Source organism: Opisthorchis viverrini (assembly GCF_000715545.1).
Source record: "Opisthorchis viverrini unplaced genomic scaffold opera_v5_198, whole genome shotgun sequence".
NCBI lineage: Eukaryota > Metazoa > Platyhelminthes > Trematoda > Opisthorchiida > Opisthorchiidae > Opisthorchis > Opisthorchis viverrini.
The window spans coordinates 773,275-844,663 of NW_008751849.1; the positions used below are offsets into that span (position 1 = coordinate 773,275).

Consider the following 71,389-nt stretch of genomic DNA (forward strand, 5'->3'; position numbering starts at 1 on the left):
AGAAGATCTGTGTCCAGTTTTTGTAACTAAGATGCAGATTAGAGTTTTGCTTCCCTGTTCAATGGTCTGTGACGGGTCAGTTGGCATTTCCGAATAAATAATTCCGCAGCGAAGGCCTTCTTCCTTTCACAAGTTGCTCAGAAGAGCGAATAATTCACACGGTGAGTGAACATTCCTTCTGGGCAATCATCACTCGAGGGGCCAATCAACGCGTGACCTTGTGATTTGGATTCCGTGATTGGAGGATGTGTTGAAATATCAGTGAATCACGTTGATGATCAGCCAATTGTGGCAGAGCGTTTTATTAGGCCTCAACTACCAGCTTGGAAGTTGCGGCATCGGATCTCGCTGGAGATTCGTAAGTTGCTCACTACTTATGATTTCTACTAGGGATGGAATAGCCGCTTATTAGCCGTTCAGTACAGACTGGCTTTCCTTTCACTTAGACTACTTCCTGACTAGTTGGAAGAGGCTTGGAACCGATCGAAAAGTCATCTTTCCAGAAAAGTTTCTTGACTGGTCCTGCTTCTGCCTCAATACCTTATCGGCCTTGTAATCCAGCCAATTGGCCTGACAAATTTTTTTTTGTTAAAACGGAGCGTTCCTCAGCAATAAATCTACCGATTGTTTTCCAAACTTTCCTGAAACGGTTCTCCCCGATTACTTTTATACAGCTCATTGTGGTTCGGTGTTCTGCGTCGGTTGGTGCGATAAAATTTAAACACCGTGATCACTTCTCTTCCTATAGCTTATGCTTCGCTTCTGCTCTTTCAGAAAACGAACGTCTGGCGTGGGTGCCAGTACCTCGTTATCGATAAATGAACTCTGCTCAGACCTCCAGATCCGATGGGGTGTTCGAGCTACCCGGATTTGTAGCACTGTCCATGATGTGGCTCTTGTTCTCGCCTCTTACCACCGTTCCATAGGCGAGCGACCTTTTAAGTAAGTTGTCATTTATTTGGAGGGGAGGGCGAGATGGCCCAAGTGGTTAGAGCGCAAATTTACTGACCAGAAGGTCCATGGTTCGAACCCGACCTCCGCCTCTCGACTTCCCCTGTCTAGGCTTAGGCAACCTTGCAGTATTCCAGCCTTCGTGCAACCTTCGAGTGGCGTGGCAGTTATGCACTGAAGGGGTGCTACAGCTGAAGGATCTCGTCTATTTGGACAGCCAAAAGAGCCTCCTATCGTAGCTGTTTATACCGTGGAATTTTGTATCCTTGACTCTGTTGTCCGAGTACCCCACCTCGTTTCCACGTTCAAATTCCACTATAATCCAAGCAGCTTAGTATGTAGTACACTAGAAATCATATAACATCTGGTGCTTACTTTCGTTCAACTAATTGACTACCATTCTTCAGATGGAAACTGTAAGCACTTTGTCACATGAGCGAGGTCCGTAAGGTCCCGTAAGCTAAGCTTTCTGTTCCTTCCCTACATTGTCTTTGCATAGGTGAACGTTCTGTTTCTTCCACCTATTACTGTCCCATTGAACCAGATGTAGTAATGGCATCAACTGCCTGTTCGCAATTTCGGCATAGTTACCACCAAATCATTGTTTTGATTCGGTATACGACCTTGTTTGTCGGAGCCTTGTTATAGCTCCAGTCACCGAAGGGTTAATCACTTCACCAGAACAGTTTGAATAACTGATAGCTCGGCTTCTTGGCACGCTGTTTTTTTTAATCCAAGCCTCAATAACGATAGTGAACACCTGTCGTTTGTGCTTAACGCTAGCTTTTCTTAGTTCTGCGGGATTCCGGTACCTTCAATATCGTTGTATTACTCAGTTCGATATTCTCTCATCCCCTAGAACAAACAACTTGGTGGAAGTTTCGAAGTTCTTGTCAACAGTTTGTTTTAATTTTAAGAGAAATCTTATCCCAAAAGAAGTAGTGAAATTTCTGTGGCATCGGCCTTGTGCATATGCATTTGTAAATTTCACTTCGATTTGATTGGAAGTCCAGATATCCTTGTGCACCCGTTACACAGTGGGGACCCGCACAACAGTCATCACCATCGTTACGGATGCAAACTTGCGCCACCTGGCCAAAACTGAGTAAGAACTGCAAAACGAGATGCCTTGTGACAGTTGTGTTGAGAAGGAACACGGTTAATATCAAGATATCGTACTTTACATCGTCCTATGCCAGAGCTTCATCACTTTCTGTCAGGAAGGTCAGATTCCTGAAAGTAGGAACACGGTTAATATCAAGATCAACATCATCCTATGCCAGAGCTTCATCACTTTCTATCAGGAAGGTCAGATTCCTGAAAGTAGCCTCAGAACACCCGGAACCTACTTAGACCCTAAAACTCTACCAAAATCTTAATAGGAATGCCAGCAAGCATCCAGGCGAGTCAATCATTCAATCGATTCAGCAAAAGCCGATGCGTGTTCATGCATGCCACAGACGCACGACCGAATGTGATCAGCGTTCAGGCATTTCATAGAGGCACGACCGATGTTGATGGATGTTGACTAACGCCTATCAGACATCCTGGATCAATGTCAGAAAGTCTCCTTCAAATAGCACGGGAGCGTTGTAACTTTTGCACTCGCTTGTTTGGAATAAAGCTGTTGTGTACCCTTCTGACACCAGACACTGAAGTGGGAATAGCAGTCAGATGGAACACTTTCAATCTGTGTTTAAACTTGGATTGGTTCCGATGGACTTTGTTGTGGGCTTGAGACAGCCCAGTGATTAAGGCGGACTTACTGACCAGAAGGTCCGCGGTACCTCGATTGCTCTCGTCTAGGCTTGGGAACCTGATGGTACCTCAGCCTTTACGCCTCCTAAGGGGGGGGGGCTCGGTAACTATGTACCGAAAGAGTGTTACAGCTGAATGATTGCTCTTATCGTCCACGCCGAGTCAAATCTAATCGCACTACCTCTCCCCTTCGTAGGGGTGTGCTGGCTTCCTCTCTTGCCGTCAGTCGTATCTATTTAAAGCTGTGAATTTGTTTCGTCCTCATGATCACAGCATCCCGATCATAAGAGAGCAATCAAGAAAGCCTTCAGTATGTTTATCTCCCAAGCTAAATTTATCCTTGTAGACTGTCACGAAAGCCAGCGTGATTGAATACTTTAGTCGACTTCTAAACGGGAACCATGAACAACTGTTTTTTCGCATGCTGGAAAATCTTGTTTGACGGATTGTCGTGCTTTCTGTGGAACGAGGATCTGCTGGCTTCTGCAGTGACGTTTCCTATATGTTTGATCTGTACCAGGAGCTCGAAAACGCGGTCCCATAGCTGCAAAATGGACATGAGACTGTGATCAATCGCACACAAATCGTCACCGGATTTATCGATAGAAATGACCTATGCCGTTGAGACATCCTGAGTAGGGGATCAGACTAGTTTCCTGATTTTGTTTTTTGGAGATGGAGTGAGGCAGTGAATCATGAAGCGCATTTCAATCTGCCGATGATTCACATGACCAATTAATGTCGCTCAGAGTGAACCTTGCCCTTCTGATAACTGTTCGCGTAGAAATTACTCATCCAAAAATAGTGCAGTGACAGGACCCGTCCAGAACATGGTGCGTGCGGCCATGATAGCCCAGTGCCAGTGCTGTATCCAACGTTGTGGTTCAGCTGCTACTGCTGGCTGGAATCCGGTTTCGGGACACCGGGAAAGCACACCACAACACTCCAGGTTTACAGATACAAATCACACCTCCAACTAGCTCATTGTGGTCAATAGTATGCCCCATTCCGTTGATTTTTTAAACCGCACCTATTTTTCTTTCGATTTGTCTCTCCGAAGGGAGGGTCGCCTGTCGCGAGATGAAGGTTTGACTTTTCTCCCAGACACCGTCCGCAAAGGGCTTGCCGGTTGCGCTTCCAGAGGTCGAGGTGCTGGACCAGCACCCAACATATCTGGAGATGATCCTGACGGAACCGATTCCCTGGCCGTGCATAGCTGGGCTAATCGTCTCTGGCTTGCACAGCTGGGTCAGTGGCGAGGACTTACCGGTGAGGTGGCTCATGCCATTGCACAGGTTTATCCCACGGCGTTCAGTTTCTTTCAAGCCTGTCAGAAGGACCTCGAAACCGGTGAGTTTGTGTGGAAATCGGTTTGCTTTATTCTTCATTAACAATTCAACTTGCTCTTATCTCTTATACGGGTGGTATCTAGTGTCCATATGGCCTTCTGCCTGTGGTATTCACGGAGGATTTCACGGTTAGAAGTTCATAGTGTAAAAAGAATATGGCTTAATAGTGTCCGAATGAATTTGCAAGACCCAGGGAAGATTGACTCACAGCTTAACGAGGATTTAAAATTCACCAGTAAAAGCTACGCAAAGCTTGTTCTGTACCCAACCAGTTGTACTTACCGAATGCCCCAACATCACCTAGCCCCCTCCAGCGAACCGTTGTTTACGCCGTCAAATCACTACATACGTGTTGAGTTCTCCAAAATCTTTCGAATATATTCGTTTCAGTCCCAGGGAATCTGACTGTATTAATATCCTATTACAAACAGCACTTTTCACCAACTTTCGCGTGCTCAAATACACTCGCTCGTGATTAGATTCTGTGTAATCTCACATCCTTCTGTTTTCGAAAAATTGCTCTATTTCTCGTCTAAACTACGTCAGTCCGGAGTTTTCCGTTCCTTCATGGTCCTTCCTGAGGTCGACCCTATTCCGCTTGATTGTGCCGTGGGTGGCTGTCATACCTTATCTCCCCGCCCACAATCTGTGGTTTCCCTTTCTGTATTTCAGACAGCTGGCGGGTGTTGCTATCTTACTAATGCCTCTGTGCCGGTCTTTCACTCCGGGCACGTTTTGATTTCTGCATGAACTAGAGGATTCGGTAACAAGGCACCCACTATTTTGGACAGTGGTGTGCGCATTCTGAAACAGAATATTATTAGTGACAGACTCTGTCCATATAGGCGCCATGTCTGGTGTGGACAGCTGATCATCATTCGAAACTCAGTAGCAGCACTCTCGACCCTGTAGAACTCACCGCGCTGGTGAGCAATTCACGCACCATGAGCCGTGGTGGTTAGATTGAGCAAATAGGATTACCCGGACCGATTGTTATGTTCTCAGTTCATGAGTGAGGCTCCAGAGAATGAATGATATTCCGACAAACGATACGCAACCGAACATTGGGCACCAGCAAGTGAGCAACTATTCATCGTTGACTTTTGGAGCAGACTGGTGGTCGATACTTTTGACTGTCTGAATTCTTCTTGCCAGTTTGTCTGTAATAATAATAATAATAATCGTCTGCCCTCCCGGTGCCTACCTGCCATGCCGCACGAAGAAGGCACGAGGGCTAGGATACTGCCAGGTTCCCCAAGCCTAGACAGGGAGAGAGCCAAGAGCAGAGGTCGGGTTCAAACCACGGACCTTCCGATCAGTAAATTCGCCTGAGTGCATATTACACTCACCAAAAAGCAGTCGTTTAGTTGTAGCATTCTGTCAGTACTTAGCTGCCATGCTGCCCTAAGGGAGCACGTGGGCTGGGTTGTCCAAGCCTAGGCAGGGTTTGGGTTTGAACCAAATTTGCGCCTTAAATACCGAACACTCAATCCGGGTGTCCACTTTCGTTGTTTTCCTTGAGTAGTATGGTGCACTCAGCAGCCTTTCCGCAACCCTAATGATGTCCGTGACCGATCATTGACTTCGAATCGCCACTGTCTAATACCCACCGAGTTTGTACTTTCATCGGACTTTGCATACACCCTTTTGAGGCCTATGATTGTGAGGGGACGTTTCACAACCCCAAGCTGCTTCACGAATGTTGTCTCCAGATTTGTCGGTAAAACTCGCGGAATGTAGTCACGCCTGGGAGATACAGAAATGATCCACTCCAATGAACGTACTGAATGCCTTGTCTACTTTCGACTAGAAGCGCGCTGGTGTTTACTTTACCTTGTAATTTTCCGACTTACCTCGAGAGCCTTAGTATCAGTATGACGCCGCGTGGCATCCATTGATGTGCTTACAGGGCTTCGGCTTTATCCCCCCCCCCAACAGGTATGCCTGGGCTGAATAGATATGTCCCTGTAACTTTGGAATGCGTCTTTATTACTGGTGATTCTGAGTTAGCTTCATTCAAACTCCTCACCTCTCCTCCTACACTACACAGTTGACGCCACTAACTCAGACGGCAGTCAAATCAGTGGGAAACGTCGCCACCCACTGGAAGCTAACCTAGCCGAACTGGAGATTCGAAGAGGTGCCGGTATCCTGTCCTCTCGGCGTCGGCTTGGACCAGAGTTCGCCCGGCGACTCGTCACCCACTTCACTTCTGAAGATCCCAGCGAGGTTATTGGATGATTGCATTTTCTGTCGGTCTTTCGCACTTCTGTTTATCCAACTGAGTGTACAACCAGATTGATTTGTTCCATCACTCACCCCCCCCCCCCGTTAAACTCGCATTTTCCAGATGTACCAAAGCTTAGTTTACTATTTCCATTTGAACTTGGCTTTTTAAATTTCCCTTGGTCACATGTGGTAAAAATCGTGTTTAGGTTGCTCTTACACATGGGATTCACTCAACATAAACGTACTGCTGAGACGGTTTTTCTGGATTCTTAATGGTGAAATACACTGAGAACAGGATTCCTGATTTCCTACTTTGAGAGACTTTTTGTTAAGGTTTGGTTTTGTGTGACTCGTCGGAAAGCTGTTGCATCACCCAGACAATCGTTTCGCGACTTTTCCGTCCGTATTTGTGTGATTCTAAATAGGTCCTCTCAGGGACTTTTTAGAGATGAAATAAATTGATCATTCGCCTTTAGTATGATTGACAAACAACGGTATATGGTGACACTCCGGTAAGCTTCGCCAATGAGAGACAGTTTTTTGACAGTTGGACTGCACCGAGAAACGTCACTAGAATCACGAGGCAGCAATCAAACACTTCTCTGTGTGTAGTCCTCAGATAGATTACAGTCCGGTGAAGAGCAACGAGTCCTCTTACTGCGAGGGTAGAGTCATGATGTTCGGTGCGACAAAAGCGTGAGTACAGTAGGACCGGCTTGCCCATATGTGGGGAGACAACAATGCTGGCTCTTTCCGAGGAACAACCATTCAGAATAGCTCGGCTTTAGAAACCGAATAATCCTGTCGTCCGACAGTTCACCGTGGCCACCGGCACACTATCCAGCCCGGTTTAGATACTTTATAAAATCAGGAATCCCGGTGCTGCTCAAAAGGTACATGCCATAAAAAAAGAAAGGGAGTGGAACCAAGCACCGGGATGACAGAATCCCTTCAGGTTTACAACAAACTGAGAATCAGGCCGTCAGTGGCTTGAGAATCTGCCTATTGCAACCCTGGTCGGTAATCCGCCTAAGTCAATCCCCCATTGTCATAGGGGTCAAACTTTGAATTCGAACCTTCTAGTTTAGGCACCCAAAATACGCCCCTATTTTCAAGCTGAGCATTCAAAAGCTCTACTACCCCGGTCCCGACGTGGACTGTAGAGAGAAGGAGGACATGTTTTATATGAATTGGGACTTAGGACTAGTTGACGATTGTCCTGGATAGGAAATTACCTGAAAGACTAACAGTTCGTGTCGCAGGATAACTCAAACGCTACAACAGGGTAGACCCTGCCGCACTTAGTGAGACCATATCTGTTTAGCAAAAAAAACCTACTGGCATAGGTTATACGTCCGACTGAAGTGGATCAACACAAGAAAACCAGTGTCAGATCCGAACTTGCAGATCACATGAACCACAGAATAATCAGTCAACCAAACTGCAGCAACGCGGGAATGATAGGCATCCAATTCTGGCTGTCGAAGACAAGGTTTGCCTTATTTATCAGCGTCTGTCGCCCTACAGTTTCACACTCAGAAGAAAACGAATTCTATGGTCAACTGTCGGAGCTGGTTAGTTCTGCTCCTCCAACCGACTCCCTCCTGTTGAGCGATTTCACTGCGTGGATCGACTAGGATTGACAAAGCTGAAAGAAGATACTGGATCCATGTGGAATCGGATCAGTGAACGTAAATGGCGAAGAGCTACTAACAATGTGCGCAACATCTGAACTCAGTAACAAGCAGGTGATTCAATCTGGGCCGACAGTGCCCACGACGTAGACACGGATACCTAGTGGAATTTTGACGAAGTTCTAACGTAAAGGCTGGTGAGGGACCAAGCACACCTGAGTACAGCTGCATACCCAAGCAACTGTTGTGGATACAGTTGGGCCAAAGTAAGAACGTAGGCGGGTTGATTTGATGAGAACGGTTCGTCGATATCCGTCCCGGTTCAAGGAGAGAATTCGGCGTTTGCCGAAACGCTCAGCATCCGACAAGCACAGGCCCAAAACCCGCTCAGACGCACCAAGACCAGATTTCTCAGATAGCTGCACTGATGGACCGAACGAACTGCAGAGCTTCGGTTCTTCGTGAATCGCCCTTTTCACAAAGAATCCCTTAGCGAACCTAACCGAGAAAAATATGTGGATATAAAGTCCGATAGCTTTAGCTGACAGGATACAAACAGGATGGCGAAAAACACAATTGATTAGAAGTGTTGCTTTTCAACGCTAATCAATCAGCCACGAGATGTTGATTTTATCTGTGCAGCTCAAGTGTACCAGTATTAAGTGCAAGCCAAAGCACTTCACAACAGGATAAATACACGAACTGCAAAAGCCAGCATGGTATTTGGGCCGCCTTAGAAACGCATAAATACCGAGATTGTGGTTTATCGAACTGTTATGCCGTACAACTGAGACTCGGTCGCTGCACGACCGGTACGTTCGAGTTTTTGGCAGATTCCACTTGCACAGTTTGTGCAAAATCCTTGGGGTCAAATTGAACTAACAGGTTCCCGAACAGGGAAGTTCTTCAAAGGGCAAACGCTTTGGAGTTAGATCCAGTCTGATGGGAAAGCAGCCCCATTGGTTAAGCCTTTTGAAATGAATGGACAAAACTGTTACCCCGACCAGCTGAATAACGGAGTTCCGCTATTGGGACAGCTCTCAGGCAAGCTTGAAAAACTGAGACTCCCATTTTGAATCATCGGAGACGTTAGCTTTTGACAGAACGGCATGGAAAGCGGCCAGTCAAGTTGTGAGAATACTTGAGATACGGCGGGTTGCGGGGCTGGAAAGGAAACTAGTCTTTCAACGGGGTTGAATATTTTCATGCCTCCCCGGTCATGTGGACTTGAGCAATACGCGGACGCATGTACCTTAACAAGAATGGCTTTGCGGGCCGCTAACATATTCGCCGGCCTACCTCATAAACAGAACCTAGAACCCAGGTAAATTCATTTTCATTTTCTGATGAGTTCTCGCCCGACATTGTCATCCTGAAGATGACAGTATTTTCATACACGAGCTTTGTGAAATGCTTCCTGGTTGTTCGTCATGACGGTGTATTAGTGGACGGCTCCCGATGTTTTACTGGACAATCTGTGGTGTTACGCTGAAGCCTAGATGAATCGATGGATGACGTCGGTTCGTCGATGGTAAGCAGGTAGCTGGTACTCGCTCGCAAACGACACCACATTCGACTCAGCGCAAACCGTTTGTGGTTTCCTGTTGTCTGCACGCCTTCAGTGGTTTGGACACTGTTGAGGAGTAAATTCAATCCAGATTCCAGTCGTTCTCGTGTACTGTAAAATATCTTAGGACTGCACATCAAAGCAGCACTTATTTTCATCTCATCCTCGTGAATGAGAATTTTACATTTGAGCCTGAATAGGAATGAATTATTACCTGTGGACAGAAAATAGCTATTGCTATTCCTCAACACTTGAAGGTGAGCATTACACTTTTATGTGATGAATTGTCACGATGCTTCAACGAATTTAATGGAAAACTGGGTTTGGCGTCAGAAGGAATGAAACCAAGATTGCTCCTGGAACTCGCATGCCACTGATGACGAATTTCGCGTTGCACACTATCTGAGGCGCAGCCGACGAAAACCCTGACTTCTGTCTCAGTAAGCATCAAACCAAAATCAATGAACTGACTTTTAGTGAAGTATAATGTCCACGTGAAGTGGTGAGCGTCAACAGTTCCAGTCGTCTCATCAACGTAAACATGAAATTTGAGTAGTCGGAGTTACGTACGTAAGCATCTGCAACTCTCGCTACTCACAGAATGTGAGTAGCCAATGGTAAAAAGCTATTGGAATGTTTGAGGAACTGAGTGTGTTGTGGTGCTCAACTTCCAGTTACAAAACATTCTGCTCATGTCTGCAACTAAATTGTACAGCTCATCGCACAACTCAACTGCCATCATTACTGTCTGATGTACGACTTTTCTCTTATAGAAACTGCATCGCTTTGAAGTGTGCGAGGTAAAAAAACGCAAATAGACCGATCGTAAAACAGTGACGTTGGCCTTCCGTTACTTATAGGTTGCGTCCTCCACAATCCGTTTGCTCCGGTGTGTCCAATTCTGTTGTCACTTGGTACAGCTAACAGCTTTCCCTGGTTGCCAAGTATCCTTACCTGTGCCGAGTCTTGTGTGTCACTAGTGAGAACAATTATGGGCACTTCGACGAATATTCGCTAACTGGAGGCTACTGCTTCTCCACCCACTCATGAATAACCGTTCAGCATCTTACATTGCGTTCCCGTTAAATCACGTGGTTTGTAATGACGCATCAATGTTCAATCGTTCATCCTAAACTGTTTATGATATCCAGAGGTTATCATATTACAGCACCCGTTTTGGTTTTATCGGATGTGCCAGTGACCGTGGCATTGTAAACTGATTGCAGTGTTGATAGTGGCAATAGAATCGGGGGGTTTTAATGTAGATTTTGTCCTGTAGATGAAACCGATCCATGCTGAAAAGCTGAGAAGCACGGTACAGCTCCTACTGGGATTTGTCAATAGTTCATATCTCACGAAACCCCAGAAGGTCTGAGACCTCCAACTTCGCGAGTGGTGGCTTGAACAACTGATCGTTCGGCCAACGGCAGTTGATTATCAGTGTGGTTCACTCACATTCAGACGGGATATGACGCCACTCATCTTTCCATCACAGTATCCATGTCACGTACTGACTGGCCTCTCGAGTGACAGCTCTTCAGGTGGAATAGTGCTCAATAGGGTGAAATGTGACTACTTAGGTTTCGTCAAAACAAGAGTGACTTCCCCGCGATCGAGTGCTTTCTGTCTGGAGGAGAGTTTTTCGGAAACAAATTCTGATCTGTTTTAATGGAAGGTTTTTTTTTCAGGGACTGTGAAAAAGGATCCCCACCAGTGGTTGATGGAAAGATGATTGTACTTGGCCTTGCCCATGCTTCGAAATAGGTGATAATCCGAATATCCGCTTCGAATTCGGAAAATCGAGTCATACACTTTTGTCCTGGCGAAGTTATTCTAATGACTACATACCAGACGGGACACTGAACTCGAGCTTCGGTCTCATTAGGGCCCATCAGCAGTGCATATTCTTGGCAGTACCGCGGTTTGAACTCGTGGATATGCAAGCTGAGCGTGTTATCAGCACTCCACCAGCGCACGCTTGCCTCGTATGTCAAATGAGTTGTAATTAAACGGAAACTCGAGTCCTGCGCTTCCTCTACATCCTTGATGTAGATTCGTCAGGATACTTGCGCTGGGACAGGAAAAGGACTGTTCAAACGAGAGTGGGGTGAGCGTGAATTTACTAATACTGGAACCATCTTCAAATTAAGCATCATGTATTTATAAGGGAAACTACCTACAAGGTTGCTGAAAACCCGTCGACAGCCCACGACCGGTTTCGCTCTTCTTGGGACTCATCAGGTAGGCGAAGTCCCCGAGTTTCCGTCAACCTTATGTTCTAGCGAAACCGGTCGTGGGTTTCCAGCAACCTTGCGAATAGTTTCCTTTATGAAAATATACTGCAGTATCTCGAATATCGTGCCAACCGATCATGAGGTGACTTGTATGTAGCACATTCAGTTGTAGAATGTCATAAACGAAAGATTCAGTTGAGTCTCTCTAGGAAACCAAATTGATTTGGAAATGAGTGTATTTCTCGTAAGCATCATGTACTTCGTCCGAATAAGTGATCTCAGTATAGGCATGGTGATGAGATTAAGTGCATATCAGGTGATCACATCCTGTTGTGTTTCCGTGATGGACCCTGATCAGGAAGAGACGCGTCGCGGGTTACTTTTCGAGACCGACCAGTTACGCTTCGAGGTGCCTGAGCGTCCCCGGTTGCATGCTGATTTCTTTCCCCGTTGGGCTTCTATGAAAGTCACTCGTCGCAAAGGTGTACTTGTGCTTGGGATTACTTAAAAATTCACCACAAACTTGACTAAAATCAGGACCACAGTAAATCTTCGCTTCGATCAAGTTGATCACTCCGATTCCGCTATCATGGCCTTGTTTGGCACATGACAACTGCCACCTTTGTGTACTTCGCCCCAGGTTTGTGCATTCCCAATTGATAAAACCTTGGTTACTCTTAGTAATGAGCAATGATCCTTTGTTTGCCGTTGGTCAGAATAACCTCGTCCCTGCCAAGTTGCATACTCCCTCGAGCGTCCACGTGCACGCACTGCGGGGTGCCTCCACAGCCTGTGCAAACAAAACGCTTGCTCTGTTGCTTGTTTTTCAAGCGTGATCTCAGTGCAGCATTTTATTGGCTGTTGAAACAGATAGTGTTCATTATCATAAGGAAAACTACTCACGAGTTTGCTGAAAACGCCTCGACAGCCCACGACCGGTTTTACCATTCTTGAGGCTCATCAGATAGGTGCCGTCCCCGAGTTTCCCTGGACCTTAGGCAAAACGTGGGTGTATTTGTTGAGATAGCTTTCTTATTTTGCACAAACTTCGTCACCACCTAACAAGATTAGGCACTCCCTAACGAACAACAAGCAAATTATGAAGGGTCCCTGGATAACGGTGGATGATGCGATACAACCCTCCGAGAGATATTTTGATCACAAATATCTGCTTTAGCTACCAGTTCCCACGGGTGGACGTATTCCGGCTTCGCAATATCACACTTCAGACGCACCTTGCTGGCCATTTTTAAGTTCAAAAATTAGGCCAACTTCACTGTTTGACACATTTCCCAGGGCGTATTTCACATTGATTGCACCTAAGCGGCCCATTTCATCATTAGCTCATAGGTTACGTACTGTGTGGTTTTTTGAAAATCTGATTCCCTCCCATTTAGTCACCGTTTGTTTCTCCTGAAAGTAAACAGGTCACTGTCAGGGATTTTGCTTTACGTACAGTGTTCTTAGAGTGGGTGACATGTGTCGTAACCACTGCAGTTGCCCGCTGGATAGACTGGCCACGATTGGAAGGGGTTTGTAGAAAACTACGCTCAAGTGACTGGTACGTTTCTGTGTTTAAAAGGCAGACAGGTCCAGACTGTGGTTGTTGAGAATTCCGATTCTTCCAAAAAATTTAGTCATACACCAAAAGCTTTAGCCACTTTAGCTAGATGCTGTTTGCTTGGACTTTTCAGATTGGTTTAAAGAGACTGATCACGTGAAAGCTATAATTTACCCAGTCAGCATCAGTTTCCAGACTTTTTCTGATTGATTTGCACCTAGAACATGGCAAGCTTTTTCGGCTTCGTTTCAGGACCATTCACTTCCTTATCGTTAAGTGAGCTTTTCCAACTCGCGAATCCCACGTATCCTCAACCTTCGCACAGGACGAACCTTTTAATCATTGCAATGTGAGCATTCTTGTTACCAAGACCGAACACATAGAGCGAGTGTTTGCAGAGTTCCACATCCAACTGAGGCGAATTGTCGATCAGACCGAGGCGATGAGTTGTCGCGGGTTCGCTATGACGACTGACCTCTGCACGATGTCATTAAACTGGTTCACGTTTCCGCTCGACTGCGTGCAACAGCCTATCAGCCAACGCTGGTTTGAGGACAAACGCGCTGTTACTATGTCTTTAGTTTACTTGCCAAGTTAAGCACGCAATATAATTACAGTGTATGCATGCGTGTAGACCGAAGCAACCACGTGTGGTATATGGAGTTGTGCTAATCCGGTGCTGACCGACTCCGAATAGCCTATGAATTATCAGGCTATCCGTACTGATGTGTGCAGCCTGCTCAACTGACAGGAAAGATAGACACCTAAGACATATACTGTTTAGGTTTAGCTCTGACCGAGTGGCAACTCAGGCGTTTGTATTATTACAGCTTCAAATACTATCATCAACCTGGGAATCTAAAGGGCTAGCTCTACACTGACTTCTACCTTTGCACAGGGAATATGTTATTCGATTTTAATGCCACTGTGACTACAAATCAGCTGACCATAAACAACTTACTGATTACGATACAAATTTCAGCAGTATAAAGTGCTGCACTCGTACTTCCTCCCAGTAAGTTCCAAGAAATTTATGGAAAGGCTTCCGTTCTCAGAGCTCTGGTTGAAGATCTTCAGCAACCATACAGACGTTCTGTGGTCATTTGGAATGCTCACCAAAGTATCTTTGAAGTAACATCGGGGATCTCGGAATGCACAATCCCACGCACTACTTGAAATATAGCTGGACACGTGCATAGGATTCGAAAACGAACTCTCTTCAATAACTTCCTTGCAATGAAGTGAGAAGACATAAGTCGCGTGACGTTGAGATTGACTGAACGACTTCTAATGCAGAGATGCTCTCGAAATTCGTTGGGCTGTTGTTCACTTACACATAAGAGTTTGGAGAGCAACCAGACGTGATGTGAACCATCAGCTCCGTTATATCTCCGATAAAATAAGGTTGATGGATAAAAAAGGAAATTTTCACTGCCAATTTTAACCTACTAATTAAGTTATTTTACGCTTGAAAGCTCATAAATCACAAGAGCTTTCTACCGATCGGTCGCTCGTCGAAAAACTTGTATAAGCCTGCTAGCTTGAGGTAGCCAACCAGCTCCCAGCTCTGTGGAATATTGGTGCCTATACTCGTGCCTTCAATTTGCAGTATGATACTCAGCCTAATCTCACAAAGTGTTTCTTCAAACAACGCATCATTTCCTTTCTTGTTCAATCTAGGCCGGGTCTTGGGGTTGTAATCCCGACTAGAAACAGTCATTTAGACACTGTTGTCGTAAACTGACGGACCACAATTACTAGAACTTTGTTTCTCAGGATTCAAACATTCTAGAACGGTCTGGAGAAGGGACCAGAAAAAAAGCAGCACAGGTTTGGGTTGAAGCAGTATCGTTCCCAAAGTGACCAACATTTCCGTATTTATGAAAGCAGCCACGCTGTTTTCATCTGAGGAAATTCCGGCCCTAGGAACCGCGTAATCCGATCGCTCAATGACTATTGATCTATTTTCTGTTCCAGTCGGAGAACAAGTTAACCTGCTATATGCACTAGCAGAAAGACTCCTTGGACCACGAAGGCCAATTAAGTCACATTATTGAGACTCTAGCTCCGGGTGAGGACAACCAAGAAAACTGCTTCGCCGCGGTTGAGACTTTAATCTAGAGTCGGAGCCCCCGAACAAAGCCTTACATCCTCCCACTGACTTGATGGTCAAATCCCTGTGTCGACAGCTCAAAACCAGGTGTTTGAACTAAACCGTCTGCTGCCAAGGCAGTCGATAAATATAACCAGCTCTTGCACTTCTTCGCTTAACGAACCTCCCACACACCCTCCTTCAAGTAGGATTCCTGTAGCGTTCATCCACTTATTCTCCCCTTTTGGAATCGTGCCTTGTAAACAAACCAGAATGAACATTCAAATGAGTTAAAACGTCTCCTCCACAACATACCTTCCACTGTCCGCTGTCTCCGTCTGTTTGACCAACAGAAGTTTCTTTTTCAGATATTCGTTTTACCCCGATCGAGAGTGTTTGCAGAACACCATTAGATGAATTCATTTCAACTATCAAAAACTCAAAACAAAAGCTGGATTTTTCAAGATTCACTCTGTGAATGTCTGATCATTCCAGTACGACGACTCGTGGTATCGACGGCATGTGATAGATATTCCGCTCCAATAGGGAATGCATCTTGCAGGGCTGTTTGTTTGGATCAACTAGTATGAATGCATATGGACGCGGCACACGTTCGTTTCATCAGAATACACTCTTATAGATCACAGCTCCAAGGCTGAGAAAGATGGTTCGTATCGGTCAGCAAGAAGTACAGGTAGTGCGATTTGAGCAGGTAATATCAATGGCCGGATAGACTAAGTGCAGAAGAGGCCTACCTTGGCTGTCGGTTGCGATTGGAGTTTGCTGCATAGATAGTTGAAAACGGCCACTCTAACACACTCACACAGACAAGTGATGAAGAAATGTGAAAGCTCATGGAACTTGAAGACATCTACCTCAGTAAATATGCTACTGGATGTTAGCACGACAAGGGATAAAATTATAGCAGAGAAAAACGACCTTCAGGGTGTACACCGATCTTCAAATAGCGACAAAAAGTGAATGGTTTGAGGAACTACAGACATAGCAGTGATGAAGAACGACGGTCGGAAAGGTGGAGAACATTTTTTCAGCGGAAATAACCGCACCACATTTCGAATAGAATGGTTAGATGCTGTGAGGAGGGTAGATGTTGTTGAAATTACTGACTTCCTCGTTTGTGCTGTTATCCAAACGGATGTGCTGCACAAAGCCACCTCATGTTTCTGTTGACATGATGTCCACGATATTGTAGCACATTTTCTTGACAGAACGCTACTGCACACGACTATCATAAACGAGAGATTTAGCTGAGTCTTCCGATAAAACCTAATTAGTGTGCAAGTGAGTGTTCCTCGCGAAATGCATCCAATTTAGACTCAGGTGACGGTGACAGCAACTTGGAGATTGCACCTACCTAACGAACCTGCGGAAGGGTAAAACAGATTATGGGTCATCGGAGAGTTTTCAGAAACCTTACAGTATTGTTCGTTCAATCTTACCAAATGAAATATAAGGCGGCTTTATACCGTATATCCAGCTGAAGAATATCGTAGAAGAGAGGTTCAGCTGAAATTTAGTTGAGGCACCCGCCAAAAAACGGATTTGTGTGCTGATGAATATACTCCAAGAACAGCTTCAGTGCACTTTGAGATTAGTCCCAGAATGTCTTTAAAATAATTCTAAGAGACTGTTCACAAGGTTGCTGAAAACTCTTTGACAGCCCGCGACCGATGTCGCCCTTCTTGGGGCTCGTCATGTGGGCGCATTCCTCGAGTTCCCCTCAACATTATGTTCTACTTTAACCCAAATTGAACTGACTCACTTGCAAATCAATTTGGTTTTCAAGAGAGACTCAAATAAATCTCTCGTTTATGATATTTTTCAACTGAATGGGGCGACCTTTGTGCAGCACATTTAGTTAGGGAATATCATAAACGAGAGATTCATTTGAGTCTACTGTGAAAACCAAACTGATTTGCCAATGACAATATTTGTCGAGATGCTAGAAGAGCTTTCCGTGAATTTAAGACTCAAGAGTGAACAAAATTATAGGACGTTGTACACGGCAAATGAGGTAAGTTATGTTCACACAACAAGTGATCTTTAGACGGAATTGAATTAGTCATAAATTACATGAGGCCGCGCACAAAATGCGACGATTTCAGATTCAGTCGTACCCGACTTGAAGGGAAAAAACTGGCAGGTAAAGCAATCAGCTAGAGACTGAGGGTACAACGAGCACAAAGTCCTCACATGCTGTTCGAAGTATGGTGGACACGTTCCTCGAAGTTATGCAGTCCAGCATCGTCGGATGTACCGAACAAATTTCATTGTGAGGCCAAGGCGCCTGACGACAGATTCTGACCTACAGGTGTTTTCCACAATCTCTCAGAGGTCACACTGTTTGTATTCCGACCGCCCTGGCTTCTTTTCACGTCCAACAATTGGCTTGTGGGAGCTAATTTCAGTCTATGTCAATTCCATATCAGCTGATGGACTCGAATTGGTCGCAAACCTACCCATTCGACGTATTCCAAACTAACGTGACTTATCCGAGACAAAGTTACCAAGTACTCACTGATAACTTTTCATTCATCAAGCTGGCTCGTTTCATTCAGTCAGTAGTTGGGCTAACTTCCAACTATCCCCAGTAGGTCTTGATTCGGTGCAAACCCCGCTTTTGAGGTCACTCTGTGGTTTAAAATGATCTTCGATATTTCGAACATTTCAAAACATAAATTTCCAGTGAATCAGAGATATTTTTCATTGATTTTTCGTCTCATTGCCATCGAATGGTGCTCTGTGTCAAAACAAACAGTAGCAGTTCCTTGCCTGATTTATTGGCTTTGTCCATTCCGTTGACAGCTTAGCCCATTTGCCAGGTAAACACCCAAGCTGTTCAATATAACTCCCAAATAACAGTCTTTTCCTAACATCTGTCTGATTTTCCCTCTCTAAGTCGATCCTAATAGCAAAATTTTGTCGAGATTTTATTCAAGAGGTTCCATGTTTTATGGAAGAACTGTAATTGGCTCTGAGAGTTGATGGCAAGGGTCGGTAGTTTGGGGACCAATTTTGTCAGCAAATGGTAGTTCCAATGACCACTAATTACTTTAATTTCCTTAATTACTTCAATTACCTTAACTTTTCACCTATCAAGCGGTGCATAATGGCTGGGAGACTTCCCAGCATAAATTTCATCCCAAGCCATTTTTTCCTAGAGTTTTTTATGGCGTTACCTAACCTTCAGTTGCACCAGGCCGCTTCACGTTTCAGTTGGTACGATATTCGACATGTCGCAATACATTGTATAGACGCAATACACTACTCAAAAAGCTGCAAAACACTTCGGCAGCCCACAACCGGTTTAGCTCTTCTTGGGGCTCGTCAACTGGGCGTAGTCCCTGAGTTTCCATCAACCCTATTTTCTACTTGAACTCATAAGGCTGGCAGAAGCTCGAGGATCGCACCTACCTGACTAGCCTCAACAAGGACGAAACCAGCCGTAAGTTGTCAAAGTTTCCAGTAACATTGTACGTAGTGTCGCTACGATTGCTTCGCAACTTCTTAGAACTCGACGTGGTGTTTTACAAAATTTGAGTAGCGTGAGGCATGTTGGACGCTTGTCTGTCATAGGATTCTGATTTCTTCAAAGTTCAAGGGCGTTAGATCTCGGTTGCTCTTCGGATGCCACCGATATGATGTGAGTCCGTGTAAAAAGAGGGCTGATTTCGTCTGGGTAATACATGTTTTCTGGATAAATATGGGGCAAAAAACAAGGAATATCAAAACTAGAATCACAATTGTCTGTTTTGACAGAACCAACTACGTACCACGCTCAAAGTAGCTCAGCATGTAACACGCTAATATATTGTAACACGATTGCATAACGGAGACAGCCGGACGATATTCGGAAACTAATCGTAGGAAATGAGTCCCAACCGGCACCAAAACTCCAATGCCTTTTGATCAGCCACCTGAAGGCAAGGCGACCAATTTTCTCTGTTTATCGGTGCTTGGAAATTTTTGGGACTAGTAAGAAAGGACGCAAAGTTTTCTTACATTATCTACTGCATTTGGTTCTTAGCCATGGTTTCTGTTCGGTTTAAATACAAGATAAAAACGAAAATTCATAGCACCGCTTGGACGTTGATGGGAGGGATGTCTCATATACGGAGCTTGGATGATAATGAACCGGGCGTGTTCGAAACGCACAGGTCTATAGAAGTTCTGTCTGAAAAACTTGCGTGTGTACAAGTTGACTTGTTTGATTCGTCTGGTTAACCAGTCATTCCGCACTCTCCACGAGGATATCCTCAGCATAGTTTGAGTGATTTTGAGTTGTTCTTCGGGTTCCGCGCAGGTCGTCCGCCTTTGATAACCAAGTTGGTAATCTTTTTAGAAACTGACAAAAGGCATTTCCAAGAGACTTCTTTCAAACCAGCTGTATTCGCATTTCTGTTAGGTTCACCGGTATTCACGAAAGCTTTCTCTAATTTTTAGTACCATTTTTACTGTTATATTTATTATTATACTAAGCACTTCTAGTTATGGATTCGTAATTGTTCAGCTGTAACAACTTTTCGATGTCTAAATGCCATGCCACCCGAAAGAAGCACGAGAGCTGGGATACAACCTGGTTGCTCAGGTCCAGACAGGGTAAGTCGAGAGGCAGATATTGAGTTCTCCAACCACGGACCTTCTGGTCAGTAAATTAGCGCTCTAACCACTGAGCCGTCTCGCCCTGGCGGAAAACACTAGTTTTTCGCTTGGCACTCTAGTGAAAACTTCGCAGAACGACCATTCTGCGGAGAGTTCAATCCGTGAATAGCATACAGTGGATCGACTTCACTTACAGGATGAAACCTCCACTGAAATCCCCAAATATCGTCACACTACCAAGAATGGCGTTCACCTGGCCAGCCACGACATACAGTGTGGATGACTTCTGAGCACTCTGTCACAATATCCAAACATTTTCATGTCTGTAACGATTAAGCGTGTTGTGTCATACATTAGTCCCATTTATCCAGCCTGTTCGAACCTATGTTTTGTAAAGTTTTTTCCCCAGTTTCTCTTCTTCCATGCGTATGCGCTTAGTAGCTGACTATTCTGTCACGTGAAAAGATGGTCGCTTTTCTGGATACTTTGTAAGCTAGATAAACTTGTTGTAAATACCTGATTAGCATAATACTGAGAGATTAGTTGAAGATAAACCGGCTTTTGAATCCGTCTCAATGCAATGCATGTCTGATGTGACGCATGATGACAAATGGTTATCGCAGTTTTGGTCACTGTGAAAATATCAGCCCATTTTCTCATTGATCAGGCAACTTTAGGGCACCAGTTCGTCGACTGGTATTCTCCTAACAGTGCTTGGGATCAGCTGAGCTGAATAGGCTATAATTAGAAATTCTAGCTCGTGCGATTCTTCTAGGTGGCTTATCTGTACCGGATTGGGACAAGTGGAGAAGAGCACACTAGACAACCGGAGATGTCACCAGAATAAAAGTGCTTGTCTGCCAATAATGCACCCTCGTCCAATTCCACGGGTTTTGGCACCTTACAGAACAAACCGTGTTTTAGGTGTCATCAGATCAGACACATTAAGCACTGCATATTCGGTTGAATAAATGCCAAAATGAGAAGACTAATTCGAGTCACACGAGGGGGATCTTTTCGAGCTTCAACTGCACGTCAGTTCACTATGAAAATTAATAACCCGATAACAACGTTCTTCTGAGTGGGAGCGAGATGGCCTAAGTAGTTGGAGCGCAAATTTACCGACCAGAAGGTCCATGGTTCGAACCCGACCTCCGCCTCTCGACTTCCCCTGTCTAGGCTTAGGCAACCTTGCAGTATCCCAGCCCTCGTGCAACCCTCGGGTGGCTTGGCAATTAGGCACCGAAAAGGTGCTGCAGTTGAACAATTTTATTTTCAATTTATGTTCTTCCGAGTTCAATACGCAATCTAACCACGCATTTAAACAAATCAGACAGATAGCCGGAGAGCACGGCTTGACTGCAACCCACAGCTGCCTCATTAATTGCGAATCTTCAGCACGTTAGTAAACCCAGTGAATGTTGTCATATGAAGGCCATTCAAAACATTCAGCACAATAACAGATGACTCAACACACCCGCATAACTTCTACACGTGGAGCACCGCATGTGCGTCACTTCAACATTCTTAAAACAAAGTACGTAACACATTTTATCCTGGAGGAACACATTGGCTCTCTGCTTCCGTCTAAGACATTAACAATTCTAGACACCGATGATAAGATAACACATCTTTACTATGCCAGTTACTGCTCATCTATTAGTTACCAACGTCTTCTTTCTTCATCTTACGTAACCGATTTTCATTACCTATCATTAATCATTTTTGCTTCAATGGACCTTAGTGACTGGCACGAATAATCTATCTATATATATTTATTCGGGTGACTGCCTACAGACAACAAAGGATACATCAGATTGTATTACGACCTACAGATCGACCGTTTTTCAGCCAGAAATTATTGTCACTCTTTAGGTTCACACAATAAACTCGGGTCATTGTTTTACGGGTCACTGAGATGTAGGATGGTGAGATTATGTGGTGATTCAAACACACACACACACACACACACACACAAGCACACATACATGGTTTTCCAAACGCCGAACGATCTGATTGCGAGTGACTTCAGGTCAGGCAGCCACTGTCAACCCAGCGGTTGGTGTACCACGGAGTCGCCCTCAATCCAGTAACAGCCTTCTGCGAACCAGGTTTGCTCAAATTGTCTTGCTTTGTGGGCTGCGGGTGTCTGCTCCATTTTGAGATGGTTATCGCATTCTAACTACTCACCACTCTCCAAGCGGATTTCAGTGGTTAATTAAACCCGATGACCACAGAAGATGAGCGCACAGATTTGCTCTGTGTGTGCGTGCGCGTGTGTAGGTAGGTAGGTAGGTGTGTCAGCGTGTTCACCTATGTGTGCTCAAATAGTTTCACTCCGTCAACGTAGCCACGTAAACCGTAACGGAAATTAGTATCATACGAAACCGTTCTGGTAAGACAGACGGATTCGTGAAAAGTGTATCGAAAAATCGTTTAACCGCATATTTGCTGGGTACTGTGACCCTTGGGATTCACAGTTTACCATTCATCAAAAAGGCACACTGGTCAGGCAAATGCTAACACGAACGGAAACATGGGCGGAAATTGAAACGACAGTTGACTAGGTATTTTGATGAATCTGTCCACCAAAGTTTTTTTTGCAAACTTATCGAGCCAGATGGTACATGAGTATCACGGACACAAACCAAAGCACGGTCTCATCAATTAATCCAACGCAGATTAATAGCCACAGGGTGGTCATCTTGGTTCTCAGCCCTCCGACCAATTGTTGAAACGGTACTCGGATGTACAAACGAGTCGATGTGCATCGAATACAATGACATGAACGCTGTTTGGTCTAGGGCTGTCACTTTTCCTGCGATGATCATTCTCCTCAAAAGTGCGCAGTTAACAGAAACCCCTTTTCACCTGTTCGAAAATATTGTGCAACACTCCACATGCCAATTTTAGTCTTATTCCTCATCATCCACATCAGGTGGTCACTTTTCGACTGGTTGCTCGAGTGACGTCCTCAGAAGGACGTATCACACAACCAGTGAAAAGTACATTTCCTCCGAGAAGTTTACTGGATTCCACGTGATGAGTTGAGTATTATTCAAAAGAAATTTCATCCTGTCAGTAAACCAAATCTAGGCTGAACCAACCCCTACTGCATGAATTTACGTTTCCTCTGAAGCGCTGCTACAAAAACTAAACCCGTTTTGTTTGCAGTGTTTTCTTCTAGAAGATTAATCGATATATTGACCAGGTGCAAGAAATGAACTATACACCTAAACCAGAAGTATTCGCATCGTCACACGGTTGTACTACTGATATGAAAATTTATCACAACACCGGATGTCATAATGCAGAAAAATAAAATCGATAAAAGTTGTTCGGAAAACTTTGAAGGGAATAACTCAGCAAATCATGAGCGAACCGGTATTAACAGTTATGAGGTACAATGCATTTTCGAATAGGTGGCATCGGGAGACATAAACCCTGTTGCCCCAACTCATTTTTTTCAAAAAGGAAGGCATTCGATTGAAACCTGATGAAGGATTGCCGCAAAATATAAAGTCTAAAAATACTGGTAATGTTAGTAGGAATTGAAGGATTCATATATACAGGTATCTGTACATTCGGATATCTCTTTCTCAGACACCCAGTTAGTTGGATTTGAACTCATTGTGGTAAGTGTTTTGTCAAAATCGACATGTTGAGTCATAGGAGTTAGTAGTGGAGGGTTTGGTAACTCATCCAATTGGTTGTTTATGGAACACTGTGCAGCTGCTGCTGCAATTGGGGGAAGGGTTGGGTGGGTTATCCACGTGGTTGGGTATGTGTCCCAATCACCAACTGGATCCAAGGGAGCACTTTCCTGATTGGTCACATGAATTGGCGGGAACAACTGTCCGTCGCCAGTAATGGATGAGGAAATAGATTGTGAGGACGCGGAAGTTTCCGATCTCCTAATCATATCAGACGTGTTTTGTGCAGTTTCAGAAGAATGGGTTTCGTCGAGACAGACCTGATATGTTTGGCTTTTCGTCAACTGGAACAAAGTGGAGTGTGATTGCTCGTTGGCTACATGTGCGCTATGCTGCGGGTTAGGCAGTGGTTCATAAGTTTCCGTAGGATTCGAAATGTTATAACCATGGGAATGATCAGCCTGAATTTCGAAAGAATCTGGTGGAATCCATAACGTATTGAGCTGTTCGCACTGCACATGTGACGCAGAGTACCCTACGAACCCGGGCACTTCGTCATGGTGCATACGAGCTTCCCGAAATTCATTAACCGGAAAATGGATGGAAAAATTATTCTCACTCGGATCAGGCCACAACGAGTTTTCCGAGGTTGCGTGTGAATGATGCACCACGGTCGTTGCATAATTCCGCCCACTAGGGTAGGACATTTCTGATTGAATCATATCCATCATTCCTGCATTTTGTTCGTAGGTTTCCATAGCCCCCGAATCAGAGATGTAGGAAGAGACTGCGCCGCCCACAGCCTCTGTACTGATATCTGGATAACCGGGGAATCCGTTTATTTGAGATAGAACGGTGCCGTTCCCGAATGCACACAGATTTGTCGGGGTGTGGTGTGTTCGACTTGAAGATATGGACAATGACGAGGTGGAAGATGACCACCTAGATGAGTGGGAGGAGAATGGCGAAGAGCAAATGTTAGGCGGACCGGTTGGAATGTCCATGACGAAAGGTGACCCGTATGCTGAAGGAGATATCATCATCGTTTCATTAAATGGTGCACAATGGTTTGGTAGCATGAATGCGGTTTGGTTTGCCTCCGAGCTATTTGTAGCTCCTTCGGGATAGACTGGCAAATGTACTGGAGGCATTGTCCATTGGTTTGATTGTTCGATTTGGCAAGAAGTTGATGATAAACCAAGTTCAGTGGATGTGCTCAAACTGCCTGATAGGTCCAAATTCGAATAAGTATATGGCTCGTGTTTCTGAAGGTAACTCTTTGAATGTTCTGCGAACCACTTTGGGACCTGACGCAACGCTGAGTCTGATTTGACTGGTCGACTGGACTCAAATGAGGGTTTACGACAGCGATCTGGAAGAGAAGGAAAAAGTAAAAGTCACATCTTGGAAGCGCTCATCGTCCTGAAACTCGGTTAAGTAGAAACCGATGAGGAGGACGCTGTCTTTGGCAGGTGGCAAGATTTGAACACATTCAGTGTGCTCTTGAAATCTAAATGGGTTGCAACCTGGATTTCCGTTAGAAACTACCATATACTTCAAGTAAATGAGGCTTTTCATACAACTATGGAGCGAAAACATCTTCAGGTATGATGTGGTTAATCTCGTATCAGCAAGCTTTGAGGTGTTTCACCTTCGTTCCCATCTCTGGTATCCTTTGTGACACGTGGTAGTCCACACTGAATGAGTCCACAATATATTGGCAAGGGGCGAGATGGCCCAAGTGGTTAGAGCGCGAATTTACCGACCGGAAGGTCCGTGGTTCGAATCCGACCTCCGCCACTCTACTTCCCCTGTCTAGGCTTGGGCAACCTGGCAGTATGCCAGTCCTCGTGCTTCCTTCGGGTGGCATGGCAGCTGGGCACCGGAAGGGTGCTACAGCTAAACGCTTTCTTTTTTTATTATTTTGACATTATTCACATGTCTATACTGTTGTCTACGAAAGCAATGCACATGTACCCGAATTCAGTACGTACTTGCTCGCTCAAGAGATCTGCTTCACATGAAGCGGTCGTGCGAATAAGGTGGCTTACAGACGGTTGCAAGGAAGAGAGAGAGAGAGTACAGCCCTGGCTTTTACGATAGAGAAAAAACAAGAGAGTCAAGGAATCCATGCACTACATTCAAAATCATCTTTCTTGTCAAAGCTGGCTGGTTCTTAGAGGACGGTGCGCTGAAAAAGACGCAGTATCAACACTCGAAATCAACTCCGACCTAGAAAATGTCTGACTTGCTTCACCAATACGTGATGTAACTGGTAAAGCGCTGGCGCATGAAATCACACATTGCTCCAATGGGGCCGAATTATTTTGGAATGGGGCTCACCAGAAGTTTTATCAGACAACAAAGTGGTTTCCAAACCTTGTTGTCACGAACGAGTGGTTACAAGGTTGCCTATCCCAAATCTAGGACCTCACCGGTTGAAGCACAGAACAGTGGCAGTTACTATCGAGAAGAATGTTGGTAGCTCAAAGGCAGTTATTGCTACCCTGATATTCTCTTGCGTTTCCACAAGTTACCTTATCCCATTCTTCAGTTGAGTTACCATAAAACGGTACTGAAACTGCGAAACGTCACAACGAATAGTGTTGAGTGCGTACCGGGACCGTGACCTCAGCTTGGTCAAGGAAACTTCAGGCATATTAACACTTACGAGCGGTACTCAACCGATCAAATCCGATAACGAATCCGGATTAACGACGGAAAATGAGCTTGCTGCAGGTTTTTACGGTTACAGTAAAATGACCATCTCAGGACCCAGAACGTCACGCCTTGCAAGATTCAGAGGTTCTGAACTCTCAAGGGATTGTTCCCTCAACAAGGTTTTCTTTCTACCTTCGGCATTTGTCAAGAAAAAACCCTATAATGTCAACCTTTCTCACGGGAGACACCATTTTAAATGGCTTCCAGGACAAACTGAGTAGAGTTCAAACAATAGCAGACAGTAATCAGAATTTCACTATCAACATTGTCATTTATTCATCCATAAAGCGACAGGGTTTTCATGAACGATCGGTAGGGACTGTCACTTGCCCCAGCACACTCCGGCTAACACTCGACGACTTACTAATCATAAGACTGCTGAAGACTTTTCGACATTGCCCAACCGTTTTCTCCCTTCAGCTTCGAGTTACCTCATCAGGTGGGCACAGTCCCCGCCTTACCGGTGACCTTATCTTCTGCGTGAATCCAAATTGCATGAAATTAGCGAATTACACCCATTTGGTTAGAAAACATTATAAACGAGATATTCAGATGGGTCCCAGGTGAGTCTCCCGAAAAACCAAAGTTGTTTGCAAATGAGTGTATTTCGCGCTAATTTCATGCGAGTTGGGTTCACGTAGAGCATTAGGTTGGTGGAGACTCGGGGACTGTGCCCGTCTAATGAGCCCCAAGAAGAGCGAAATCGGTTGTGGAGTGTCGAAGAGTTTTCGGCAACCTTTCAAGTAGTCTACTACATCCATACCATTTATCGCGATATCTCGAGTCTCGTGCCGACTGAAACGTGAGGCGACCTTGTGCCGCCCATCCGGTTCTTTGAAAACATCATAAATGAGAGATTCGGCTGGGCTCCAGGTAGGTCTCAAGTCAAAATAAATGAGTGCATTTCACCAACTTGATGACTCACTTTTTTTCGAACGTTTAGAAATTCCTTCGTTCAAGCTGGAAGGTTGGCCAAATAGTATGGTAGGTAAGGGCTCCACCTTGTTCTTTTTATCTCTGCAGAGCTACACGAAGAAAGATCAATCATGCAATTAGGATATTCAAGACCACGACTAAAAAAACAGGAGTTCTCGCCTGGGTTACCACTTTTGTTAAATTACTCACCAACCCAATCGTGAGCCTCACTACCGCAGTAGGCAAAATTAACAGTAGGGTTGGTGGCCGGAAGAACTGCTTTGGATTGGTTTTTGATCACGTGACATCAGTTGTAAAGTGACAGTGAGCTGTCGTCATTTGATGAAAAAAATCACCGGAATGAAATCATACATGTCACAGGGTGCGGATCAAGTGCATAGTTCAATCAAGATTTGAAAAGCATAGGACACTATGAAATTAGCATCAAATGAAACGATAAAGCTTACTTTTATATGTGTGAAAAGGTTTTCTTTTAAATGAGGCAGCGAAAAATTCTGTCGCTTATCAGTAAAATTATCCCCATGGTTTACGTCGCTTTTTCTCGGCAGGAAGAAATGGTTACCTGTGGCTTGTTTGTACAGAAATACCTTGACGTGTGTAACCTCCCTTGGTTTGTTCTGTTTTTACAAAACTGAATATGCATTGAGCAACCTAGATCCAACCCGGGTCCATCTTGACACCGAAAGCATCCAGCAGTTTGCATGAATCCTGGTTAGGACAAAGCGGCTACCAGCCGTTTCGATAAACGTTACCGAACGTAGCAAAGGCTTCCTCATAATCGATACAACACCAATGTAGATTCGCTGCTGACCTAACGACGATGAAATAAACATGTAGCTTCCAACTGCTACCTGGCATAATCCAGTCGCCTCGTCATTGGTGTCTGAATTTACATGCCGAAGCAATCTGTATTTCGAGTCAAGGTGTTCACGGAGCTGAGTTCCATCAAATTGGAACGGGAGGACCGAACTTCGTGAGGACATGGCGATTGAACTAGAAACTCCTCAGGTTCTCAGTGACCGGGTGAGAAATCACGAACACCAACTGCCCCGCAAATGCATTATCAGCAGACCCTTGCCCTACTTCTTCGCGCTCAGACTGTTGCAAACAGAATGGATAAGTCGAAGTTCGACGCTCACATCAGTCTTGTTTGAACATTCGTCCTCCTGTTCTGGCGCAATCGTTCTGGTGAGGCCACACCAAAAAGGGGAAAGCAATGGACTTGAGTTTCGTTCTTATTAGAGGTGCGTTAAGCACACCACGGGTGAATTGAACCAACGGAGATAGTCGATCTGGAAGCAATTTGCCGGCTGTCTCTTTGATCACCCACAGATAGAATGATGGAAAGGCGACTTATCTTGATGGTCGCAGTGTCCTCATTCGTCCACTCCCGCCTTATTCCAGTTGGTCTTACAGCGGGTTCACAATGGGTTGACAACAAAGCTTGCCAGGGTGACATCCTTCAAAAAATGTCTTTACTACCTTGATTAGTGATCATACTTATGTTAAGGAATGTCTACTAACGGTCAGTCAATCGAAAGCACCTCTAGGCAGAAGGAATGTCCAACTTACCCTATTCAAAGATGTAGCCTGTTTCGATGAATTGTTCACCCATGGACTAGGATCAATGAGCACATCTTTCTTGCACTTTCCCTTCAAACGTTCAAATGGGCTTGGCATTGAAAACGCCATTCCATCGGTGGTTTCTTCTTCCTCCAGGAGACCGTCGGATTCAATCTTGCTGTTATCTGTCAATGGTGAACTCGCACCAGGATTAGTGTTTGTTAAACCAGACCGCTTTGATACCGGAGAACGTCCGAACGTGGTCAGATCAACATCGAACGAAGAGTAGGATTCTGAAAGACCAAAGGTTTTCAAAGAGGGACGGTTGTGATCGTGTTCACCTTTGGCTTCGAAGTACACCGCACCGTTGGCAAATCGCCAGAAATGCGTCACCGGATATCCACTATGGCCTCGACAGTTGCGCAGCACCAAGCGACCCGAACACCCCGGAGTGATGCACATACGGTCTGACAAAAAGTTTAAAAAAGTCGATATCACTCGGACACTCGAGAGGATGCAGAAAATCTTCCCGGACACAATAAAACACAATTCCTTCATCTAGCAATCCAATTTGTCGATGGGATGAAGTCATAACCCTTATGGAAAAGCACGGAACTCACTCTCAGGAGGTTTCGTTCTCAACATGACCGTCAAGACAGAGTACAATGCCTTCAATGCAATTTAACTTACTTGTCAACTGCTATATGAAGTTTTTCGGAGATGATTCGCAGCCACAAAATGATGTATCTTACTTTGTTGTGTTTGAAAAAAAGACATACGAATAAATCGAGCGCTCACCCTTTAGATGCAGTTGCGCTCTTTTCTGAGCTTTCAGTTAATTGTCCAGAGGATTAATTTATCACTTGAACAACCACCATCCAAACTCCCCCCTCAATCTGTTTCTGTAAACAACATCCTGAAAGCATGAGACATACTCAGCCAAACTCCCTCTCAGCCATCGTGTACAGGGGAAATCAGATGATTTTTACCGGTAGTGTGGGATTTCATGCAGCGCTGTGTGTGTGTGTTATCCGATTAAACCGGGAGTATAATCTAACACGGACCATTTTTCTCGACGGTTTGTCACGTTCCGCGCAAACTGAGTTTTGACTATCCCGACCGGGGGGGGGGGGTTCGGTTTCTAGTCGACTAAATTCGGCGAGCCTTGATCAGCCTCTCGAATACTGAACGGGTTTCTTGAATCTTTTTTTCAGCTACTCGTAATCAGGCGCGGTTACTGTGGGAGGGAGTGGTGAAGCAAAATTGGTCCAGCGATTTGGAAAACAGCTGATGTGATGCATGGGAAGTTCAGATACAAAACTCCCATCAAAAATGGATCCAGGTTACCACAACATCGAATGTGGATGGCTCATTTCGTGAATCATTTGGGCATCAAGACAGCTCTAAAAATGTTGTATGCGACTCTGATTTCAACACAACTTCAGTCAACTGCAATTCTACAAAATGGTCAAACTCCTAGAGAGGAGAACTTTGCGCATTTGTGAACAGAGCCACACAAGAGATCTAACCTCCGCGATCTGATTACGAATGAACTTCAGCTTCATTAAGGGAAACTACTCACAAGGTTGCTGATAACTCTTTGACAGCTGACAACCGGTTTCACCCTTCTTGGGGCTCATCGGGTAGGCGCAGTCCCCGCGTTTCCGTCAGCCTTATGTTCTACTTGAGCCCAAATTGGACTGTTTTCAAGAAATACAATCATTTGCAACTCAATTCGATTTTCAGGAGAGACTCAACTGAATCTCTTGTTTATGATACTCAAATGAATGCGTTGCATCACGCGTTGTCACATGTTCCAATTGGAACGATATTCGAGAAATCACAACACTTACTGATTTGTTTTTTCCTGGCCTTATCACAAATGGCCGGCCGTAGACTGAGAGGCTTTCCGTGAACCAGACAACCGGCCGAGCATTCGAGAACGCCTAGGCATGATTTCTTCAGCACTTGCGGATTGTGATTGTTTGTATTGCGCATTGCCCAACCACTCTGGTGTCGACGTGCTCGTTCGCAAGCCTGTGAATAGATGCGTCGGCAGTGGCCGGTTGGCCACAACTCGTACGGATCAAATGTTGGAACCTATCGGTGAGAAAGATCGGGGCAGATATCGACTAACGAAAGTGTTTTAATGAATTGGCTTTCACTGAGTGACAGTGGTCATGCACATTTAGTGGAAAAAATACATCAATCCCTTGGTGATCCTTTTGTTTCCTTTGTCCACTAAGTAGGCGAATAAGTAGTATAAATGAGGATGTGTGGGAAATAGACCAACTGACAGTTTTTTGCAACTACGGATGTCTAAGTTACGTGGCTGTCTACGTGCCAACTGAGGTTAAAATCCCCTACTTGGGTAGCTCAGTGTTCGGATATGATAAAATAACTCAGTTAACAAGACACACTACTCATAAGGTTGTTGAAAACTCTTCGACAACCCACGACCAGTTTCCTCTTGCTTCGGGGTCATCAGGTGGGCGTGTTCCCCGAGTTCCCGTGGACCTTACATTCTACATGAACTCAAATCGGATAGATTTCGACAAATACTCTCGTTTGAAAACGAATTTGGTTTTCACGGAAGACTCATCTGGAGCCTAGCTGAATCTCCCCCTTTTTTGATCTTTCGCTTCAACTGGGCTTTTGTGCGCAAAGGCTCCCTCATGTTTCATTTGGGTACGATCTTCCAGATATCGCAATACTTTGTTGTCTAAATGTAACAGTACTCAAAAAGTTGCCGAAAACTCTTCGGCTACTTCGTTCAATGAATTCACTGAAGAATCGAACTGCGCCGTGTTCCACGATTACAAATGAACGAACACACTTACTCAACTTTCGATAAAAGCGCTTCGTTTTCACCACCAAACTGCCTACCGCGATAGATCACGAAACGTCCCTATCTCGAGTCATTAGTTTTTTATTCCTTTTCAGCCCGAACAAATCATGTTTCCGGAGATTAATTTTCCAGTTTGAACGCTCAGTCGTCTTGCTTCCGCTTTTGTTTAGAAGTTGGAAATACACTGCAGTAAAAGCGTCCGCATCATCCATTGGTAGAACCCATCGGGAACGGTCTTTCCAGAGGCTGGGTCACCTGTATATTGGCGCTCGTTTTGATGGTATTGTGCAGAGGTCACACCAGCCGAAGAATGAATGAGGGTCTATAGGATGCTTTGTAGGGAGGGAGGAACAGATTTTACCCCCAAATTTAAAATGTCTAGTATTTCATTGTAAGACTCATCTTCTTACCTGAGACACCTATGTCCACTCGAAAAATCTTGGCGAATCATCGTCCTATTGTTTGTACAGTCAATATGTTACGGGAAGCACTTAAATGCCACACTGTTTACCGCTTCTAAAGTAGCTTGTATCAACGCTGTAAAGAAGGCTTCGTGGTTTTTATTTTCCGCCTCCTATTCCCACTAGCAATACTGTTAAAAGTAAGGCAGTGCCAAGGGTGTCACTAGGGCAGGGAGAAGCTATACCATGTGTGAAACGATATATAAACTATGTGAAATCAATCATTCAAGTCAAAACCCAGAGGGACTCTGGAGCACCACGCTCAGTGTAATGGTGTACTATACGCGCGAGTAATAAAAACCCCTGTAATTTTCAAAAGAAGACCGCTACTCTCGTTCTTCACGATCAAATGAAGACTTGACTAAAGTCTTGTGTTGGTTGTAACAGTTTAAAAATTGTATTTCTGTATCTGCTAATCCAAGAAAGACTCATTCACGATAGGTCACCCATGCTTGAGGACCAAACATTGGACACAGACCCAGAATTTTTTCCCTCTCAGAAGGAAGCTGGCAACTCAAAACCAAGTCGCTTCCAAACAGACTACAAGGTGAAATTAGACTACAGTCATATGTGCAACCAGACCAGATAGCCAACCGCAAGCTATTCAAGGCGGATTCAATCTCAAATCATCCCACCAGTGTAACATTCGACGAGCCGTACCCCTGGTGATTTTCAACAGCCATGAAACTATGGTTCCCAGCTTTCCAGCACCAGTTGACCATACCTGCAGAATAAAATCTTTCCTTGAAAGAATCGGTGTTTTGCCAATCCCCGGAACTACACATAACACTACAATTTTTTTACGGATTTCACGTTACATACCCAACTTAACGTGTGCAATACGTGCGTTAGTAATATGAAAGCTCTTCAATTAGTGCGAAATTTCTGAACAAACGTTATGGAGCTTCTAGAAAGACTCTGCTAGTAACAACACCCAGTCTGTTCCAGTACAACATATTGTTAGTCATGAGTCCTCTCTCCAGTAATATCTTTCAGTTTGCTGGAAAAATAACTCTTCTAATGAAGATCAGCTTTGTTTCTAGGTGAAGTCAAATAAAATTTGACAAACTGAAGTTTGTTAGCCCATTCTACAAAGTTTATGAACCGGCAGTGCTGATATAAACTCGACTTCGAGGACTCAAGCTAAGGGGCTGAACTTTGTGAGTGGAAGGAACATCAGAAAGAGAGGTATTCATCAAACATTTACTACATTTGGTAATTCAGGTAACGTCAAAAGAGCTCGCATCATCTTCGCAACGGCTGAAAATTCCTTTTCAGATGCATAAGGTTTTTCTCCACGTGACTTGACTTGGTTCCGCGAATTTAGACTAAGCTGAAGATGAAAAAACATCAATTTCTGACTACAGTTTTCCCTGTAACCTGATCCACATCATACGCCTAGGTGGTGTGAAGATATGGCACGATAGCGTTTTGGACCTGAACCCCTATGCTTCGAAGTTCATCTTCAAAGAACAGCTTATGGTTGATTATGTCGGGAAAACTTATTTGATATAAGCTACTGTTGGCTGAGTATCTTAGATTAGTACGGATCAATGACTTACGCGTGGCAGCTTCACATCTTTGATATCCCAGTGATGTGAAGGGGCACCGCATTCCTTCAACCCATTTGGGAGTACGGGTCCTTCAGCAAAAGTTGTCCCGCGATTTGGTTGGTGCCTGCCAGTCCTCGTCGCCTCGTAGGGCGTGACGAGTGGCGGCAATATGGTGCAAGTGCTTTCCAGGATCGAAGGGTTACTGAGGGTTTCGGCCGACACATCATGTGTGGACTGGCCGGCTTTTTGAACCAGTTCTGGAAGGGATAGTGGTGCACCATGGTTGGAGGAACTCAGGCCGTTATAATAGGCGACCGGGGAGGAAAGAGTTGCATAATACACCGGAGTGGAATCCGAATCGAGCGTAGTATACTCGGATGATGTGCTCAAATTCGATGAGCGATTCGAAGTGGTATGTAACGTGAGACAGTCCACCAGTAGGCCCGGTGAAGCAGTCGTATTGGGGAAATTGTATACCCGCACCTGGTTCAGCGGGCTTCGGTTAGCTATGTCGAAAACTGGAGATGCGGGTTCCATGGCTGTAGTACTGATCGTGGCAGCAGAAATGGAGGTAGCGCTGGCACTCCTGTATGCGGGTATAGGGGACGGCGGGTCGAAATCGATAATTGATGGTACACCAGTGCTTTCCCAATTCCAGCATGTTGTACTGGTAGACGCTGCTGTTGGTGCTGCTGCCGCCATACCACCGGGCGAATTTTTGTTGTTGTCCACGTGTGGTGAGATAACCCCCAGCATTTGGAATCACACGTAAGGTAAGCAACCACCTGTTTGATGGACTATGCTTACGGATAGTCTGAAAAAACGACACCAATGCGGGTAGTGTACACCCACATTCCTGAATTCTATTCGTGAAGGCGAACATGAAATTCCTTATCTTCGGTTAGGCCTGCCAAAGACCACGAGGACGCCCCCTTAGTAAACTGGTTATATGATTCGTTAAAACCGTCGAACTTCCAGCCAATCACTACAAAGCTGAGTGATCATTGGCCATATTGCCGCTTTTCACACGGCTTCCACCGCGCAGAACGTGCGTTAATCGGCTTGAACGGGACACAAGAACACGGTGGCTACTGTGCATTATTACGACAGCCTGAACATGCATACTGGGGTTGAAGACTAGCCGTACTGACGATCTTATTGGATGACACGCCTGGGACATGGGGAGACAGATAATCAAAGCTGGGGAGACTGAGGGATGAGGTTAGCCAGCTCACTTTCATTAATGACAGCTGTCAGTTGAAAATGCTCTCAACAACTTCTTTCTATTTATAGACGTTATACACGACTCACAAGTTAACGCCCTTATTGGGGTTCACCAGCCACAGACTGTCGAAGAGTTTTCAGCAACCTTATGAGTAGTGTATTACGTTCAGAAAATTTATCGGGTTATCTCGAATATCTTATGAACTGAAACATGAGGTGGCCTGGTGCAGTGCATTCAGTTGCTTAATAACATCAGAAAGAGAGATTCAGCTGGATTCAGTTAGGTCTCCCGAGAAAAACCGAACTGGTATGCAGCTCGCGTTAGCATTATTCACTAATTCTACACCTAGCGAATTACCGGTACTGAACGTTAGGTAGTCAACAAACGGTGGTTTTGCTTTGTATGGCATTCGCTGCTCCCTTCAGTGTAAACTACTTAATATGACGTTAGTACCATAAGGCAACCCGTAGAGTCGAACGGACAACGTTCGACAAATGGCGTTTTCAACACAAATAAGGTAGTATAGACATAAAATCCTGGTTCAGTTCAATCTCATTTCAATTTACCAGCTACAAGCTTGTATCATAGGCATGTTGGTTCCAGCTGCTACAGCTTTGATCACCGGAAAACGTGAATATCGAAAATAAAATCATGCTTTGGAAGCGAAGGCATGTTCAGTTTGTTCGGAAATAAGGTAGCTACGCATTGAAAGCGATAGTTTTGATACACGAGCATCCCTGACTGCGCTACTGGGTTAATCTACCAGTGTCACCAACCATTGGTGATTTGAGTACCGGGGTCCTCATCCAGGGAGGCGGCAGTTCCTGACCCGACGAAGTTTACTGGTTAGTATTGCCAGGCCATGTACTGTCCACCTCTCAGTCGCTTCCACTCAGCACAGGGCTGGGAGAAAAGGGCTCTGTGAGGCAGACGGTCTTCCGGCATGCGGATTACATGTCCTAACCAGCGCAGCCTATGAAGCGTGAGTAATTTCTCAATCGTGGAATAGTTCCTTCTTCCTGAGACGATCTGGCGTACCTCAGCATTGCTAATCCGATGTTCCCACCAGAACTGACCAACGCTTCGAAGGCACCGATTGTCAAACACTGACATCTTTCATATGCTTTCTGCGTGCAGAGGCCACGTCTCGGCTCCATAAAGCACTAGGGATCGCACCATCGTACCCTTGGCGGGCAGACTGACATCACGTCGGTTCTGTAGGTGTCGGAGGGTGGCAAAAGTTGGCCTGACCTTTCCGATTTGCGAAGTAATCTCATCTCCAGCCAGTCCACCGAAACTTATACAACTGCTCAGGTAAACAGATTTATCCACCACATCGATTGACGGATACCACGGTGGTTTCTACGTGACGTTCTTGCTCCTTTTCTGAAAACGGTCGAGGAGCCTCATTCGGCTGGCATTCTATTTTTGTTCCAAATTTTCTGCAGTGTGGATATCAGACTGCTCACCATCTTCTTTGAAGAGTGCGAGGTACAGATCATCCGTGCCAGGCGCCTTGTCGCGCTTCAGGATTGAAATCTTACGCTGGATTTCGGTTGCTGATGCTGGGTTTGTGTCAATGTCTTATTCGGGTCCATTTGATTCTTCCAGCGTTTGTGTTGAAAGAGACCGGCTGAACTGTTCTTGAAAGTGCTCAGCCTACCGGTCAAGTCGGCGATTGAGGAAGTAAATTGCTGTTCCTTTTTTTCCGTACATTGTCTCATTGACACCTACATTCTTTTCACCGGTCGATTGAATCAGTTGAAATAGGGCATGATGGTTGCCTTTAGCGAAAGCCTGGTCCATCTCGTGGGTTTACAGCGTTCTCTGTCATTCTTCAGGATCCTGATTATCCCGTGTTTGAAGGATCTGCCATCATAGTCGCTAGTTGCTGATATGGCTTTTCTGGCAGCAGTAAGATCTGCAAATCTCAAAGATATCTAGTGTTCATATGGCCGTGTGTTTGCAATAGCTTATTAGCCAGGTTATGGCTTTTTGGCAGCAGTAAGATCTGCAAATCTCAAAGATATCTAGTGTTCATATGGCCGTGCGTTTGCAATAGCTTATTAGCCAGGTTAGCTCGATACTCTTCAGCTACTGGGACTTGTTGTAGTTGATGAACGGAGCTACTCTCTTTCGGCACGCTAGTGCTAGCGGAAAGCGAAGTGCTAAATGGTATGATCAGATTCAAGTTGCGTACTCCAGAAGAAACGACAATCCTTGACTGAAGCTGTACATCGTCAACTCATAGCCCATATGGTCTAATTGAGTCCACGAATGTTTTGTTGTAGGTGGCCTGCAAGGAACTCGGCGTGACCTACTGGCTAGGAACAGACGATGATCTGCACACAACTGAAGAAGTCGTTCACCATTATCCGCATGCTCAACATCGATTTCAAATCGACCACCTAACTGTGCTTCTTCCGGACTTAGTCATCCAGTTTGGACCTTCACACCACCCGCCAGGATTACCATATCCGTCCTTCTTGCTAACCGACGCAGTCCTGACATATCTTAAAACTCGTGCTTTTCGATCTCAGAACTGCTATCTGTGGGGGCGAATGCTGATACGACAAAGAAACATAGTTGATACTGAGGCAGAAGCGCACAGCTCAAAGGCAACTGTTTACTGGGATCCAGTCCAGTATGGCGCTTTCAGCCTTGGAGCTGAATGCAACTCCCACACCGTAGAAACCAAGAGTCATTGCGTCAGGATCACCGGATGCCCGAGAAGTGAAATCTAGATCATCTGGGGTCTTCCTAGGCGGCTTGAGGTATAAGACCAAAGTGGGGTCTTGTATGCGTGTTTCGGAGACACAACAGTCATCGATAGAGAGGGAAAGCAAGGTTTTAGCAAGGGTTGCCTGTTTCCCAACTTGACCTAGAGTACGGACATTGAAGGCTGCGACGTGGATCAGATCTTTCTGAGTTAGTAAATGATTATTTTGGTTTATTTTTCTGGGCGATGTTTGAGACACGGAATAGTGGTTAGGGGGTTGGCCGATGGGTTGATTGCACTGCACTGTGCAATGGGTGGAAAGGTAATGAGAGAGATGGTCGGTAAGCGAAGAGCTTCAAGGGCGAATGATACTTCCCGGTTGCCTAGGCCGAAGAAGGGGGTTTAGTTTAGGTACCCCACCTTGAGTCTTTGACGCAGAAGTCTGACCCACAATTGAGTAAGTGGATGTAGAAGTTTTGTTCGGGACCCTTCCCCTAGTCTCTGACTCAAAAGTCTCGACCGCGAGACAGCGGCTGTTAGTGTTTTCTTGGGGACCCTTTCCGGAACAATGACTCAACAGTCCGACCTACCAGACTGTAGGGGACTGGTCTGGTCCGGGGACGCAGAGAGTAGGGCATTGCTGCCTCATTCCTAGTGCAGCTGCGCACAACAGGTGCCCTCTGAGCAGCACCGGACTCTTTGGTCGTAAAAGTATTTCGACTGTATCGAGTAATTTGCCGTCGGTCACGGTCAACTGTTGGGCGATCGGAGTGTGTGCTTTTAAGAGCCAATCTTTTCCATCCGTCCTTCCTCAGGTGAAGGCAGCATCGCTGTTGGTCGCCTGGAGGAAGCACCTTACTGTCCTCATACTTCTATCGCAGAGAACAGTACGATTTTATCTTCTAGACCGCCTCGTAATGCGATTACTCGCAGTGCGGGGACTCGACATTCTTCATCGGGCTGTTCCCCGCTGGCTTTCCTTGCATGATTGAACCTTTGGGAACTGATTTCCAGACATAATAGCCCGCACCGAAGTACTGAAGCCCGAACACCACGACAAGGTGACATCAAAACAACCAGTATCGCCGTAATAAACAACCACACAGTTGGGCAGGCCTATCAGCGGATGTTCGATCCAGCCGGCATGCGTTGATCGACTTTTTTCAGCGTTCGCAGTTGACCGAATTTTACTCACGAGACAGTATTGATTGTTCAATGCCAGCTATTGTCTTGCTTGGCGTACAAGACTCTACTCACCAGAGTAGTATGCTCACTCAGGCAAATGAATTTAAACTATCTGGACAGAGAAGCGGATAACGCGGTTGAAGGCAACAGAAACGAAACAGAAACGACGCAAGACAATCTCCAAAACGGGAATGGTAAGCGTTTTGGGAAAATGCGATTCTCTTGAGGCAGGATAAATGTTTTGCTTAAACCACCGGTATTTTAGACCCAAAAATAGATAGGGTATCAATATACCCATTAGAACAGTGTGATCAGTGCTCAGATCACCACTCATTTTGATATACAAGCAGGCGGCGAAGTGTGTTTGTTACGCCCATACGATCTCGGTTTGAGACATGGACCCATTAGTTTGTTTATGTTGATAATCGAAGTTCTATTCGCTTGGACCAAACAACTGGAATTATTACTGACCTGGAATCTGTGCAGACGAAATCGATTCCACTCGCAGAATTATTGGAAAAGAGTTTGTGCTGTTCTGAGACGTCCTCATAGACTCCGAAATGTGTGAAGTTGCTATAGGAATGGTATCCAGGATTTCAATTTGTATATTGGAACAACGGATCGATTCCTCTAATCGTCAGGGCTAGATGACAGGATGTCGCATTATAACAGGACAACGTAGCGGTACAGAGCTCTTGTTTAGTGGGGGATTATTCCGTGACATGATGACACTGCAATCCAGACCCCTCAAACCACTGAGAATCTCTGGGGCACAGTGTCATGTTAACAAAGCTAAAGTTGATGGGCCTAAAACTCAGGAGATTCTGTCAAACTAGACTGGATAACCGTCACCTGGACATTCATTCAAAGTATACCGAGTCGTTCAACAGAGATTCTGAGGCAAAATCGTCGAGAGACATCGTTGTAACCTCTCCTGAGCAAACTCTAACAAGATATTATCCTGCGTATTTTCTCCTTTATTTTTGCTCTATAACTCAGATAACTGGGGACCTACCCTGCGATTATATATTAGACTAAATCCCACCAGTTTCCAACACATTCATTTCGTTTAAGGTATGTCAAACCAATATGCGAAACCACTCACATTAAGGTCGATGAAATTTAAAATCCAAAAAAGAATGAGGCGAACAGCGCAGGAGACATTTGTACCACTATTTTTGGCTCATTTTTTTAAAAAAATAAACGGAATCTCATCTGAAGAACGCCATGGAGTAAATCCACAGGTATACCCTCCAAGGAGAAATCATATTCGTACAGTTCTCTCGCCGTCCAACAGCTCTTTCCGAAGTCCAAATGGAGACAGTTCGTCGCAGAAACCTAACGTTGCACATAGCAGTGGTGATTATCAGAAACTTTCTGTTCCGTTCAACTCAGCCAGCTAGATTCGCACATATGTACTGTGTGTTCTTGTATCTATGTTTTGTGGCAATTTCGGTTGTCTAGTATTTGGTCCACCGGTAACAGCGTTTCACTTGTTTACCAAATTGCAAGTTACATCACGCAAAATGCCAGTGCTTCTATCACTTGTCTCCCACGAATCAGCTATATCGGTCATCTAGGCCCTGTCCGAACTTCGAGCATTTCGTAAGCTACAGGCGGCACACGGCAGATTTCCTGAGGGGTCAGTGTAGTTTATCACCATTGTGTTTAAGGTGACTTCATGATATCCCCCCCCCCCCTTGTTTTCTTACTCCACCAATGTACACTCGATCTCCACTTGTTTTGCTGATTCGTACCCGCCATTCCTTTTGTCGTCAAGGCCGACACTGGACACCAGTATGTGTGTGTGTGTGCGCGCGCTTAAAATGTGCATGCATATCCTTGCTCTTTTCCTGGTTCTGCCTTGGCTTGTGCGATGGCGTCGTCCTGGTTATTGCACTGCCAATCAGATTCACGAGACTGGCCTTGGATTGGCTCACACTAGCAAGCCAACATTCCGCTAGCCGTTGTCAGCCTCACGGACCTTCACTTTAGATTGTACTGCTCAGTAACAAACCTGCGTACCTGTAGACGCCACGAACAAGGACATAAGTGTTTTTTTAGTATAGTTTTGCTTACTTTCGTGTAAATACCACTATAGACTTTCGAACTCAATTTTGGTATTCGTCAAACCTATGCATGACTCAAAGTTCGGAGCCCTTGTATTCCATACCCTCCCTCCAAGAGGACGCCACTTTGTCCAGGCCTAATGACAGAGCATTGCACCCTGGTGCTTTTGAATAATAATACCTCCACAAAATTTACCTGTATGGAAAATGTGCTTCTTGAAAAATTCCTCTAATACATGCCTGCACTTGGTGCAAAAAATGTCAGAAAATATCTGTTGCAGTACTAATTGGAAGAGCATGTTTCACCGCGGTGCCGGTGAACGGTGCTCGCTTTGGTAAACTATCTTGGAAAACATTTGCCCTTTTTACAAATCTAGGAGTTGACAGTAGCTCATCAAATCCAGTGCTTGCACCCCAAAAGTTGTCATATGTCCACCTACTGTGACACCAGTGATCGATCTAACATCTGTTGTGATCGAACACGTTTGGACAGCTTTTGTGGTAGTGAAATTAACCAGCCAACCTGAGTCCTTTCGGTATCTAGCTGCCATGCCACCCAAAGGAAGCCCGAGGGCTGTGATATTGCCAGGTTCCTAAAGCCTAGACAGCGGAAGTCGAGAGGCATAGGTCAGGTTCGAACTACGGACCTTCCGGTCAGTAAAGTCGCGCTCTAACCACTTGAGTCATCTGCCCCCCCCCCACCAAGCTGGGTCAGTAAAAGTTGAATACCTGGTCCGGATCACTTTATATATGATCATGTGGTGAAGCAGTGAATCACGTAATTTCAGAATCAGACAGTTTAGAGTTATTTTGTTTCCTGACTGACCCTTTTCCTCTAGAACATGGAAAACGAAAGTAGTCAGCTAGTTATATTGGGATCTTCATTTAGCACAGCGCAACAAGCTGATTGCAGTAAAGGTAAACAACTAGTGTTACGAGCTTCTGATTATCGGTTCGTTGTGAAATGAATCAAGGCTCTCGTAGAAACAGCGCAACGTTTAGTGAACTTTTCGGAAGGTCACCTGAACGTCTGGCAGAAATGCATGGCTTCGATCGAATGAGTCAATAAATTCCAGCACAAGGACCGATTGTCGGTAGTGTGCGACTTACTGAGAACGTGACCTTTCGAGTCGAATATAAAAGATGGTGCTCGAAGCTACTGTTAGCATTGTGAGCTTGTATGAACCTGCGTGTACATTTGAATAAATTTCGCACCAACACTACCGATGTTTAATATCCCTTACTTCGGTCGCTGGATGCTACCCAGTCAACTCTTCCCTTGGTTGTGGTGGCCTTCCAGCTGAATTCCTCACCTACAGAAAACAGTCAACATTCCTGTCTTCCTATCCATGTGTTCCTGCACCATTTCCTTTTCCGATCCCGTGGTTCGTCTGCATCGCTGATCCACCCTATTTTTATAACACCTGCGTCAGCACGACCGGTTACTTGTTTTCGCGTGCTTACACAGCTGACAAGCTCATTTCTCCAGGAGCCAATCCTTTGAAGTTTCGTTCGATGAGCCACCAGTTTGCAGATTGCAGTGTTGTTCTTAGCCATCGGATGTCTGAGCTCTGCAGGGAAGGCACAAATTCTTAGCTCTCTAACCATGCTCCCCGTTTGGTCATGTGGGCATGCTGAGTTGCACTTCTACGCCTTTAGCCACATTGAAAACTAGGTCTGTAGTTGACAATGGATCGTGCGCTGTCACGTGTGCCTATCTTTTCGCTCTGTTTTCGTGTCCATTCAGTGTGACAACAGTAAATCGTGCTCGCGTTTGACTTTGTCTGCCGGCAATCGGTCATAGTGGAATACACCAATTTCCCCCGCACCAGTCGGACAGTTCAGCAGTACGTTGGCAGGTACGATTGGTCCGTCACGGACTTCAGCTCATGTCTTCAGGTCTTCACTTTGATGGTTCCGTGGTGTAAATGGAACACAGCTATGCGAATTATGTTACCGGAATGACTCCAACAAGACTCTTGTGCTATTTTCCTTTCATCAGTTGACACTGCTTACAGGCCATAACATGTCCTCGTACTTGGCTAGTCATTCTTGGTCAGTGGGTCGTGTTTCGTACGTCTGTTCGATCTCGCGCTTTACTTCTATTCCAGACTGTCAGCTATTGGGGTTGAAGGACTTGCGAATTATCTTATCTCCAAGCTCAACTCTCTTCAACATCAACCTATCCTGGTGGCAACATGTCCTCGTACTCTCTTCAACATCAACCTATCCTGGTGGTCCCGGAAGCTCTCGAGGTCTTTGATTCTACAACACCTTGGACAAATATGTCATCCCTCAAGATGGAGACAAATTTTCTTATTGGGACGTAATGTTCAACGATGTGGCCCTTTAAGCCGAGCATCATGCTTGGTGTTTCTTGGTCATCCGATAGACCTGTCCTAACAACCATTCATTCACATGGCTTTCATTCCATTCTGCATGTCGAATCATGGGATTGTATCCCTTTAGCCACAGCATTAGGCCTATTTTCCGAAGAACACTTGGAAATCTCCATCCATCCACGGAGTTTATGGTCGATCAGGCCATATGTGTATTGTCTGAACAAGTAAGTTTTCCATGAACATTCCTTGTGGGTTATAAATCACCCCTGTCGGCACCTGTCGAGATGCAGTTGTCATCAGAACATCCATTGGTTGAAGAATTATACCATCGTTTACTATGATTTCAAGTACACATCCTATACGATCAATCAGGTAGGGAACTGTTCCGCACAACTGTTTTGAACCTTAGTCACAAAATCTGAAGATCAACTCTGAACCCTCATTTGTGAATGAGTTTCTGATTACGGTTACTACGTGTTTACATAGTCGAGGGCGAATTCTATTCATACTGAAATTTATCACACTCACTGAAAACCGTGTTGAAGGGACCAGGTTTCAGGCTCTGATGACCGGTAACAGCAATGCAACCACGATGTTTACATAGGTTTTTACTGGTTTTTACAGTTACAGCGAAACTGGTGTACATCAAAACAGGTCCATATTCCATTGAAGTTCGAGAAATTTCCTAAAGTTCTCGGCAAAATTACCACTCATGCCAGCAAATTCCCCATCAGCCTGTCTGTGCGTATGATAATCGTTTAAAACAGCCAGACGGTGATGTCCGAAAAACGGAAGATTACCTCAACTTTGTTGCTACGGTAAACAGGAGCCACGAGTTGTCAACGGCAAACAAAATTCTGACCTAATAGCGTTAGACGATCATCTACCGGTCCATAGAGTTCGTCGAGGTGGTGGTTGAGACGTTAGTTGCCGGAGGCAAATCTGGTTCGACCGGTTGTTGTTGATCTGTTTTGACAGGGCCGAAAAAATGGACGGGTTTTGAGGGTGGTTCTATTGTTTCCTATGGTGGAACTGATTGACAGTCAGTGTTTTCTCGTAACCTCTGTTTCCACTAACGTCAATCTAGCTGGAAATAAGATTTTCAAAAAAAAACAGCTTTATTTATTTATTCCGTTCAAAAGAACCCTAACTATATCTACTGGCGACTAAATCTTCACATCTTGATTCCTGATGGTCAAGCGACTCCATTAACCGCCGTAACCCTATTCGATGGAGTCTGTCCAGGAGAGAGGCTACTCTACGGGAGAGCCTACAATGGTCATCCCCATCAGAACTGGGTGATTGTGCGAACCGTTCAAAAGGAACTAGTATACAGCGAAGTGCGACAATTACAGACCTGGTCGGGTGATCTTGAACAACGTTCTTAACACTTGTAACGTGATACATAAAGTGCAGTCAACTTGTATATTTGTAATGCACTACTCATAAGGCTGCTGAAAACCTTTCGACAGCCCACGACCGGTTTCGCCCTTTTCAGGGCTCATCAGGTAGGCGCAGTCCCCGAGTTTCCGTCAAATCGGGTTCAAGTCGAACATATGCTTGACGGAAACTCGGGGACTGCGCCTACCTGATGAGCCCTGAAAAGGGCGAAACCGCAGTCAGTTGTAGAATATCATAAACGAGAGATTCAGTTGAGTCTCTGGATGAAAACCAAAGTGGTTTGCAAATGAATGTATCTATCGAAAATGAGGTCTACTTATCAGGCGTGGATCTGAAACAAGTTAATGAAGAACCTTTCTGCTGAAAGATAGGAACAATAACTAGGTACGACAGAAATTGCTCCCAAATATTCGTATGTACAATAGAGATAACGTTCTGTCAGTGAAACCAACCTTTGCTGAAAAGCCTAGGGGCACTCTTTCATCTTCTTTAAGAATCATCATCAGCGCTCATCTCATGAAACTCAGAGATCTTCGTACTTGTGAGCTTCTGGCCAGTGACTGAACACTTAACCGTTTGGTCATGAGCGGCTGATCAGTAGTGCGATCAGCTCTCACTTAGACAGGACATAACATCACTCATCTTTCAATCACGGAAATCGCGTCACGTGGGCACTTATTGATTGGCTGCTTGAACGATGACCTCGCCAATGGAAGTTTCACTCATCTTGTGAAATTATTTTTCCTCTGAGCTGCTTGCTGAGTTGCGTTGGTGCGATGAGTAGGTTTTAAATATGACTTCGTCCCATCAATGAAAGAAAAACTACGCTGAAAAGCCGAGAACCACCGTATGTTCACATGTTCACAAGACAAAATGACGGGATGGCTAATGCTTCGCACACAGCTCCTTGTCTCTATTAGGCAAACACCATCTCTGCCGATTTCATTTATCGGATGTCGCTTTTCTCCTCCCAACTATTGTGAGATAGTAAGTTGAGAAAATCTGCTAACCTGAAAAGTGTCGTCTATCTGTGCACATTCTCCTTCAAAGCTAGTTAGGCAATTAACCCACTAACCAAACCATATCGACCGGTCAGTTCGAAGTCAAAACGTGATGGCGTCAGAACTTCGTGGTGCACTTCCATAAAGCATAGATAGATTTATGTGATTGAGCGAGTTTTTTCCCCCTGAAGAACATGGGAAAGCTATGTGTTCGTGGTTATAAATGCGGGGAATAAACAGACGGACGTGCCAAACGGCAGATAACTGTGGATAAGTTGGTTTAGGTAATGGGAATTATTGATTATTCACGAATAACTGAAAATTGGATTTGAAAAGCTGTCTTGGCCTTCTAGAAATAAACTCGTTTGTTTTGAGTTGATTGAATACATCACATTCGTTAAACATTTACACCCACTTCTTGTTAGAAGAAGCTTGTGCAAAGTCCAGAAGGGAAATGCAACTAACTGGGTATTGAAAAAGCGGGCTATCATAAACGAGATTCAGTTGAATCTCCTGTCGAAACCAAGTTCCTGAGCACATGAGAATATTTACTGAAATTCGTGCAATTTTGTGCAATTTTGGAACACAAAGTTGTCGGAAACTCGAGGACTGCACCTACCTGATAAGCCCCCAAAACGACTAAATCTGTGGTGCGCTATCGAAAAGTTTTCAGCAAACACAAAGTTTCGGAAACTCGAGGACTACACCTACCTGATAAGCCCCCAAAACGACTAAATCTGTGGTGCGCTATCGAAAAGTTTTCAGCAACCTTATGAGTAGTGTGTTGCAACAAGCTAGAAGAGCGTTTGCGCAGTGCATTTATGGCCAACGGCCTACCGACCCACCGACCACAACAGTAATACTTTATAAACTGTCTTTGCGTCCCCTGTGAACAGAGAAATTCGATTGAAAAGTCGCACAACATTACCTGTCGTACACGATATCAGCACCAGAATTTCATCCGTAATTACACACAGGATGAATTGTGTAATTGATTTAGTTGTCTGCCACCGCCACATACCAGATTTGTGCGTCAAAATATTGATAGATATATTTGGTTTAACAACTGGAAAGTGGGAAAGAAGCAGAGTAACAGGCAATTCATCTCGGCTGAGCTACAAGAGAAGAGGAAATGTTGAAGATAAGCAAAGCGAATCTTGTAATCTATCAATAGAACGGTGTTTTGATTGAAATTTGCTCAGTATATTCATAGTTTCGTCTAAGTAGTTCAGTGTTCACTCACTGTAGATGATTTGATCTAGACAGTGTGGAGGACACACCCGTGTTAATACGAATAGCCTTTGCCTCCGGTTGTACAAATGAACAAACCTCTGGGGATAGTAGCAATTGGCCTACGCACTTTCCCCTTCCGAATGTGTTCACAAGTTCATCCTTTCTAGAAAATTTCGGAACGCAAGAGCCCAAAAGATTGCGCTGTTAACCTCTCGAGACGGTGTAATTGGACAGACTGTACCAGTATCACATCAGTCAATAGGATTGTTCGACTTTATTTATTTATTCACAGAGAAAGCTTCTTGTTTCTTCACTTATGGTATTCGACCTATTTTATTATTTCTGTACGTGGATCGGGTTAGTTAGGGAACATTTCATAGCCTTCGTACGGTGCACTTTTAAACAAGAGCCTTGCAGTTGCTGTTGTTCCACTGAAGCATGGTTTGCTAGCTGCTGGAGGGAGAATGAGGAGCAAAATGTAGAAGTGATTCGTGTACGTTCCATGGAATGAAACTTGATCACAACAACCATGAAGCTCCAAATTATCCAATCAAATTACACAGAAGCTAAGCCGTGAACAACCAATCGCTTTACAGTTATTAGATGCTGATGAGAAGCTATGCAACCACAGAGAGATGAGAGAGGATTTACTTGTCCAACTCTGCACCGACGATGTCACTTCGATTGAAGGCGAAACATCTGCAATCCAGCTGACAAGCTCAGGGAATAGATCAACAATCATTTTAACAGATCGATAACCAATATTTTGGTGTGCAATAGGGGGCACAAGTGAAACAGTCTTGAACAACGCATATTACCGGCTCATTAAAAGGCACTCCTCTTCAAAATCCCACCATGGGTATGAAGCAGGCGTAAAAAGAACTTTCAAAGGAGTCACCTGTTTAGTTGATGAATGGGAATGCGGGGTAAGTGTTCTGAGCTGCTTGCGATAAGTGTTCGACTCGAACAGCTTTTACATCTTCAGGGAGATTAGCTTCTAAGCACAAGAGAAACTGATGAGCGACAGGGACACAACGAAACCATTATTTCGATGCTAAAACTGGTAACTTCAAAGTCAGTGAACATTTCGAAAACGATCTAGGTTTTACCTCACAGTATATATCAGGCTCAACACATAGGCGGTATCTTTCAAGACATGGGTTCTGAAAAGGAATAAAATTGAGAATCCTGGGGTTTCCGAACCTCACAAAGGCAGCTTCTGACTAGATCCATTTCTGGAAACATCCCCTTCGAAGCTGGTACGAAAGACGTCAAACAAACTGAGCGCTGAGTACAACGTTTAGTTCGGTTAGATTATAATACCTAAACAAGTTAACTGCTTACGATAAGGCTTTGTTGTCACATTTATTTAATGCAGTCGCTGTTCTACCATGGGGGTCCATGGTACCCCACACAAATACGTAGACCATTTGTCGAAGCCCACGGATTCTGAGCTCAGATAGAACTGTGATCCGTGAATTTCCATTTCAACCTTCACCCCATTTATCCTGCACACACACACACACGCACACACAACACTCAAGTGTGTGTTAGTAGATCAATAAACCTTCAGATAAGGCAGTTTACTTTGTTGTCGAACTCTAAGTGCTCCCATTTTAACATCGGTCGTCACATTTCTGACTAACCGTTTCATGAGTATAATTCATGTCAATCATCGTTTAAACTCTGTCCACTAGTCTTGCGCACAACACTTCTTCGTGGCGTGCTGTCGAGCAGAATTGCATGATTTCATTTACTGATTTTCCTCATTCTTCAAGGGATTTCTGGCCTCAAGCTTGTTCGATCTTGTTCAAATCAAGCGCGCCAACCAACGATCCTGAGTTTCCGAACTAACGACCACATCTCAGTGAGAGGGCAGCGTATCACTGCACCATCGTTTTCAAAGAGCGCATTTGGAAAGAGAGTTGACGCTCCGATGCTACCAGACGAGTGCTTGGACTGCAAGTGAAGGATACTCACCTGCAGACACCGAGTGACTGCTCGTAAAGTAGATCGAGGGGATCTTTCCCAGGTAAGCCCCACCGAAAAATTAACCACCGCCACCCAAAAAAATTAGGAAAAAAGAAGATATGAAATATGTACTGTTATTTTTATTGAAGAGGGTGAAATTGGGACATGTCATTAATAATTTGCATGAAGAGGTCCGTTTTTCGGTATCTTTGCCTCCCAACGAACTCACACAAGTAGCTGTCCGCTGAAGATTGGTGTGTGGCACACTGGCGTTTATTCTGCATCTTGTGGACGTGCCAAAGAGATTCATGGTTTGTGTGTGAGCTCCAGTCTTTGGATCCACAAAGTATGATTAACCGTTTCATGAGTATAATTCATGTCAATCGCCGATTCAATTCCTTGGTTTGATGCCCACATATCGGAGATGCTGAGTGATCGCGAAGAAAGTTCTTCCAGCCAACAACGGTCATGTGGCTAGTAGATAATTCCTCTGAGTTTACAGGAACTCCCATTTGAAGACCAATTTCTTGCCGATGCTATCGGGCATTACACCTCCACCTGTCAGAAACAGTTCAAAGCGTCATTTGGTGGCCATTATTGCATAAACGTTGCTGATAGATCACTCGGTGGCTTTGCAAAAACGCATTGCCGTCTTCTTGTCATGAACGAGAGTTGGAAGCGTCAGAAAGTTCATTTAAGGCTTTAGGTCCGAACGGGGAAGACTTTTGCACAAAATGAGCCTTGATACGGATAAGGAATTGTTTTCATCAAAGATAGGTCAAGCTTGTGTGCGTACATAAAATTGGAGCTGGCAGAAAGTGGTGGGGCTGAACTATTCGTACATGCACTTTTCTGTTAGTGGTGAGGTTTATCTGAAAAAGATCCCACGGAAAGGTGTGTTTCGATATCAGTGGAGCTGAAGGACTATTCTGAAGCCACACTCATCTCTAGGTTGTATGTTTGTAAATTCATTTCAGCCACCCAGAAAATACGAATGCATCATATTAGCGGATTTCTCGTCTGACCGATAAATTTACCATCTCTGAACTGCAGTGGTCAAAGCTAGCGAGTGAATGTAGCCAAATATGGTGAACTTAGATGGTGAAAAATCAGGGAAAGTCATGAAAAACGACTGCCGTCTGACACTTCCGCCTTCACCCGGGTGGAGGAAACTCTCGTAGTGAGTTGATCATTGCGACTCTAGCAATGGTATGATAGTAAGAAAACACAAGCTGCACTACACCATCATCTTTAGTGATACATTCAACCACTACATTGTCACAATATAGCATTAGTTAAGTGAACAGTCAAGAACAAAAAGAAGTTTCCGAAGAGAACCGGCAGATTGATGAAAAGACTTTCAAAGCAAGTCAACCCTGTGGCAAAATCTTTTAACCGCACAGGACTCGTTGAAGTCGATACCGCCTTGTTGACGGTCAGAATATTTGATTTCGTGTCGCGTAGCAATGTCGGCACGAAATTATCCAAGTCTGTTTTAATCATCTATCTAAATCATATATCTGGCTATCGGTGAGGACGAAGAGATTGTCGCCAACTGGATGGTCCGTTTTCCACCATCTTAACGACTCCGGAAAATGATCACTTTTCGGTTGACGCACACAACGTTTTCCGGAGCTACATGTGTACATATGTAGAATGTGAGCGACACAGAAGACTACTAATGAAAGGGAGAAGGCTTTCGCTGTGGAGTTTGTTTATTGGAGAAACACCAACTGAACACTTACAGACTACTGGACAGGGGAGCAAAACTCTCAAATGCATCTTGTTCACAAAACTGAATATCCATCTTCTCCATCCATCTTCCTGAACTTTCCTGGAAGTTCATTTACTTTTACCCAAATGCAAGCAAATGCTACAAAGCAACTCCACAAATTCCGTTACAGATCCCACTTTTCAAGAGACGCGAAGCGGATTTACGAGAAGACACTACTCTCTAGTCTCATCAGTAATATCCACCCTTACACTGGTTTGCCTATTGATTAAGTCAGCGCTATTCTTCAAGCCCTTGAAGGGATACACACGCTAACTCTGCGATATACAGGTTGTAGGTCAGTTTTCAGATTCTGTCGAGTGTCATTTCTCAGGCCACCATCTGCGGACGAATAGGTTAGTAACAAAGTTTTCTTTACTGTTTGTTTCGCTGACCAGCCAGATTTGTGGGTCACAGAAGAGTTTTTTGAATGTTTCTTTTAGATCTGGCTACACTGACTTTGGTTCATGGTAGACCACGTTTATAACCAGTTGCTACAAAACCAAAGAACTGAAAATAAAATCCGCTACGCTTGGAATTACGGCAAACGCTCCATTTCTGTGATTGATCTATGAGCCTGTCGAGTAAGTAATGGTAAGTTTATCCAATCTTTCACACGGATGACATCTAAACTAGGGTGCACCGACTTCTTAAGGTGGCAAATATGGGTAATACGCTCTTTAAAAGGTTGCTGATGAAACATTTGTAAACTAAAGCCGAAGTAATACTGCCTCATAGCTTCTAGATGACAACAGATTCCTAAATGGGAGGTGCGGACGCACATTCGCATAGAGTCGATTTGAAATTGCCGTGAATATCAGCAGCCACAAGCTACTGGCAACCAAACAGTAGTCAAAGTTTAGGACGTTCGATTGCCATGAATGCCACCCTTAGGCGGAATGCAGGGAAAATTTTTGAATAAGTGACACGTAACATTTTCTATGTAAATACAAGTTGAAAACACTTTTTCCAGCCAGCTCCAGAACGTCTAGGTGGGTCACGTAGTCAAGTGAGTGGTGCTAGTTGAGGGCAAGTCGTCCCTATTACAGGTTATCTATCTGTAGGCAAGTGACGCAGTGTTTGAACCTTAAAATGGAAGCCTATGAACTTAAATTGCTTGAGGTATTTGCAGGATGCGAATGGCTGCCTAACCCCGATGAGAAGTAACCAGTATTGCGTTACTTCTGGACAGTTGTAACGTAGCTTTGTTACGTATGAACGTACTTTGACCTACCCACTTTTGTCGATTTCTGAGAAACTTTTTTGCCTTTCATATGTATGCTGGGGTAAACCTTTTGAGGATATATAAATCTGGTCGTTATCAGCCTTTTCCAATCCGACCCATGCTGAGGACTAGTGTACAGGCGATTGAACCTGTCCACTTTCAAGGTCAGTCAACTGTGGCATTTACAACTGGTTATTTAATTACTTTTCCGATGAACTCACCGAGACCTATTGCAGGGAAATTCGCGGAGCAGCTGAGGACCCAAAGCTCGAAAAGTTTTCTTACCCATTCACTGATGGCAGCACCATCCTTCAAAGTTAACTTTGCACTCGTTACTAGGTTCCCAGACGATCCACAACAGAAGCATTTTGATGCTCAGGCACACCAAATGGCATGCAGAACGATGGATGGCCATTCTTCCAGTAACATTCAAACCATGCTTCTTACCAAAGCGGGTTTTCATCACAAACTATGTGCAGTACCTTGATGCGATCCAACTGCTCTTCAGAGTACCTGTGAAGACTCGCATTTCTAACACCATACTTTGCACATGTCTACGGAATCAGAACGGCTCGCTCGGTCCCCAACCATCCGGTCAGCATGGATATTTGGCACATATACATAGCTGTGCCTGTCGCACGCACCACCCGGTGATAAAACCACTGATGTTACACTTTTGTCTCGTGCATTTGGGTGTCACAGGCCCGTGAAAACTAGGGCCCCAGCCCTCCGGTCGTTCGGGTACAACAATGCACGGGTGCAGCGGAGTTCTGAGCTGTAATATGCATCGGCTCACGTCAGGCGCGAGTTAGAAGAACCACACGGGCTAGAACAGACGGTTTGTTGACCAGGTGGCGGGTGCGGAAGGACACTTACAAGCTACAAAATGCTGAATATTTTCACCAACCAAATGACTGAAAGATTCCATGAAGTGACGGAAGGCAGCCAGTCCTCGCGGTAGCATTAAAGGAAAGGGCGTCTTCCGTAGGAACCGCACGCTTTCCTGCTAGATTATGCAGAACAGTCATGTCAGCTGGAAATTTCAGATAGACTGTCATTTGCATATTTTGGCAATAAACATAGATATTCCCTTGAGATAAGGAAAATGGATGTGCGTTTTTTTCTAAGAATAGTTTTAGCATTTTACAGAATGTCACAAACACAGGTTGCCAGCTTGAAACATTAGTTAGCATCGTGAAAAATAGTTGGGGCAAATATTTTGGGTGAAAATCTTTGAATAGTTGATGAGTTTCACTCAATAATGACGGGATCCCTGTGAGGTGATTCATTGAAAAAATGTAAAATGTGAGGAATCTAACGGTGATAGTATTTTTATCACATGTTGCTATCTACCTTCAGGTTGTGCCTATGATTCTGCAAAACCAACAAGCCCAGAACGGAATCAGAATAGAAGGTGAATTCTGATCAACTGTTTGTGTGAGGAATTGAACGGTGGTAGAATTCCCATCGCGTGTTTCTATCTCCCTCCAGGCTGTGCCCATGTAATGCCAGCAGGCCTAGAACGGAGTCAGAATAGAAGGTGAATTCCGATCAACTGGTTGTAATCATCTCGTCCAATCATTTGAGCAGAAATCGCATCTCTTGTGCACAGATTGCTTTGGTTTTTGTTGTGGCATTTTTGTGGACCACAGTCTCCTGGATGCCTTCTTATTAACGTGAGCCCCGGTCTGGATATCCCATTGATTGCCTGGTGCGCTTGGCCAAAACATAAAAACTCAACGAACGCGCGAACCGGCTGATCTATTGATCAATGTCGCGTACAAACGGTCAAAAATATACTAAGAACACAAATCATCTGTCAAGGGCGAGTAAAGAACAACCAATGAAATCTGTCTCGACGAAAACGGATATTCCATTGATTGTTATGTAGTCCTGTTATATTCGGAGCTGGTTCTCCCAATAGGCATGTGCAGACAGACGTTGAACATAAATGACATCGGAGACATTGGAATAAATGAGGCGGCGACAAAACAGTCCACGATAATTTGCAACAGCTGGACCTGTTTTTCTTGGACAACTGGAACTTGCGAGGCCTCTCCAAGTCTTTTGAGATTATGAATGAGCACACGGATTCACACACTTTCTGCGTGTTCCCGTCATACACACGCTCGGCTTCGCCTTTTCCGAACGCTTGAGTACATAACCGCACATTCATGATCCCAACTTGGACCACGTGCACCATAAAATCAAACGCTTCTTATGGGAGGCTACTTAGATCCTCAGTCGGACGAGGTGGTCCGCTGGGCTGACCACTGTGTCCTCCTCTGTTGGGACATTTTAAGGGTAAATTTAAGCAATTGTCGAGAACCTCTGATAAATTCGGCTGTCCATTGAGATACATATCCTCTGCTAAACCCTACGAACGTTAACGAACTTCACAAAATTCTCTATAAGAATAATGTTGTTGTGTAAGCAGTACGAAAGACAATACCCTGAACATAATTAGTGATCGAAACGGGAATTCATGGGAGGTTTCAAATTAAAGTAAAGTCATGTGGAATAAGACTTCGGTGCTGTGTGGGGGATCGAGTGCAAAGTTATTTGGGTTTGTCTGATTTGGGTTCGGTTTTTCTACCGATTGGTGCGTTTTCGTGTCCCGTGCTTTGGGTTTCCTTCAGACTAGTTGGCGGTTAATTGCAACCAGTCTGTTTGTGTGTATCTCGAATCTGAGTGCAACAGCTGCGATACAGCGGAGAGAGCGTATGGAAAAGTCGCTTTCTACCCAGTGGCGAGTACTACGCAATGTGGTCAACGATTTCGCACTTGGCAAGATTGTTCGGGATCTCAGCCGTCTGATCCGAACTCATGGTGCACCAAGGAAGAGCTGGTGGCTGCTTCGGGTGATGGTCTGCACAACAGCATTGACGGTCGCGGTTTACGAGAGTTGGTCACTGGCCTTTTTCTAATCGATGGCTGGTATTTCCAGGACGAGTGCTTCCTCAGATATTTATCCGCGGTATCCAGCTCCGATGCAACTTGCTCAGAACGAGAGTTAGAAGCGCTCAGCATGGTCATTGTGTCTAGGCGACCTTCTGACGTGGAAACTGTAGCCAACCGGAGAGTTTGGTGCATATTTTGCAATCCTGCTGGATCACGCATGACCCCAGATGTGCTTGTCATAATCGGGTTGCAAGGGAACTTGCTAAACGTCTCCGTCGACTGGGGTACACCGTCTTCGAGGAGTTGAGAGTAGCTCCTTCGACGTTCTTAAGCCTGATCTAATCGTTTTTCGGGAGCGCCGAGCAACTGTGCTATACGTCAGCATAGTCTCGGATGGACGTGGAGTGACTGTGTGGAGTGAGAAGAAGCAGAAATAGGATGCTGATGAACATTCCCTCGCCATAATCTCAGCCCTACGTGCAATGGGTTGTGAGATCGACTTTTTGGTTCATCAATCGATGGTCCTCTCTTATCGAGGGATATGCTTTCCTCACTCCGCAGAGACTGTTATTGAACTAGTACCTCCTAAGATCACAGTCAGTGACTTGTGTTTGCTTACCATTGTGGGCTGTCTGCGTACTTCTATGCGTGTCACATGGCGTTGACTGTATATTCTCGCCATTGAATCTCACACCACACCCAGTATGACCGAAACTTTGTGCCAGATGTGTGAGTCTTACTGTGCTAGCGCTTACCGCGCCTTGAAGAGCATTCAGCATTGTTTGTCGTTTCCTCAGTTGTTGGTCAGTACACGCGTGTTTCTACGCCCAATTTTTTTTTACATACGTTAGAATTCATCTTGTCTGACTGAAATTGTTGGTGGCATGACATCGAATGAGACGATTCTCTCTTTTCTCTCATATTCTCCTGTCACACTTTTGCATTCGTCGCTTGCATCTATTTTTTAAATGTGTGACCATGGTCTTAAAAATAAACGATAACAGATACTGGAGAGTCCATAGAGTACATTTGGAAATATGAAAAATGAGGTTATCAGACAGCTGAACACCTGTCGACTTCGGGTCAAACGGCCGGTGTACAATGAAACCACGGAGGTTTGTTAGATTATGCAAACGTACAAGCGATCAAACCTAGATCAAGCTCAACTAGATAATGCAAATTCAACCAAGTGTCATGGTTACGGTGTTAATGTAAAAGTCTAAGTCAGCTTTGAAACAGTCATCGAAGAAAGGAATATAGCATGCACGCACGCATGTATCCAGGTTCGAATATAACTACCGTTGATATTCGATCGCAGTTAACTATCGTGCGATTGATTGTTACCTGTTCTGTGGACGCTCGGTTGCCAACTCACTGTACTAACTGGAACGCGGTTCGATGGACCATTTTGATAGGAAGGTCGAATAGTTGGGCTGGAGTGAACAGGAGCAGGACTACAAGTAAGGTGTATTGTTACATGCAGTATATACATTAAATGTATCGCCGTGTCACGCCATTGCTGACGTCACAGTCCCTGACCGTTCGAATATCACTCATATTCACGAAGGGCTAAACGAAGTGCGCCTTTCCTGTAAACTCAGAGGAATTATCTACTAGCCACATGACCGTTGTTGGCTGGAAGAACTTTCTTCGCGATCACTCAGCATCTCCGATATGTGGGCATCATACCAAGGAATTGAATCGGCGATTGACATGAATTATACTCATGAAACGGTTAATCATACTTTGTGGATCCAAAGACTGGAGCTCACACACAAACCATGAATCTCTTTGGCACGTCTACAAGATGCAGAATAAACGCCAGTGCGCCACACACCAATCTTCAGCGGACAGCTACTTGTGTGAGTTCGTTGGGAGGCAAAGATACCGAAAAACGGACCTTCTCATCCAAATTATTAATGACGTCCCAATTTCACCCTCTCCAACGAAAACCAAAAGTACAAATTCCATATCCTCTTTTTTCTAATTTTTTCGGATGGCGAGGATTAATTTTTTTGCGGGTCCTAGCTGGAAAAGATCCCCTCGATCTACTTTACGAGCAGTCACTCGGTGTCTGCAGGTGAGTATCCTTCACTTGCAGTCCAAGCACTCGTCTGGTAGCATCGGAGCGTCAACTCTCTTTCCAAATGCGCTCTTTGAAAACGATGGTGCAGTGATACGCTGCCCTCTCACTGAGATGTGGTCGTTAGTTCGGAAACTCAGGATCGTTGGTTGGCGCGCTTGATTTGAACAAGACCGAACAGGTTTGAGGCCAGAAATCCCTTGAAGAATGAGGAAAATCAGTAAATGAAATCATGCAATTCTGCTCGACAGCACGCCACGAAGAAGTGTTGTGCGCAAGACTAGTGGACATAGTTGAATTTGTGAGCCAGAGCTTTGTTCGATCGTCTTCTTGAAATGATCCTGATGCATGTTCCGTTCTGCCCGTTATTAGATTTGAGCAGTTTGAATTTCGGGACACCTCTCATGCAAACTGCTGTTGTTTGGTGTCCGGATAAATTACCAACCATGACGGTTATTCGCGCACCACCAACTATGTCGCCCAACAGATCAATATTTGGAATAACATGGATAAGGCAGAAGTATCTTGTTTCTTTGTCTCGTAGGTTTGATCCCACCTACTGGCGCCGTAAATGAGCGTGAAAAACAGTTTGATGCAAACATTTAGTTCACCGGAATCGACCCGTTCATGTTTCCTCCTGGTAAAATAAAAACAGGAAAGATATGGATAGTTCTTGTTGTGTTAACCATAGTTCCTATAAAACCTTTTCGTTTTTCATACACGTCCCTAATGCGCCACGATTTTCCAAGCGAGTAGATTGGCCTGTCATGGATTTTCGTTGCTCTCCCGGGTTCAGTCATCTACTCACATTGCAAATAGCTGGCTGCTTTACTGCAGTGAGTTGGGTGATAACCAGAATGAATGAATTTCTATCAGTCTCTCAAAAACTCTGGCCACCGAAATCCAGTCCACGAGGACTGTTCATCGCAACCTCTCAGAAATAATCAATTCTGATGTCACCCCTCAACTAGTCTGTCGGACAGCCGTGATCTGGCACGCATTTCTTGGATGTTCTTGGTCAATGACTAATATCAAAAATGGTACCGGATATACTTGGATCCAAGAATCAAACTACACGTAGAAGAATCTGTAGCTGAATCTCCCAAGTTTCCTTCAATCGTCGATTTTCCAACGGCAATACATCATGAATTTCAAAGTCCAGGTTACCTTGAATATACGCTTCTGAATATCACCAGTTCAACCGTGTGAATCCTGTGGGGCAGCGTGCATTAGGCATCAGGGAAAATCCCCCCATTGCAACCATTTGTGTAAATGTGTCGTCAAATTTCCAAGTGAGCAATCATCAATCCCAATGTTTGCCATTTCTGCCCATTCTATACACCTATTCCTATCACCTTGACAACAGTTGTCTGTTTCAAAATGACTTTCGCCATGGAGCTGTCATGATGACCGAGGCGATTTCACCTCACATCGGTGCAATCTGGAGACCGAATGCGACGAGTGCAACTCACGCATCCACATCCTACACTTAAGGTGTTTCATAACCCAAAACCTGTCATATGGTAAAACATTTCGGACACCTAAAGCCGCCAATCAGTGGGGCTGTTTATCCAAATTTATTTTGCTCTACGAAGCGGTAGGTAATAGTCTCCAGATCCGAGGGCTGGTTCTTCCACGATGGGTGACTGACCTTGGTTAAAGCTTACTTAAATAACTACTGTGAATACATCCTGGCAGAAGGAAAAAAGCCTTTCGACGCAGACTTGTTTATAAACGAATACCAACTAAAAAGTTACAGACTATTGGGAAGGAAAGTAGACAAATCAGATCCACCTTGTTTTTAAAAACTGATCAAACTCACCCGTGTTCTTGAGTTTTCATGAATCTTCATTGACCATCACGCGATTGTAAACGAATGCTGCAAAGCAGTTCCACAAGTTCCGTAATGAACTCTACCGCGATGCAGAGTTACGAGAAAACCGCATATTACTCGCGTGCCTCATCAGTAGTATTCGTCGCTACACCAGTAATAATTCTTATGACAAAACATCCGAGGCTGTATTTGGACTGTCTGAGGCACTGTCTGTTGAGGCCAGGTGATCAGATTCTATCTTACAAACTGGGCCTCCGAAGAATGGTACAGAAGCCTGTGCTCAATCATCTGTCCGTCGCAGGTCTTTCGGAAGCAACCGCGATCTAGAAGTAGATCGTTAACCGTTGGTGGTCAAACGTCCGAGTCCCAATAGACCAAGATAATAACAAGCTCGACCGTTCCCAGGGTGACCCGCCTAAGTTGCAGTGGAACTGAATTGATACGGAATGGATGTTGTCACACTCAGCAGCGCATAATCGGCCGATCAACGGGATCCCCGTGAAGTTGGTTAAGGTAACACTTTCTACTGGATCAGATACCCGACGGGTGATGAACAACCGAGCTCACCAAGTAAGTGTTCGGCAGTGAGCACAGTGCATACGCTTCAGTGCCATGCTCTCCAGATGATCACAAATGTAACTTCTACATCGATTTGATACTGACACGATTATTTTTTCGAGAGACTTTAGTGCAAGTTTCAGGCAAGATGAGTCTCTGTGGCCAAAACTATCATCAATACGAGTTTTAACCCCAGTCAAAGCATGCCGCCATATGGACATAGTCCAGCAACGGCTTGTGTAATCTGATTGATCGTCTTATCGTTTTCCAGAGAGACGCCTGAGAGGCGTGTATCGACGAGTGATACTAAAAGCAGAACTGATCCTAAAAACCCGACAGTACACAAACTGCATCGATGGGTGCATAAGGAGTGATGTAAATCAAATGGGAGATCCGAATATCAGAGTGATATACAAACATCAACTGACCTCCGCGTTGACTGCTTTCAATCCAGCAAACCCACTTAAAGCAATGTGACACAAACTGAAACACCAGATAATGACAGCGGTGATTAGCCTGATCGAGAAACTGCATCCGAGATGTCCCTGACTAGTTTGACACAACAAAAACATTAAAAACAGCTGGTGGGTGGAAACGATAAAGTGCTTGTCGAATCTTCCGCCCATCCGAACAGCGGGGTCAAGAAACAACAGCTAGCTAACGCTGGACATGTCCTGACTCGGTAACCCAGCTACATCGAGGACGAATGGTAGAGGAATCGAAGTCAGCAGATCGACCGATTCGCTATTTTTATTCATCCTATCCCATACGTCCCCGTCCTCTTCTTGTCTCCGATTCGCCCCATAACGAACTCTGCATTTCAACAACGCTCATAGCTCCAACTCTATACTCAACAGACTTCGTCAAACATGTTGATTACTGCACATTTGGAGTAAATTCGCCGATTTCTTCCGTTTTATTTGTTATCGGCTAACGTCGATTCATAGCTCCAACGCTATCCAAGCCTGGCAAGTCGTATTGTGAATTATTCTACTGTGGTGAGGAAACGTGGAAGTTATTAGTTGGCTCATGGAGAACCATCAGGTTGATGTTGTTTGAGTTAAACCCCGGTTATTAAGTGCTTTTCAGAACCTCGCACTGATGGACTGATCCATTTCGCACAATGTTTCTATGTATGAATAATGATCGCTTGAGTTGGTTTGTGCAAACGGTGTGGAAAGCTGTTAGGAGCTAAATAAGTCAAAGGGACAGATCGAACTGGAGATCAAGCACCCGAATGAAACCTGGATGCAGACGATAGTTGGCAGCTTTGACTTCCGTCAGGTGTGGAATGTTCCAAGGCACATTTTGGTATGGCTACCTACCCGAATTAGCGCAGCGAGATGTGCTTGGGGTTGATGCTCAGCCCAGCCCTCGTACTGAAACGATCCTTACGAAACCCTCGGCGTCTAAATTTCTGCTCATTTCTATAGAGGATGTTATGTGTTCCATAAAACCTCCCATTGAAATTCACTTCTCGAGATATTAGGGAATTTCAAGCACTGTCGACTGTGAGCAATGCTTTCGTTCCCAGCATACGTACGTGTATATATTTCTTAAAAGTTTTCTGCCGTGATTTGTGGAATCTGTGTGAGTTGACTTACTGAAAATTCGTCATCGGTTGCGTGAAATCCAATGGCAACGTCTCCAGGTAAATCATCAGATCTTCCAGCGCGAGACGACATGCATCTTCGCGAAGGAGTTGATAACTCGAATGTCGACCGAGGAACAGTGAACCATCGTTTCGATCTCGGTGACTATGCTGAGCAGACAATTTCATATGGGACATTTCTTAAACCACCGAAAAACGAAAGAAGCGTGGATGGGAATTTTCCGAAAATATTCGTGCTTGGGTTTCACGAAAACCAGCTCTAGTGTTGAGCACTTTAGATCTTCCATCCCCATCTGTCCTGTCTACAACCATCCGCAGATTCCCAAAACCCATTCATTTTGTCGGAATTGGCGCTAAATCTATTACCATCCACGGGGATTCAAAGATTCGGGACCGCTTTGCTGATGATCGGACCTTGAAAAACAGTGGTCCGAGATACAGTACCCCAGGACAGAGCGTGGAAGATTTACTGTCCCGGGGTGACTACCACCGAAAAACAAATCACTCTGAAATGTAAAGGAGCACAGTTCACTTTATTCACTCATTAACATTGTATATTTTCCAATTACAGATAGGTGAATCTAAATCGGTCAGTCGAATATCCTAGAGAACAAGATTGCTCATTGTGCTGCCTCATTCAAATTGAAGGGTCGATTCAGTCGATCATTTATAAGCACCCAAAGCATCCGCCGAAAATCGCCACGTTGGCAGCAATTGAACAACCCGAAAGTCACAATGTCTAACTGTTGGAAATTGTTCATCTATCTGAGTATCACCTCGAGTGTTGGTGCTACGCCGATAAGCGACACTGACGGAAGAACCAAGCTTCTACTGATTTCGTTTGACGGGTTCCGTCATGACTACCTGGACAAAGCTTCGTCGTCTGGTGTTAATATCTCCGGTTTCTTGAAAATCTGGGGATCCGGCTTTCGAGTGTCGTGCGTGAAAAATGAATTTGTTACGAGCACCTCGTCGAATCACTTCTCGATGGTGACTGGTCAACATCCGGAGTCTCATGGGATCGTGGATAATTCATTCTTCGACCCGATGCTCAACCGGACGTTTGCGTTCAGCAATGGAACTCAGGCGAAGGAGTCAGTCTGGTTCGATGTTGGGGCTGAGCCTATCTGGGTGACGAATCAATTACACGGTCATCGCACGGCTATGACGTCATGGACAGGAGCGTTTGCACCAATCAAAAACATTCTTCCTTCCATCAGTTACCCTGCTTTCGACCCGACTATTCCTCTGCGAAAGTCAATCGATGACGTGATTGGTTGGCTCGAGACTGACGTAAATCTTGCGCTGCTCTACCACATCGAACCGGACTTAACCGGTCATAGATACGGTCCTGATTCGACCGAAGTTCTGAAGGCTATCGGAACGCTGAACAACGAGGTGGAGTATCTGCTAGAACGAGTCCAAAAGAGCCCGAAGCTGGCACACTCTCTGAGAAGCAAGTATGTTGCTGGCTATTCGTGATAGTGCACACTAAAAAGATTTCACTTCAGATGACATTGTTGATCGGTTGGAGAACAGACACCCGAAAATGCGTGCTTATAGGAAAGAAGACATACCGGAACGATTGTTCTATTCACGCAGTCCGCGCATTGCTCCGGTCATTGTGGTTGCTGATGTCGGTTGGGTGATTGTGAAGTCGGTGGAAGATAGAATTAAATTCAGTAAGTTTTGTTGTTGAATGAAAGGCGAACTCGTTTTTTTGGCCCTACAGAGTGGTGTTTTCTAACCAGAACTGAGTAAGATATGCGTGGATAGATCGGACAGGTTGTCGGCCATGAAAATCGAGAGGAAAAATTGTTTATCAATGATGCAGCGAAATCCTCATCACGAATCTAGACGTGTCACCGGTTTGACGGCGAGCACAATTTTGAGGATTAGAAGTAAAAAGCATTTCGCATTCAGTATAATCTGTGTAGTCATATCAGCTGATGTGTACTCAGGCGTGGCTGGTTCTGTGTGTGCCAGCCTAGTTCCCATGGCATATGGGACAGCAGAAATATGGGCAGTCCTTGTGGAAATATGGACAGGTCTGAAGATGCAACACGCTACGGGCAAAGCATTTTGAGAAATTTTGCATCGGGTTATCAAGGAATATGATTCAGCCGACTAGGAGGATGGGCACGAAGCACAATGAGGGGCCCAGTTGGTCGGATCAATTGTATTAGGTTTCCGTATTTTGTCGCTGGAGGTTAAATCCCGTTTATTATGCTTGTTTGATGGGGCCGTTTCGCACAGAAATCATTTCATCAGATTAGGTATGATCAGCCCCTCAGTCTGTGTGTTTGCTTCTCAGTAACTCAGAAGTATTCTTTGCCCGTAGCGTCGAACGAACACACTTCGTATTACGAAAGTATATTTCCCGTATGAAATGCGCTTCACAGTGGTTCTACTCAGCCAATTCGATTGGGCAAGTACAAAATTCGTATACTCTAATATCTGTTGGTGTCAGACAATCGAAATCCGCAGGTTTTCTCTGTTGGGCGACCCCCGGGACGGTCCAATCGTTTGTTTAGTTGTCCGGACAACCTCAGAATCCGGAATCATTTCAATCTGATGTAAGACTGATCGTAGCGACTAACTAGGCATATACTAGCACAATACAAGACCTCATGACACTGATTATATGTGATGTAATCACGCTGTAAATGCTGTCTGCTTTAGTCTCCCTGTGTTAACTCTTGCGGTCCCCATAGTGGTCTGGATCACTGTGATGACAATGAGTTGTCTATCCTGTGATGGAAACCACACCAGATCAACCGGCTTTATTCACAACACGAGTGTTATTACTGCTTCGATCCGTGATGTGTATTGGCTTACATGACTCAGCTTAGAACTTGACGTATGCTTACGTCAACCCCTTTGCTTTGGAGTCAGTCTAAAGTTGGCACTAATTTTCATAAACCTGTCCATGCCTCACACGGAGTTGACTGTCATTCAGCGCCACTTTTGGGAGTTCGCTGTAGGGTTTTCTACCACAGAATTCTCCTATAAGCGGGCTGCCTGCTCTAAGAAGTGGACTACTTTTGTGCGTGATTATTCTTGGATGCGCGATGTGAATATTCATCAGTCACTATCGATCATTGTTTTACACTTTCGTTGCCCCCTGCTTGTTGGCTGCAGTTAGCTGTTGCATTGTTGTGGCCAGTAGTCAGATTTGAAAATATGGAGATCGTCTAGATGTATCATGGGAATTGTCACATATACTATTTTCATTATATCTCCATACGTCGAGTAATATTTCATGCTGTATGATCTTTTAGAAAAGGGAGGTAAACATGGGTATGATCCGGCTTCACCGGAAATGTCCCCGTTCCTCCTGGCTACTGGACCTGGATTCAAGCCGCCAGTACCTAATCACACCATTCAGTCCATGGACTTAATCGATATCTATCCAATGATGTGTCATCTTCTTGGCCTGGAAAATCCCGGTCCTCACAACGGCAGTCTATCTCATGTGGCCCATGTGTTGCGAGATGGGATCCATGCTGACCCTATTGAGTAATTCCATTTTGGCGGTCAATATTCTTTTACATATCCGGCTTGCCAACGTCTCCACGTAAGACTGTTTCGGATGTCAATTGGGAGACAACATTGTTTGTATCTTATTCATTTTTAGTTTGTAGCTGACTTCAAGTCATTAACTGCTTCGCTCAACATACGTCTTCCACACTTTTTCACACTTGTCGTTTTCAAGTCAGTTCCGTTTGTTTGCTGCCTAATCATTCGATTTTCCAAAAGTCTTGCTCCCCTATCCCGGATCCTGTTTGGTCGATGACGAAGCGAAGAAATTGTTGTGCTTGGATATCCGTAAAATTTGTTTGTACACATCGTTGTCTGATATTTCTACGCTTATTCAATTGCGGGATGACTGCATGCTAATGAATTTATTTATTTAGAAGGGAATCCGTTGAAAAAAGTACTATCCATTTGGAGATTGGGCGCCTGAACCAAACTGGACGATTAAAACGAAAATTGGAACAAGTGAAAGGTAATCAGTGTGTTGACTGTTGAAGGTCAGTCGTGGACTCAGATGCAACACGCAGTTCAGAGTTTTCAAGGCAATTCACTCAGTATCTGGAATTCGCACTGTAACCTCTCGCAGTCTTAGTCCGAATCTCCCACAACCCTGAGAGTTTGCAGATGGCTTTCAATAAATGGCCAATTCTCAACTGGCCTTGATGTAATTTTCAATAATGTAGACTGAGCTGTTTGAAACGATGATTCCAACAGTGCTGTACCTGGTGGTAATGACTTAAACGTCCTGTAGCTATACTTTCTCCGCTTGTGGCTTCATCGCCAAGAAGTCTAAAGATGACATTCCTGTCAGACAGTTCTGCGGGCCCACTGTGGTCAACATTTGGACCTCTTTACCAAGCCAAATGAGGCGTACAAACAACTCTGATATTTTTGGAGATTATACATTCTGGAGGTAACTGTTGTCCCGAAATAATGTCCGAACAGTGACATGGAAACCGAACGGAATAGCTCAACATGATTTTGTGTAACGTTCAAGTTTTCATCGGTATCCTGTCAGATTCCTGTCAGACCATCAGGGAGATTCGCTAGAGACGCTTAAAGATGATAGAACGTCGCACGTTGAATAGTGGCATCGGTGAGTAAACTTGATCCGGGGAATTGACTGCCACCAGAGGAGTTTATGCCCTCTCAAACGATGACGACTGTGTTTGCAAAAGGATATTTATAACGTTCGGTGTCAGACTCATGTTTGGATTTATTACATACGAAACAGTTACTTTAAATTCAATGGACATCTGTGTTGTCTCAACCGAGTTGTCTCGAACGACGCGAGTAAGTTGGACGCGCACAGACTAAAGACCCGACCGTTGTCCCCAAGCAGAGCAGCAGAAGCGTTTTCGAGACCAGATTACAGGTAACGCCCGAGTCGACGGAGGTGCTCACATAATTTCGAGGTTGAAGGAGGCTGATTATTCATCGTCTACGTTTATGCTACAGGTGGATAGAACGAGATGGATAGAAGTAGTTGGCCAACCAGACTAATGTTCAAATAAGTTTCAGCATAACGGCTCATCTTCTTATATCGGACCCTTAAAATGATGGAACGTCGTACCTCGAATAATGACATCAGTGAGTAAGATGAGTGAGGCTCATCTTCTTATATCGGATGCTCTCCACAGTAAAGTGTGACCCTTTCTGACCCGCTAGAACGAGCTTCTCGAGTACTGCTGCGGACATCAGCAGCTCCATCGCGGTTATTAGAGCAAGCGTGACGGGTGCTGTCAATAATTGACGGTAACGCGATTCAGTTTAGGTCCAGGACTCGCTCGTTGTTGGACACGATGTAGCCAAGAGACATCCTCTGCTTCAGAAGTTAATGCGAATCCGTATATAACCACATTGTGGCAATATAACTACCTAATTGCACTCTAGCAGTGTGCCAACTTCATCAACACCCAGCATTTTGTCTGATGGTTGAGTCTATCGCGATACAGCACACAGAACTTCACAAAGACTATCTATCTGGCATTCACTTGACTAATTGACCGAACCTGATCAGTTTCACCAACCGGAAGGTCGGTAGCTCCCAGGACGCGATAGAGGATCGCTAGTTCCCCTGGTGGCATTAAAGAGAAGGAAAAGGTTCGGTCGAAGCACAGGTACCTCTGGAAAATATGCAAAAGAATCGCATCACGGTAGAATCTCATTTGTAATTTTCGGCATTAAAGATGGATTGGTCACTGGAGTTGAGTTATTCCACGGAATAATTGTAGTATCTTTTAGAACGCCACAAACGCAGCTTCTGGCTTGAAATATTGCTTAGTTATCACCGTGAAAATAGATAACTAGCTAATAATTTGACTGACACTCTTTGAATTATTGACCTCTTTCAGAATGTCACAAACACGAGTTGCCAGCTTGGAACATTAGTCAGCTAGCACTGTGAAAAATAGTTGGGGCAAATATTTTGAAATAAAATAATTGAATCCTTGATGAGTTTCACTCAATAATGACGGGATCCCTGTGAGGTGATTCATTGAAAAAATGTAAAATGTGAGGAATCTAACGGTGATAGTATTTTTATCACATGTTGCTATCTACCTTCAGGTTGTGCCTATGATTCTGCAAAACCAACAAGCCCAGAACGGAATCAGAATAGAAGGTGAATTCTGATCAACTGTTTGTAATCATCTCGTCCCATCATATGAGCAGAAATCGCATCTTTTGTGCACAGATTGCTTTGATTTCTTGTGTGGCACGTGCAGACAGACGGTGACCATGAATGACATCGGGGATATTGGAATAAATGAAGCTCCGAAGAAATAGTCCACGATGATTTGCAATATCTGGACCTGTTTTGCTTCGACAACTCGAACTTGCGAGACCTCTCCAAGTTTTCCGAGGTTATGAATGACCACACGAATTCACGCACTTCCTGCATGTTCCCGTCATACGCACACTCGATTTCGCCTACTCTAAACGCTTGAGTACATAACCGCACATTCGTGGTCCCAACGTGGACCATGTGCAACATGAAATCAAACGCTTCTTATGGGAGCCTGGTTAGATCCTCACTCGGACGAGGTGGTCCGCTGGGCTGACCACTGTGTCGTCCTCTGTTGGGATATTTTAGGCGTCAATTTAAGTAGTGGCTGTGACTCTCTGATAAATTTGGTTGTAGACATATCCTCTGCTATACCCTAGGAACTTTAACGAAATTCGCAGTATTCTCTATGAGAAAAACGTTGATAGATAAGCCGAGAGACAGACAATACGTTGGCCACTTAGTTTTCATACGGTATCATATTAGTTTTCCCTTGGTTTCAGCTAATGATAAATGGGATATTTTACAAGAACTTTGAAATCAAAACAAAGCGTTGTAGAGTAAGATATCAAAAACCAATGTTTTGGGTGTGTGGACATCGTTTTTGAAGGATTTTCGCAGTCAATTTTCTATCGATTAATCGGGATTTAGTTGGGTTTGTCTTCTGAGTACTGTGCTATCGTGTTTTCTGATTGACGTTTTCTTCAGACCAGTTGGTAATGAGGTTCAACCAGTGTGTTTGTGTGCTTGCGTTGGTGTGTGCGCCGGTTTAATGTGTCATTGTGCTGGATTGAAGCTCTATTTATTGCTGTTCTGATGGCTGTGTCGCCGCATTGCTCATGCTCCTGTTTGACACATAACCACCCCGTCTATTCCGAATGATGGCTTGTTTCACATGCCCGGACGACGATGGCTGAGATGGGAGATGGTACACAGCTATTTGCACGGTGAATTAACTTCCCGTCTTATTATCGTATCATATAAAGAATGGCGCCACCGTGCCGGGTTGCATTTCCATGGTGACCACCGGGATTTCATCTCCCTGTTTTGTCCTTCCGAGTAGTGTTCTCATCAGGGATATTTATTTTGTTGTTGTATCGTACCAAGTCATCGTGTTGTCATCTGCAGTCCCCACGGACCCGGCAAATCTCTATTTGATGTAGTGCGTATTCGAGGACGCTTATTACAGGTGTTTCTCACACTGTGTGTGTGGGATTTCTGTGAGTTCCCGCTAGCAGTTTCTCTTTTCAACCTTAACAAAACAGTCTACTGTCAAGGAAATTTTATGGTTCCTAGACCGTCCTAGGTTGTTATGTTATACTGCTGAATTGTGTGTTCTACTAGCTAAAGATACTGCTTGATTGTCTGTTCAGGTGAAGTGAGGTAGCATGCTCTTGTCCACACAAGATTAAGCACTGTACATGACATTGATCAACTCATATGAAGACGGTCAGTCCACCCGTAGAGCACATTTTTGTAAGTTCGATAGGAGGTGGTTGGGCTCTTTAACACCATTCATAATGGCAGCACTGGCGTCACATAAAGTAAAACGAAGGAAAGATAAAAAGTGGTTAGTCGGAACACCCGCTTACAGTGTTATCTCAAAGCTGACGACGAAGGGGAAAGATGAGTGCTGACTACAAGACCAAGGGGAGAGATAGGACGCGGGATATTGATCAGGATTTCATTGGTTGAACGGTAGGTGTACACCGAAACGACCGGTGTCCGTTCGATTATACAAACACATTAACCAACTAAGTTGGACTAAACTCGGAGATCAAATTCAAATTCAAGCATGTTCCATCGTTACGATGTTGTTAATTTACATGTCTAAATAAGCTCAAAAGCGGTCATCACTGAGAAGAATACGGCACACACACGCACGTTCGTTCGCTCGCCAGTTCGGTCTTACTATCACTCACCTCTGGACTCTGTCGTGATTTGATTGCAAGTGACTGTCGTGTGATTGACTGTTACCTGTTCTGCGGACGCTCGGCTGCCAACTGACTGTACTAACTGGAAGGCGGTTCGATGGACCGGCTTGATAGGGAAGTCGAAGCGCTGGGCTGGATTGAACAGGAACAGAACTACAAGTAACGTGTATGGATACGTGCAATATATGCATTAATTGTATTGCTATGCCACACATTTGCTGACATCACAGTCCCTGACCGTTCAAGTGACTCACACATTCATGAGATTTGTAATGGGCTTTACAGAGAGCGCATCTTCTCTAAAATTGATTCAGCAGGTGTCTAAACGCAAATTCCGTGTTCTCCAGGGGCCTTCCAAAATCAAGATCACTACACATTTTGAGCTTCATGATTTCATTTATGTGCATTCTAGATTGCAGTTGAGACCTTTTCTTGCGTTGGTGCCAAACTATTCTGAGAAGTCGAGATGCACTGTAGAGCTCATCCCATGCTCATATCAGAGCGCATCCCTAGAAGCTCCAGTGGGGAGTCTTGAACCCACGAACTCCCGGCTAATTGATTGAAGACCTAAGCGTTCGACCGCGAACGGCTGATCATCAGTGTATTTAGCATCCCAGCTAGACAGGACCCCTGTGGAGTTCGGTGAGATGCACACTGCTGAGGATTCCCAGTGAGGATGAAACAGCAGTGCAATACTCTTCGGCAGTCCACAACAAAGTGGCTTCGCTCACAGGACGAGGACGCCGTCAAAATCCCCAAGTCTGCTCACACGACAGACAAAACGCCGGTTAACTGCACGTTCTCCGGTGGGGAGTCTTGAACCCACGACCGCCCGGCTAATTGATTGAAGACCTAAGCGTTCGACCGCGAACGGCTGATCATCAGTGTATTTAGCATCCCAGCTAGACAGGACCCCTGTGGAGTTCGGTGAGATGCACACTGCTGAGGATTCCCAGTGAGGATGAAACAGCAGTGCAATACTCTTCGGCAGTCCACAACAAAGTGGCTTCGCTCACAGGACGAGGACGCCGTCAAAATCCCCAAGTCTGCTCACACGACAGACAAAACGCCGGTTAACTGCACGTTTCCATGGGAGATCAATGTTCACGTGTACCCTCTATTTGCCTACACGTGATTTTGGCCAATTTCATTCTCCAGCTTATCCGAGTGCTCGTACACCAACAAAATCAGTCAGTGATCCATCCATTTTGTGACTCAGTGTGCGCAAACCCAGTCGTGCATGGGCGAAACCTTGTTTTATCCGTGTGTGAAGTAAAGCCCAAGGACACACACTCATCTATCGAGGATAGTTCACAGTACCGAACTCCGTTTTAACCCGTGGTCACGTTAGTTTGGTTGACTCCATACGCTCATTTAGTGATCACCTGTATGGAGTTTCCCCAATCGATTTCTCTTTGCGAACCAAATGTAAACGAAGCACATAAGACAATGTCAGCAATGACTGTTACGATGGGGGTAGGCTCACATGCCTTAGCAAACGGTTGCGAATTATTCCTAGCATGGCAAACCAACTGTGCTTCAATCGGATTGCATTGTACGAGAGAACAATAATGGTAGATCACTTGGGTGTTCCCTCTCAAGTGAAATAACCGTGGGACCATGCACGGTTGTACAGTGAACTCCGAGACCTCCGCTCGTGGACAGCCGTTCAACCGAGCGATTAGAGTGATCTTGATGGACTGACAGCACAGTACTCAATCTCTCCCCAACACTGAAATCCATGAGTCCCAATGTACCGACTTGTTTCCTCAACGTCAATGACAAAATTGCTTCACATCGACAGGTTCGGTCGTCTCAGATGAACAGGTGCAACTCCAAATGGACGTCTTGAAATTTTGAGATCTGATAAGTCAAAACATGAGGATGCGGTATCACACCGTGATTTGGGCGGTGTGTCGTTCCTGTGGCAAGCTGCCTCACGAAGAACTTGTCCGCAATTATTTGCTTTGTGATAAATCGGTCGCTCTACAGATTAGTCCTAGTTGTCAGACACTGACTCACGGCTGTCGAGTAGTTCCTCTGTGGACCCGAAAACTCGGACGCACACAGAATTAAGGGACACATTGTGCTGGTAATCTGTGCTTCGGTCCAGGTCAACATCGTAAGATGCCCTCTTTGCGGACGGGGTAGCAAGCACACATCTGCGTTTTCGGGATCGGCCCGGAGCTAAGAACCAAAAGTGATTTATTTTCATGTGGGCTCACCTTTGGGACAAGCCTGAAGAGCACCACCACACAGTGGACAGGGTT

General features: G+C 44.8%; 5 protein-coding genes across 5 annotated transcripts in view; 3 read left to right on the plus strand and 2 right to left on the minus strand.

Annotated features, from left to right (window-relative positions):
- Positions 1-6,647, plus strand: part of T265_07924 (hypothetical protein) — a gene marked incomplete at both ends in the record, with an annotated part of 31,157 nt that extends 24,510 nt beyond the window's left edge. Inside the window, 3 exons of the mRNA XM_009173584.1 lie at positions 775-942; positions 3,770-4,059; positions 6,109-6,647. Coding sequence (XP_009171848.1) covers positions 775-942; positions 3,770-4,059; positions 6,109-6,299 — 649 coding nt within the window. The remainder of the gene's footprint in view (positions 1-774; positions 943-3,769; positions 4,060-6,108) is intronic.
- A 16,892-nt stretch (positions 6,648-23,539) lies between these two features.
- T265_07925 (hypothetical protein) lies at positions 23,540-34,489 on the minus strand (the record flags this gene model as incomplete). The annotated part of the gene is made up of 6 exons (XM_009173585.1): positions 23,540-25,023; positions 27,298-27,397; positions 28,881-29,338; positions 30,725-30,971; positions 33,388-33,513; positions 33,743-34,489. The coding sequence occupies 6 exons, from the start codon at positions 34,487-34,489 to the stop codon at positions 23,540-23,542; spliced, it is 3,162 nt and encodes a 1,053-aa protein (XP_009171849.1).
- Positions 34,490-38,959: 4,470 nt separating this feature from the next.
- T265_07926 (hypothetical protein) lies at positions 38,960-55,083 on the plus strand (the record flags this gene model as incomplete). Its single annotated transcript, XM_009173586.1, has 3 exons — positions 38,960-39,056; positions 53,235-53,289; positions 54,576-55,083. 3 exons carry the CDS (start codon positions 38,960-38,962, stop codon positions 55,081-55,083), a joined length of 660 nt encoding a protein of 219 aa, XP_009171850.1.
- Positions 55,084-61,598: 6,515 nt separating this feature from the next.
- On the plus strand, positions 61,599-64,386 carry T265_07927 (hypothetical protein; the record flags this gene model as incomplete). The annotated part of the gene is made up of 3 exons (XM_009173587.1): positions 61,599-62,323; positions 62,427-62,545; positions 64,145-64,386. The coding sequence occupies 3 exons, from the start codon at positions 61,599-61,601 to the stop codon at positions 64,384-64,386; spliced, it is 1,086 nt and encodes a 361-aa protein (XP_009171851.1).
- Positions 64,387-69,108: 4,722 nt separating this feature from the next.
- T265_14431 (hypothetical protein) overlaps positions 69,109-71,389 on the minus strand; it is a gene marked incomplete at both ends in the record, with an annotated part of 3,854 nt that continues 1,573 nt past the window's right edge. The window contains 2 exons of the mRNA XM_009173593.1: positions 69,109-69,251; positions 71,138-71,306. Coding sequence (XP_009171857.1) covers positions 69,109-69,251; positions 71,138-71,306 — 312 coding nt within the window. The remainder of the gene's footprint in view (positions 69,252-71,137; positions 71,307-71,389) is intronic.